The sequence below is a fragment of the Sapajus apella genome, unplaced genomic scaffold (genome assembly GCF_009761245.1).
Source record: "Sapajus apella isolate SASKATOON/1434 unplaced genomic scaffold, GSC_monkey_1.0 scaffold64, whole genome shotgun sequence".
Lineage (NCBI taxonomy): Eukaryota > Metazoa > Chordata > Mammalia > Primates > Cebidae > Sapajus > Sapajus apella.
This window is the reverse complement of record NW_022437004.1, coordinates 699-72,787: the sequence shown is the minus strand read 5'-3', so window position 1 is coordinate 72,787 and position 72,089 is coordinate 699. Positions and strand designations below refer to the sequence as shown.

The window sequence follows — 72,089 nt, the reverse complement described above, 5'->3', positions numbered from 1 at the left end:
GAATCATCTGTTGATTGAATTTTCTATTATTGTATTTTTCAGCACCAGAATTTCTGTTTGGTTCCTGTTTATAGTTTCTGTCTCTTTGTTGAGTTTCTCATTTTGTTCATGTGTAGTTTTCCTGATTTTATTTAGTTCTCTATCTGTGTTCTCTTGAACATTGAGCTTCTTGAAGATTATTTTGAATTATTTGTCAGGTAACTCATAAATCTCCATTTCTTTAGGTTCAGTTTCTGGATATATATTTATTTATTGCGTACTATATATTATATATATATATATATATATATATATATATATATTGCACCATGTTTTTCTGTTTCTTTGTGTACCTTTTTTTGGAGTAAGGGCTGGCAGGGTTGCTGGGAATTGTGAGTTGTGCAACTGAAAACATAGTCACCCCTCCTGGTCTCTGTAGAATGGTTTCATACAAGGGTAGACTCTTACCAATCAGCCTGGATAGCAATTCTGGGGTCTCTGAAACCTTTTGTGGTGATATATCTTCTCTCAGCTTGTGTGTATAATTTTCCAATTAGAGATATTTGCTCATTTTTTAAAAAGGAGTTTGTAATATCTTTTTCTCTCTGGTGGTTGTCTAAAATACTGCAGACTGTCTGGCGTTGTATCAAGCTGATGATCCCTCTTTTGTACCCTGTGGCCCTCAGGTACCCAAAATATGCTTATTTGGTCAGTGCTCTGGGTCAGGTACATAGAAATCGGACCCTAGGCCTGCCATCCAGATAGCCAGAATGTTGGATGCATGTTCCAGTCTTCTCTGTCTCTCCCAAGGGAGAAGGCATAAGCTGGATACTTTTTCCCAATTACAATATGCTGTGCCAACTTGGGGGAAAGGCTGATGCAATTGAAATGAAATGACTCTTTTTAACCGTTTGGATGTGGTGTTTTTGTTTTTGAGCTTGCCTGGGATATTGCAACTTCTGAACTGTTTCTGGAGTTTTCATAAAGGCTTTGGACAGTAGGTTGTGGTTAAATCAGTGTCTCCATGGGGGAACAAGGTTTGGGGCTTCCTATTCTACAATGTTGCTGCTGTCACTCCATCACCTATGCAGTCTTTGTGCCAAGAACATTTTACCTAAATCTAATAATGAGGAAATAATTATACAAATCTGGGGACAATTCAAAGACAGCTAGCATAAATCCTTCAAAAATATCAATGTCATGAATTCCCCCCCCCAAAAAAAATATAGGGAAAGTGTTAAAGGAGACAAAAGAGATATAATAGGTAATGTAGTCCATGAAGCTTCATTAGGTTCTGAGTTTCAAAAAATGCCATAAAAGTCATTTTGAAGATAATTGAGTAACTGTGGATATATGCTGCTTGTTAGATGGTATTTTTAAATAATGGTAAATGTCTCAGGTGTGATAATTGTATGGTAGATATGTAGAAGAATTTCTTTGTTTTTAGGAGATGTATCCTGGAATATTTAGGGTGGAAATGTCACGATGTCGTAATATACGTATACATGTACAGAGACTGAACAAATGTATGACAAAATGTCAACAGTTGGTGAATCTATATGAAGGTTATAAAGGTGTTCCTTAAACTTTTTATAAAATTATTTTCAAAATCGAAAGTTGGGGAGATAAGCCCTAGGAGACATTATTCTTATCATTTTCGTTTTACAGATGAGAAAACCGAGGTTCAAAATGGTTAAGTATTTTACTCTAGGTCACACAATAGCAAAGTTGAGGATTCAATCAGAGTAGGTTTATGCAACTTTTGTATTTTATGAACACTTGAGCTAAGAATTGTTATCACTTTTTACAGAGAAGAATCTGAGGCCTAGAGAAGAGGTGGAATACCAGGGTTGTGGGTACAGAAAATGGAGCCAGAGCATCAGTCCAGTGTTACCTTTGGAGTTTGGGGCTCTTCCCATTGCATGTTGCTGAGAAAGCGAGAAGGAGAAGGAGTAGGAGACATTGAGATAAGACAGAGGCTAAAAGCCTTGTTTCCTCTTATTGATAAACCCCCACCCTTTATCCTGACAAGTGTTTTAGTAAGATCTGGGAATGGAGCCAGCCCTGAGATGTGGCAACTATGGGCTCAATTTACAGTCTGATGGATCCCATGCACGTACTGTTCTCTGCCACCTCTCTCTTCCACCCTGCACTTGCCTCCACAGCCCTCAACATTCTGTCTATCACATGCACTCAGCCTCCACAGACCTTACGCCTACTCATCCTTCAGGCCTCAGATTAGACTGCATTTATTTCAGGAAACCTTTCTTAAACTTCATGGAATAATAGGTTGGTGATTTGCACCCTGGTCTTCTGGCTCCTATTCCAGGGCTCTGTCCATCATGGCTGCCTCTCCTTTGGATCTTATGGTCTGTATTTGGCATTCATTCATTCACTCCATCCGCTTACTTATGTAGAAATATTACATGTCTACTATATTTCAGGAGCTATGCTAGGGATGGGGGAATAAGGAAGTGAACAGGACACCATCCTTTCTTTGGGAAGATAACAGGCTGGCATAGTAGGTTGAAAAGACAGATGACTGCACAAGGCGATAAAGTCTCTGATCTGCTGTAGAATGCACTGTTTGCCAAGATACCTGGGGAGGCAGTCACGGAGAGATATTTCATGGGATTTTGAATGAGGAGTAGAAATTTGGCTTCCCATTCCAATAGGGCTGTCCCTTTTATTTCACTTTTCAGGTTTATGTGTTTTGTCTTCTTCCCTACCACATGTACAGGCCTAGCAGGCCCTCATATTGTTGAATGACAGCTACAAACAGGACAGAGGCTATAATGCAACAAAGTATCCATACTTAATTCTTAGGTAAAAATCTCAATATATCAAACAGATGGTTATTCATTCCTCCTACCAGAACATTTATTAGCATGAGATAGTTCCTCCCTACTTTGTAAGGGAAGAAATTATATAGTCATGTAACGACACACAGCATTTAGTGTCAAAATCCTGAGCAGGATCTGCTCCTTGGACTCCCAATCTTGTCCTTTTCAACATCTGAATGTGACCAACTGTTCCAGAACAGCTGAAGACAGAGCCTGAGCAACACAGAACAGTGTTTCATCGCTGCTGGTGAGAGGAAGAGTCCACAAAAGGACATGCAGTATGAAGATGCTAATGGCCTATTAGGATCTTACAATTCTGGCAATTTCTTGCCACCTGGACATTAATGATTACAATTAGTTGTTTACCTTGGTCAGACTGGGAAAACTCGCCAGGTAAAAACTGTCCTGCCCTATGAGAAACCACCTTACTGCCAAAGAGGAAAAGATTGTTTTTTTTGGTCACTGAACTCACAGAGGGGGAAGCAGTTCTTTTTAATAGATCTGGAATCTGAACTTTCACAAAAGGTACCTTATCTCCCGACTTTCTCGTATGTCTTCATCTGTTCTATTGACTCTCTTCGATGGAATATACCAGCAGGCACTACAAAGTGCTTTTTAATACTTTAGTAAACAGTTGAGAGAGAAACCTCATTACAGATAAAGTGAGAAGTGAAGTTGGACAGCCCATTTATCTTACTCAAGATGAAGTAAGGGCGATTGCTCAATTAGGCTAAAATAAAATCTCTCATGTTTCCTTCCTAATGTCTTGTTTGGGGGCAAGGGTATGGGGGTGGAGGAAGTGAGTGGCAGGATGAGTAAGCTTCTGAAATATTGCCCAAGAATGTGACAGTCATCGGGGGAGGGAAATGAGCTTCAGCAGCTGCTCCTACAGCAGTCGCTTTGCATTGCTTTCTGCCAGCAGGAAGTAGGGGCACGAGATAGCTAAGGGTCCATCAAAGAGGGCCAGCACAAGTCCTTCCTCAGTCCTGGCCATGGTACTTTCATTAGCAGCCACAGAAAGGAAAGGGGTGGAGGGGCAGACGGCAAAGGATTATCCATGGGTCTTTAGGAAGAGGAATTGAGAAGAGTGAATTTGATCCAAATCTAAAATGTATAAAGATTGTGCACCTGCTCTTATTCTTTAGTCATTAATCATAGCAGTTTGTTGTTGTCTTTTTAGTGGGGATGGAGGGGGAGAGAGGGGGTGCAGGGATTGGGAAAGGACGGTGGCAGTGAAGGAGAATGAGAAAACTTGTCTTGTTGCCCTGAGCTTGCACCTGGCTCTTCCTCAGCCGTGCTGTGCTGGTTGATAGAATGTTTTCATTTTCTTTTCCCCTCAGACACACATGTTTATTCCCTTAAAATGGAGAAAATCCCATTTTTCCTTTCAGATTGTTTATATCTGAAAGAAGGCGAAGATCTTGGCCAGGAGATACCTTGTTTCCACTTTGAATGAGATCAAGTTTACCCTGAGAAGACTGATACATGTTTAAAAAAGGAAGATAGAATGAAGGGCAAAGTTCTGACTCATTCGTTTGATGTTTCAGATGTTTTAAGTACAAGTATTCCCTCCTGAGCTCAGGTACTAATCTTGTTTTGTATATGATATCCATGGTCATTGGGACTTGTAGTCTACTCTTTGCGCTGTGACTTCAGAAAATGTTTATTTAGATAGAAAGTACAAACTATTTACCCCTTTCTTCAAAACTTTCTTGTGAGCCTTGGAGTATCATGTACCAAGGTATTGCCAAATGGTGTTTTGATTCAGCTCCTCTGATTAGGTCATTAAAATAAACAGATTTCACTTCCTCTCCTTCGAGGATAACCAAGAGCCCCAGGTTGGAAGGAGAGGAGCCTCCCTGTCGGCTGGCCTGTAGGGCAGTGAAGACCACAGCCACCATCACTGCATCAAAATCAAAGTCTGGGAGCACCTGCCTGCCCCAGGAGATTTGGAATCATGCCCCAAAGCTGCCTCTCTCAAAAAAGAGATAAAATGCTTCAAAGGTCACTTAGAATACTTCACTCATCACATATAGTAGAGCAGGATGAAAAATCTGGGTTGATTTATGGAGTGGTAAATGGTCCCTTGTCATCAGGATAAATTTGTCTAGAATTTTGATTTACCAGGAATGTGCCATGAAGCAAAGCTGAGAGACAACTGGGAAGTTCTTCAAGCAGTTATTAGATTTTGAAGTGAGAATTTAACTTGGATGCTTGTCATGGCGGCTAAGGTTGGGCAAGAACTAGGCAAGACCCAGAGAGTGGAGCCAAGTGGTCAACTCCTAATATCTCTTTTAGCTACTTTTAGATTTTAGGAGATTTTATAGTCCTTTTCTACGACTTTCAGCAGCTGACATCACTGGCAAGGTGGTTAGCCTGGCAGCCATCATAACTGCAATTATGTGTATATACCCTGACTTTACCTGTCATTTGTGAACTCTTCAAGGTCAGAAATCCTGTGTTTTTCTTTCGTTTAGTAGGTGCACAAAGTGTAATGACTATGGCAGAACTGAACTGAACTGAACTCAGTGGACTGCTTGGTGTCCCACTGCTGTAGACTGGAGCAGATACAGCATTTTCCACATTTCCAGCAAGCCTAGTAGGACTTCATAGAATGGCAGGCTGAAAATCACCCTGCAACTAGAAGCATCGTTTACCAAAAATGCTCCTATTTCTATCGAGGGGTGTGAGGTCCTTGTGGGGGCAGGAAAAGTTACTCAGGCATTTCCACAGCTGCACAAAATAGTTTATGTAAGACTATCCAACTCCAAATCCAGTTTCTATGTTCAGCAACCCACCCCGAAACTACCAAGGTGGTTATCTAGACATCTTTCAACCAGGAAAAAGATACCCAAGTCAGGAATTTTTTTAAGAGGGAAAGAGGAGAGAAGATAAAATAGGTTTTCACAGCCTCTTCATTCAAGAAATTGAGGTTAGATAGAAGGCATAAGTTCTAGTATTTGATAGCCCTTCACAGCAGTGTTCACAGTAGGGTGACTATAGTTAATGATAATTTATTGTTTATTTCAAAATAGCTAGAAGAGATTTGAAATGTTCCCAACACAAAGAAATGATAAATGTTTGAGGTGATGGATATCTTAAATACCATAATTTAATTATGACACATTGTATGCATGCATCAAAATATCACATGTACCTTATAAATATGTACAAAAATTTAAAAGTGATTACGTAAACTAAACTACAATTACATAATCACAGAAAACTAGCATGAAAGTGGGTATTTAATTTGAAAAAAGAGAGAAATTTAAAACTTTACTAAGGAAACAAAATGAAAATAGACCACAATGAACAGATGACACAAAGCTGAGAGGAATTGAGTACATGACCTTGAAGGAATCTCCTAAAACTAAGAGGTGGGTCAGAAAGCTGGCAAGCTCTAATGCTTAGATTCACCCAAGTCCATGTGTGGAATTAGACTTTGGGCCTCTCTGTGGGGACCTCTGGGCAGCAGTCTTCAAACCAAAGGGAATGCCCACCCTTTGGAGAAGAACAAATGACTTACCATGAGGCCCTTAAATTACTTTTAATTTCATATTCTCAATTTCCAACTGTACTCTTTCCTATGATTGATCCGCCAAGTCTGTGACTGGTCGATTCTTCCCAACCTCCTTTTAAAAATTCCCCTTTTTACTAATGAGAGCCAAACCTCTCATCCATCCTAAATCCTATTAATGTGGATTTCCCAGGGCACTAAGCAAAGGGACAATTCCAGGATGTCTTGCTCCTGAGGGGAGTCCCATGGGTGCCAGAAGGAAATATTGAATGGAACTTTTTATTATTATCTAAGAGAGAAACTCTTGGCATGGCTTTGAGGGCTTATGCATCCATCCATCCACCCACCCATCCATCTTTGTATTAGAATTTAAAAGTGAGATGATTGTCCCAGGGATGGGCATGAATATGTCTATTTGAATTGAAAAATGAAGTAAGACTTTTTCTGACAGAAAGTAAGTCTGATTTAGATGATTGATTCGACAATGACTAGGTTTGCCAAGTTCTATGGTGGATATTGCCTATAAATTGATCTTAGTATACAGTTCCAAGGTTTTGATAAAAAAAATATATATATTCAGAGCTTGTATACATCATGGAACATTTTGGGAATTAAGCTTATAATTAACATTTTGGTTTTTCAGTGTAAAATTGTGTAGCGTGCACATACATCATTTTTCAAAAAAGTTTAAGGAAATATGCAAGAACATTCGACAACTGCATTAGGGATTCTTAGATGGCTAGTCTAGGCTGGAGCAATCTGAGGAGGTTTCTTGAAATGCTAGAACTGAGCTGGGTTGTAGAGGATGGTAATATGGTTCAAAGTGAAAAGGCAGAAAAAGGCTGTCTAGTTATTTATTCAGTGTCAACAGATATATGCAAGGACTTTGAAGTTGTACCAAACATGTCCAGTGAAGAGATGGTAATGTGACCAGCTTAGTTTCAGGACAATCATTGGAATGGCAGGAACAATAACTCTGGTCAATCGCCTTAGCCTGCAAAGATTTAATATCTCACTTGCTGGGGAGTAGAAAAAGGGTAGATTGAACAGGTGAATGGGCAATAGGCAGGTTAGAAAAAGCTTTAAAGCCCCATAAAAAAAATCTAGATTTTAAGCCACATGAACAAATCAGAGTTTAATCAATGTTAATCTCTCTCATCTTCTCTAGTCAGTGTGTATTGTTCTTCCTCTGAATCCCCTAAAGTCATTTCTATTCTTTTGCTATAGGATTGCCATGTCATGGCAATCATTTGTTTACACGTTGATCTCTTCTACTAGTCTGTAAACTTTTCAAAAACGTGGATTATTTCTTATTAATCTTTGTATCCCCAGTGCCTAGCACATTTTCCCTCAAGTGGTGGAATCTTAATGAGTTATTTATTAATGAATGAAAAAATGAACAAAAGAAATCCAAAAGAAAGGTGAAGAGGGACAAACTAGAATAAAAAGGACTAACACTGTTATGTAGTTTTAGGTATCAAGGACTTCTATTCATCAAGCTAATTCTTACCTATGGGATAGAAATCCCTGTTGTAGTCTGAAAGCTGAAGAGATGATGCCTAAATTTGTATAAGTAGTGGGTTGTGAAGTCATTTCTAAAGTGGGTTTAGTTCTAAAGTACATAGGAGTTTTACTTTATTGTCAATTGAACCGTAGTTCACAACTCTTTAGTGGCTTATGATTAAGGCATATCCAGATAGCTGGCAAAGCATTGTTTCTGCGTATGTCTGTGAGGGTGTTTCTGGAAAAGATTGGCATTTGAATCAGTGGACTGAGTAAGGAAGATCCACCCCTACCCAATAGAAGTGGGTACCATCCAATCAGCTGAGGGTTCAGAAAGAACAAAAAGGTAGAGGAAAGATCAATTTGCCCTCTCTCACTTTCTCTTTTCAAAAATAAGCAATGAGAAAAGAATTCCCTATTCAATAAATGGTGCTGGGACTACCTGGCTAGTTATGTGGAAAAATGAAACTGGAACCTTACATTTCACCATATACAAACATTAACTCAAGATGGATTAAAGATTTAAATGTAAGACCTCAATCTACATTTTATAGATTCTATATTCTAGAATTCTAGAAGGAAGCCTAGGAAACACCATTCTGGACATCAGCCTTGGGAAAGAATTTATGACTAAGGTCTCAAAAGTAATTGCAACAAAACAAAAAATTGACAGGTGTGACCTAGTTAAATGAAAGAGCTTCTGAGCAACAAAAGAAACTATCAACAGAGTAAATAGACAACTTATAGAATGGGGGAAAATATTCACACACTATGCAGCTGACAAAGGTATAATATCCAGAATCTATAAGGAATTTAAGCAATTAAACCCGCAAAAAAGCAAAACAAAACAAAACTAAACAACACCATTAAAAAGTGGGCAAAAGACATGAACAACCACTTTTCTGAAGAAGGCATAAAAATATTAAAAAAAAAAAGGTCATCATTAGTCCTTAGAGAAGTGCAAATCAAATCCACAATGAGATTTCATCTCACACCTGTTGGAATGGCTATTACTAAAAAGTCAAAACAACAATAGATACTGGTAAGGCTATGGAGAAAAAGGAATGCTTATATATCGTTGGTTGGAATGTAAATCAGTTCAACCACTGTGGAAATCAGTTTGGAGACTTCTTGAAGAACTTAAAACAGAACTACCATTCAACCCAGGAATTCCATTACTGGTTATATATCCAAAAGAAAACAAATGATTCTGCCAAAAGACACAGGCACTCGTGTGTTCATCCCAGTACTACTCACAACAGCAGAGATAGGGAACCAACCTAGATGCCCATCAGCAGTGGACTGAATAAAGAAAATGTGACATGTATACACTATGAAATACTATGCAGTCATAGAAAAAGGATGAGATCATGTCCTTTGCAGCAACATGGATGGAGCTGGAGGCCATTATCCTAGGCAAATTAACATCAAAACAGAAAACCAAATGTCACATGTTCTTACTTATTAGGGGGAGCTAAACATTGAGTACATAAAGATGGCGATAACAGACACTGGAGACTAACAGAGGGGAAGAGAGGGAGAAAGAGTTGAAAAACTAACTGTTGGGTGTTATGTTCAGTATCTGGATGACAGGATCATTTGTATCACAAACCTCAGCATCACATGATATACCCATGTAACACACATGCACATGTTTCCCCACATCTAAATAAAATAAAAGTTGGAATTACTAAAAAAGAAATAAAATAGCACTTCAGAAGGTACTGAATCTCTTTAGGTTACATACAATTTTAATGGAAAGGAGGAGATTCTCTTTAAGGCCATGACCATACATTAGGTAAAAGTAGAGTTTGTTTTTTTTTTTTAAGTCAGTGAGGTCAGCAGGGATCTTAATTTACTTCTCATGCTTTGCTTAGACAAGATAATGCACTTAGTACTGCTTGGTTGGTCTCAAATGCTTGGCTGCCTTTCAAAGAGCTTTTGATTTGGGGAAGGGATAGGACAGGGCATTCCCAGGCAGTCTTATCAGTACCAGACAGTACTCAGACTGCGGCCTCAATTGTGGGAGTGTTCTTTTGTGAAACCTTTAAAAGACTGTATCTGCTTACAGAGCCATTAACTGTGGGGTCCCAAAAGTCACTGTACAGGGATGGTTGATCATTCCTAAGTGCACATTGGTCATTAAGCAGGAGCCATTCACTCTTAACCATTTCCAATCCAAGACATATTTAATAGATGCAGGGAGAGTTACAACATCATGCAGATGGGCTGGTCAGAGGAGATTACTTGGAGGAAGAGGGACTTTTTATCCATAATTTTCTCAACAATGTTTCCTCACCTGAACCACAGCACACAGAAATTGATTTGAATGACTCTTTTCTCAATTCTTCCAAGAATGGTGCATAGCTAGTGCCATTCATGAAGCATATTAGAAAAGTTAATTTACACAGTGAATAATTGGGACGTTAATTCTTTCATGTAGTTCATTTATTCAGTATATTTACTGAGTGCCTACTTTGTGGCAGGCATTGTTATAGGTAGTGGTTATACAGTTGTGAACAAATGAAGTCCCTTCCTTCATGGAGCTTACATTTTAGTGAAGAATTCAGATTCAGAATAAACATAATATGTTATGTACCTGGATCTTGAAGAAAAGATGGGATTTGCATAGCAGAAGGGAAGGAGAGGCCATTTAACATGGTCTGGGAAGGCCAGGCCATATAGAAGTGGATCTTGGACCTGGCTGCTTTCTGCTCCTTCCTGTAATGAGAAGGGCTGAAAGTCAGGCTCTTACAAACTCTGACCACTGAAATGCATAATCCCTAAGCCCGTGCCTTTTTGTTCATAGTATTATGGTCAGGCTGCACTTTCGGGGACAGATAGTCCTGGAGTCAGGCGTCACCTCAGATGGGACTAGGAATTTGGTGACAAGTCTGGGGAGCTTGACCCACAGGAAGAGTGGACACCTACCTACATGGTGTGAGTTAGGCCTCCTGAAGGCGTCCTTTGGCCCATAGATTCTTTTCCCAATGCCTTTTATGGTGCTCCAAATACTACCCTTACTTACTCTTTTGATTTAAGGTGGAAGTTCCCAAACCTGTCCAGGCACAGTGTCTCACACTTGTAATCCAAGCAGTTTGGGATGCTGAGGCGTGAGGATATGTTTGAGCCTAGGAGTTTGAGATTGGCCTGGGCAACATAAGCGAGACCCCATCTCTTCGAAAGAAAAATAAAAAATTAGCCAGGAATGGTGGTGCATGCCTGTAGTCCCAGCTACTTGGGAGTCTGAGGTGGGAGGATCACTTGAGCCTGGGAGATGGAGGCTGCAATGAGTTATGATTGTGCCACTGTACTCCAGCCTAGGCAGCAGAGTGAGACTGTATCCTGCAAAAAAGAAAGAAAGAAAGGAAGAAAGGAGAAAGAGAAAGAAAGAAAGAAAGGTTCTTAAACTTTTTTTACTTTACAGCACATTTAGTGTCTCAATACTTTTTTCATGAAAAAAGCCAAAAGAAATATCTAACACTCCTGCTTATTAAGTCCAAATAACTTAATAGTAGTATTTTTTTTAGGGTCTGATAGATGTTTCTGGGCTTCCCTTGAAAATGTTTAAAATGTCCCTCAGTGCCCCCATGAGTTCACCATGGAACACTTAGCATATGCTTGTCGTTATGAACTTAAGGCATAGAAAGTCCCTGAGATGTAAGGGTTCTTAACAGGGAGAACTCATTATCAACTCTGAATGCCAGATGCATCCATCGAGTTTGTTATAGAGTTGTCTTAGCCTAAAGAGATGGGACACAGAGCGACTAAGTGTTGATGGAAGAAAAAAAGAGGCCAGGCCCTAACGTGCTTGTGGTAGTCAGATAAACCTGTGCAGGGAAAAGGCTGCAAACCAGGAAGAAAAACAGACACTGGGATTCCTGCACAGGGAGTCCCCAGAGCTGTATGAAGTGAGATAAAAGGGCAGGTGATATAGCAAATGCAAGTTATCTACGCCTTGTGGGGTCTGTAGCCTACAGCATGCACCCACTCAAGTGAGAGCCTCTCCCACATGTGAGAGCCCACACTGAAGGGCTGGCTCACTCTCTTTAGTTGGACCAGCACATTGATATTCCTGATGTTCCAAAGATGCCCCCTACCTGCTTCACCTCCTATGTGAGCTTCCGGGATGGGCAGGACAGACCACTTCGGCATCCCGCTCACTTTGTTTCTGTATACAAATATTTGCCAGGCTCTACCTTGAGCCAGGTGCTAAGGATGAATGAAGCACAATCTCTGTTGATTTGGTTAAAGTGGAATCTCAACATCTACCTGATGACCTTCAGACTCCCCAAGTCTCTTTCCCGCTTGGCTGGGGGATTTTCAGGTTTATCATGCTTTAGGGAAATATGGGTCTCTTGACTAGCTCTGTTCCACATATTGCCTTTGTACTTTGACAATTCATTCCTTTTCCTAATTCACAATGTAGAAGAAACTGAGTGAGAACTATGAAACATCTAAAACTCTAAAATGGCAAACATTGCAAGATGCACCCAATATTTACATATCCCCAATAAAGAAAAAAAATACTGCCAATGATAGTTATAAAATATCACTGACTTTAAGATTTATCTTGTTTATAGAAATGTTGAAATGTGTATGACAGGGTGTGTCTTAAAACAGATAAACTATGGTAAAATTGAGTAAGCATCTGTGACGGTTAGGCATTTGGGGCTAGGCACTATTTATGCTATCCCAGTCAACCGCTACCTTCTGTAGCTATCCCTAACGATCAATGTCTGGATAACTAAGACACATTCATTGTTTTGCTACATCACCAATAGATTGACCTCTTAGTTTAGGTTTCTCCTAAAGCAGAGCCCAAGTCAAGGACTTACAGAGGAAGGTAGTTATTTGTGAGGTGATCTCAGGAAGCAGGTGTGAAGGGACAGGGAGAGTGCACAAGGAAAAGGAAACAGTCAATCACATGTGCATTGTCAAGGTCACTACTTTAGGCTAAAGGGGCCCAACTCTGCAGGGACCATTGAAACCTCCAGAATTGTCCACCCATAGGAGGAAAGGTTGGCGCATTTGCATCTAATGGCTCCCATTCTTCTTTGGTGGAGAGCTGTCCCTGGGGTCTTTGACTACTCTCTCTTTATGGCTGAACATGTGTGTAGGCTGAGTGGGCTCCTGTGGTTTTTGAGAATGTCTTGTGGTGGAAGAACAGAGGCAGGGTTCACTTGAGGTGACACCATCACAGCTACAGGTGTGGCTGAGGGGCTGAGATGCAGGGCAACAAGGGCATCTGCCCCACTCATGAGAAAACACGAGTGGGGTGAGACTTCTCCTTGTACCTAGGCTGGTTGTTGGGATACATTTCTATCACTTGTAACCTCAAGTTTGATGGACCCAGTAGTTTGATGAGTCAGAGGACTTGGGATCCCAAGTTTTACTCTTGCCTCTGTGTGGCCTTGGGTAGGACTCTTCACTTCCCTGGGCCTCAGCTTTCTCCTCTGCTGAATGAGGGAAGTGTTCACATGTTCTGAGGAATCCCTTGGTCAACATTCTATTACTTGACCCTAAGTTTCTGTTGGCCGTGACTATCCTGATGATGAGTTTCAGCCTCAGCTACCTTGCTACCCACGCTTTTCCTTCTTAAATAGTTTATTGAAGGCCACACAGACAGTAAGGGGTGAGACTTGGAGTTATGTGCAGGTTTGTCTGACTACACCAGACGATCCTGATTCCACTTTATAACACAGAACTCAAATCAAATTGACATCTGTCTTGAACCCGTTCATTCATTCAATGAATTTTTACTGAGTGTCTACCCTGTGTCAGCTGCCAAGCTAGACTCTAGTATGTGGCAGCAAACAAAAAGACAAAGTCCCTGTTCTTTTGGAATTTATATTGTAGTGGAGAGGGACATATAACAAGTAATTGAATAATTAAGTAATGAGGGGAACGTAAGTGCTATGAAGAATAAAGCAGGATAAGGAGATAGAGAGCTATTTTGTATAGGATGCAGGCTGGTGGCCAGCAAGGTCTTTGCCTGTGACCTTCGTTGGTATAGCAGATGTCTGAATGCCAACCTCTGAAGGTTGACAACATTTCCCTAATCCCTTCCACCCCCCCCCTCTATTTCTAGCTGGATCCTTGCGTGGAAGGTTGTATTTTCCAAATATGGCTGTAAAAATATTTCCTACTCCATATGCTCCTCTTATAACGTGACTTTGATGCTCCTGTCCTCAAGAGGTGGGACCTATGCTCTCTCACTTTAAATATGAGTGGGTTTCTGACATTGAAAGAAGTACTATTTTGTGACTTCCAAGGTTAAGTCATAAAAAATGATGCAGCAAGCAAAGAATTGAACAGATATTTGCACACCTCTATTCACAGCAGTATTATTCACAATAGTCAACAGGTGGAAGCACCCCAAATGTCCCTATGGCATATACATACAATGGAATACTATTCAGCCTTAAAAAGGAAGGATATCTTGTTGTGTGCTGCAGCATGGGTGAACCTCAGGGACACTGTCCTGGCCGAAGTGAACCAGTCACTGAAGGACAGATGCTGCATGATTCCTCTTCTATGACGTATCTAAAGTAGTCAAATCATAAAAACAGAAAGTAGAACAGTGGTTTCCAGGGGCTTGGGAGAGAGAAAAATGGGGAGTTGTTGTTTAATGGGCATAGAGTTTCAGTTTTGCAAGATGTAAAATTTCTGGAAATTGGATGCATAACAATGTGAATGTACATAACACTAGTGAATTATACACTCAAAAAATGGTTAAGATAGAAGATTTTATGTTATTTTTTGTTTGTCTGTTTTGAGGTGGAGTCTCGCCTCAAGAGTTCACAGGTCTGAGAGGTCTCTTGGTCAGTATTCTATCACTTGACCCCAAGTTTCTGTTGGTTGTGACTATACTGATGATGAGTTTCAGCATCAGCCACCTTGCTACCCACCCTTTTCCCTTCTTTTTTTTTTTTTTTTTGAGATGGAGTTTCGCTCTTGTTGCCTGAGTTGGAGTGCAATGGAACGATCTTGGCGTACCACAACCTCACCTCCCCAGTTCAAGCGATTCTCCTGCCTCAGTCTCCCGAGTAGCTGGGATTACGGACATGCACTACCACGCCTGGCTAATTTTGTATTTTTAAAAGAGATGGGGTTTCTCCATGTTGGTCAGGCTGGCATGATCTTGGCTTACAACAACTTCTGCCTCCTGGGTTCAAGTGATTCTCTTGCCTCAGCCTTCTGAAGAGTTGGGATTACAGGCAACCACCACCATGCCCTGCTAGTTTTTCTATTTTTAGTACAGACAGGTTTCACTATGTTGGCCAGGCTGGCCTTGAACTCCTGACCTCAAGTGATCTGCCCACTTCAGCTTCCCAAAGTGCTGGGATTATAGGCATGAGCCACCATGCCCAGATAATGTTATGCTTTTAACCACATTAAAAAGAAAAAGGTGATACAACTTCCACTATGTTCGTTGTAAAACCTGCACTTGAGTCCTGAGCCACCATGAAAGTGGTCCAACTACCCTGAAGCTGCCATGCTAGGAGGAAGCCCAACTCACCTGTGCAGAGAGACCACAGGAAGCAGCCTTGAGATTACAGGAATAAGGATATATATGGCCAGCCTCCAGCTTCTCCAGCTGCCACCTGACTGCAACCTTATGAGAAACCCTGAACCAGAATGGACCAGCCAAGTTCTTTCCAAATTCCTGATCCACAAAACCTTGAGAGATAGTAAAAGTAATTGTTCTTTGAAGATACTAAATTTTGTCATAATTTGTTCTATGGCAATAGCTAACTGGACAGCTTGTCTCAGTCTTTCAAGAAAGAATTTAAGTAGCTCTGCCCTATCACTATGCTGTGGCTGATGGTCTGACCCTTGAGAGAAGAGCTCTGTCACTACTGTAGTAGCTGTGGCCTCATCCCCCAAGAGTGCTTGCTACATTTCATTCTACAAATATTTACCAAGTGCCTCATAGAGACTGTGCTAGAGTTCATTGAAGTCTAAGATATGCTCCTTGCTTTCAAGGAATGTAATCTAATGGAAGAGACAAACATATAAGCAAATAATTCTTTCTAATTGATTCTTTTCTTTCACTGAAACACAGTTAACACAGGGACATAATTTAGCCTGAAGGAGAGTCAAGGCAGGGATCTCTGAGACAGTGAAATGTAAGTTGTGACTAGAAGGATGAGAAAGCATTGGCCTTGGGAAGAATACGGGGAAGAGTATTTTAGGCCAAGGAAACCTTGCTTGTGAAAACCTTGAAACCAAAAAGAACTTGCTCTGTGTAATATGCTTGATAAATGTGTTTACCTGGGCTTGATCTGAGCTGTAGGTGTGGTCCAGGTCTGCTCCACAGGTCTCTCATCCTGTTTGAACTAGTGCTACCAGGGCAACATTTCTTGTGGTGCTGGCAGAAGCCCAAGAGGGCAAGCCCAACTGTGCAAACACATCCCAGGCCTCTGCTTATCATACCTACTAACATCCCATAGGACCAAGAGAGGCCTGCGGCCGAGCACACCATCAATGGGCAGTGGAGGACACTCCTCTCATAGAGGTAAGAGTAAATGGTTTGTCTACCCACTTTTGGGGGACAATCCTCTACAGTGGTGGAATGTTCTATATCCTCAGCTAGTAAGACCTTTGCCTGGGCTCTTGCTTTTTAATCTATGCTATTGCTCTTTTAGATTGTGCTGCCACCCACTAGGTTGTTCTCCTAGGCACTTCTATCTGGTTTTTGCCCGCTTGTCTGCCCCCTGCTGCCCTCTACGTTGGCCCATGCCAATGCCTTGTTTGATTCTCCAGCTTTGTCAATCTGCTCCATTCTTCAACAGTTAACTGTCTGTGCTAGCCATATCCAGCTATGACAAGAAAATCTGATGAAAATGTAAGGTGCTGGCAAAAATCATTTTATAGAAATACATTCAAATTCACCTAAGCTGATTACAGTGTTGAAGAAGAATTGAACTGAAGCAGGATCATAAAACTCACTTATTGGGATGCCATGAAAATTAGCTAATCAGTGTTCATGGTTTGAACATAAAACAAAAATTGTTATTGATTTACGTATAATGTCTTTGTTGGGTCTTCCAAAAGCCTCCTCAGCTAATAGATAACAGAAATGGGGAAACAAGTGTTAAGTTTAGAATCCAACCACCTTGCCTTTACTTTTGTTTGTTTCTGTTTTGCCAGTGGGTGGTTAAGATAGCAGTTCTCCTCTCAGCAGAGAGAGCTGGCTCTGGACCTAGACATTGTAAAGAATTGCAGCGTGGATTGCAAAACACCATCGCATTCATAAGTCATGGCTCATTAGATTTTTGGTGAAAAACTTCAAGGGGCATCTGTTTTCCCTCCTCTGTTCCTGCCCCACCCCCCATCACCAGTAGAGACTGCTTTATAGTAAATGATGGCCAGTTCTCCAGCCTGACTATTCAGGGCGCTTGGCTTGACAACCATTTTCCTCTTGCCAACCGGCATTCCTTCATTTCACAGCTTCTTAGCCCTAACCTCTGAGAACAGAGAAGTGGAAATGAAGAGGTGGGACTCAAGCCAGCTCATTATGCCTCTTGGTGGTGCTGGTAAGAGCTTGGCGGGGAAAGGAGACTGAACTACGGTCCTCATCAGCAGAGGTAAGAGGGGAGGGGTCCTGCGGCTGCCGTTCAGCGCTACATCCTAGAGTAGAGGCAAACCTCCTTCCCAACAACCTGTCTTAGCAAGGCCAATTGCAAAGGGCTTTTTTGTAGGCTTTGGGTGTGTTAATGACATTCTGGTGTAATGATAATGGTGATAATCATAAGAGGATGTACTTAGTGAGTGGGCACCAGGCACTGTGCAAAGTGAATTATCTCAATCCCCACCAAGATTCTAGAGGTGGGAATTACTATGGCCCTTCCTTTACAGAGAAGGGAATGAACTTGCCCAAGGTCATGCCTCAGAGCAGCTGTAGAAACTGTGGAGAATGGAGCAAGCTGCTCTCCAGCCTGAGCAGCTCTGTCATCTCCCTGGCCCACCCCATGGATAATTCCTGTTCATGGACCTCTTTCTCTTCTAGAGGCACCGAAGCTTGTGTGGATGTCTCTGTCATACTCTCCCTCACCTTTGTGGAGGGATTCACTAGAGCTCCTGTCCAGCCCACTCCCCACCTGCTTGTGTGTGTGATTTCCACGTGTGCATTGTGGGAGCTGCCTACATAGTAGAGCCTCTGCCCAGCCTTGGGTCCTCTTCCCAACTTTCCCATGGGCATTTGGTCACACTGACTTTGGATCCAGACTGTCTGGGTTCTAATCCTGCTTCTATCGCTTGTCACCTCTGTGACCTTGGGAAGTCACTTAACTTCTGTATGCCTCAGTTGCTTGAGGCTCATAATTGTGCTTACTGCCTAGAGCTGCTGTGTGGGTTCAATGAGATCATGCGTGTACAGAGCCATGAAGCACATGGTAAGTGCTCAAAAAACATGAGTTATTATTATTTCCTACTACATGCTGGCTACTGCCCTGGGACCAGAGGAGCATAAAAAAGCCTGAGCGTTGGAGAAGGCGGAGGAAAAAAAAAAAAAAGAAAGCCTGGGCTTGGAGAAATTTAGGGGTCTTCAGCAATTCTGCACTGTTCTGGGTTCGGCTGCACCATCAATTTTCAGGCACATTACAGATTACGTTGACTTTGGTGCATTGACCTAACCACCTCATCACCATTTATATCACATAAAATGTACTCTGTGTTTTAATCAACTGACTTTCCAAAGAATCTTTGGACAAGTTACTGATATGAGCTGAGTAGACTAGAGACAGAATAGAAGAGGTGCTAATTTCCTATACCAGGGATGAGGCTAGAAAGAGTCCTTGCTTACACTGAGAAGGGGGTTCTTGGCCCATTGTCAGTACCATAATAGTGGGTGCCACATGGGTTTAAGGAACATAAGGGAAGGAATATCAGTTCCTGGAATAGCACCCACTGGGCAGGAAGATCAAACTGTGCTTGAGTTGTTTGCTCAGCTGTATTTCAGAGGCTGCACTCTACCTTGGTTATAAAAAGGATAAGTCTCTGCTCCTATCCATCTAAACACTGGCCATTGGCCAAGTTAAATGGTATAGTAGTGCATCGAGGAGTCCTCGGTAGACATTGAGAGCAAGTCTTTTGGAATTAGGGAGCCCTGGGTCAAAGCCCAGGCTCTACCACTCTACAGGCTATGTGATTTAAGAGCCTTCACTTTACCTTTTGTAAAACACAATTAAGAGTCATACCTACCTCTCAGGCTGTTACAATGAGATAACAAACGTAAATCACTTTAAGCACAGTGCCTGGTATGTAGCAAGTACTTAAGATACTGCGGCTATTATTCTTTCTTTTTTTTTTTTTTTTGGCTGAGCACAGGGGGCTTTATTGATGGTACACGACAAGGTGGGGCTCCCTAGGCCCCTCCCTCTTCAAGGGGTCTGCATGGAAACTGTGAGGAGGGGCAATTCAGTGTGGTGGGGGACTCTGTGGCAGGGACTCCCCAGCAGTGAGGGCCTCTCTTCCTCTCGTGCTCTCGCTGGGGCTGGTGGTCCAGGGGTCTTACTCCTTGGAGGACATGTGGGACATGAGGTCCACCACCCTGTTGCTGTAGCCAAATTCATTGTCATACCAGGAAATGAGCTTGACAAAGTGGTCGTTGAGGGCAATGCCAGCCCCAGCATCAAAGGTGGAAGAATGGGTGTCGCTGTTGAAGTCAGAGGACACCACCTGGTGCTCAGTGTATCCCAGGATGCCCTTGAGGGGGCCCTCTGAAGCCTGCTTCACCACCTTCTTGATGTCATCATATTTGGCAGGTTTTTCCAGACGGCAGGTCAGGTCCACCACTGACACGTTGGCAGTGGGGACACGGAAGGCCATGCCAGTGAGCTTCCCGTTCAGCTCAGGGATGACCTTGCCCACGGCCTTGGCAGCTCCAGTAGAGGCAGGGATGATGTTCTGGAGAGCCCCACGGCCATCATGCCACAGTTTCCCGGAGGGTCCATCCACGGTCTTCTGGGTGGCAGTGATGGCGTGGACAGTGGTCATGAGTCCTTCCACGATACCAAAGTTGTCATGGATGACCTTGGCCAGGAGCGCTAAGCAGTTGGTGGTGCAGGAGGCATTGCTGACGATCTTGAGGCTGTTGTCATACTTCTCATGGTTCACGCCCATCATGAACATGGGGGCATCAGCAGAAAGGGCAGATATGATAACCCTTTTGGCTCCCCCCTGCAAGTGAGCCCCAGCCTTCTCCATGGTGGTGAAGATGCCAGTGGACTCCACCACGTACTCAGCACCAGCATCGCCCCACTTGATTTTGGAGGGATCTCGCTCCTGGAAGATGGTGATGGGATTTCCATTGATAACAAGCTTCCCGTTCTCAGCCTTGACAGTGCCATGGAATTTGCTATGGGTGGAATCATACTGGAACATGTAGACCATGTAGTTGAGGTCAATGAAGGGATCATTGATGGCGACAATATCCACTTTACCAGAGTCAAAAGCAGCCCTGGTGACCAGGCGCCCAATACGACCAAATCCGTTAACTCCGACCTTCACCTTCCCCATGGTGTCTCAGGGATGTGGCTGGCGATGGGAGACTAGATGCGGCTTTCCGGCGAACAGGAGGCGCAGAGAGCCTATTCTTTCATTTTTTTCCTTAAAGTTGCAAGGTCTCTGTTGATAAGACTTTTGGGAGAGAGGAACTGGGGAACAGACTAGGGAAAACAGGCAAAGGAATCCCCGCTGAGCCACCCTGCCTATTAGTGTAGCTCCCATGATCAGTGAGGTGAAGCTACCGCAAATATAGCGAATGACCACAAATAGAAAGTGATCTTTCAACTGCAGCCAGGTGGTTTTTAATGTAGACACATGGCTGATAACAGCTTAACAAGTTTCTGGGTCTATTACCAAACTCAGATCCTTGTTTTTGCATTTTTGCTTTGGAATGTACGCACCATTGGTGGATGTATGTTCTCCATACTAGGGAAGTATAGACATGACCAGTGGTTTCTCCAGTTCTAAAGTGGTGAACAGAGAGCTGTGCTGTGTGATCAGCAAACTCTGTAGTATAGCACTGTCACAGTAGTAAAGAAGTCACTATTCCAGCAAAATAATTCAAACTCAAAGTTAATCCAACCCATTTAATAATATGCACCCTAGTTGTTGTGCTGTATGGCAGTGAAGCAGAAATGATAAACTATTTACAAAAATGACTCTATTTTCCTTAGTTCCTCCATTGACCAGTCATATTTTCAGCCGTTCTCTTTGCTATTTCTTGAGTGTGTGCATCTTCAGAATCACTGTGGACACATTTCCCACATCCAAGTCATGCCTTCTGCTACCTACTGACTTTCTTCATTTTCCCTCCAGCGGCATTCTTTTTCCCCAGGCCCTGTCGGTCCTTGAGTTTCAGCAACTCACCTAGCTCAGCAGTCTGGGTGTTGGGGAGCTCAGCTTTGCAGAAAACGGTCTTAAACTTAGCGAGAGTGGGCATCATGTTGGGTGTCAAAGGAAAAGTGGGAATGGGCCGTGAAGGAAGGCCTAGAGCACTGGCCTCCTTTGCCTGACAGTCTTGGGGTAAAGGAATGATGCATCAACATCAAGAGAAAGAAGAAAAGGGAGCTGTAACTCAGGAAATCTATTGTCTCTAGAGACTCAGGAGCCTTGAAATGACCTTAACAGATTTACACTTAATGTCTCCATGTATAAACTTTGGTTTTCTCGTCTGCAGAGTGAGGACAACAATCTGTACCTCACAGCATTGCTGCAAATATGAAATTAGAGAATGTGTAAAGCACCCCACTCAGTGACTGGCATGTGGTAAACGCCAATGATTGGCATCTATTTTTTAAAATAGTGCTATTGTCCTGCCAAATAGGATATATAAGCCCCTCAGTGGAAACTGAGACACTGGCTAGAAAGAAACAGTAAAATTATATTGCTTTCTTACCTGGAAAAAAGACAGATACATAGAACATATTCCCTTACAGCTGAATTTCAAAATAAACTTTTAATCCATGGACGCTTTTCCCTGTTCCTGGAAAAATTATATCCTAAGCATGTTCATGTGCTTAACCAAATCACTCATTAATGAATGTTCTATTTATTGGATAGAGCCAGTAAAATGATATTACAGTTTAATTTGATAGGTTGGAGTAATTTTTGAAGGCCTGTCATTATCCTTTTTCATTGTTTCTGCAGGTGAATCAACTTTGAGGTGAGAGGTGGTTTCTCTGCTACATGTAAACAAGTGGCTCTCAAACATGTGCATTAGAATCACCTGGAGAGCTTATTGAACCACAAGATGGCAGAGTCCCATCCCCCACAGATTCTAGGGCCTGCGCTTTGAGAAACCCTGACTTACGCCAACACTGATTTCTCTGCACTTTCAGCTGTGGCAGTGATGGGGCTGGTAGCCCTCCGCTTGGCTTGATGATGTTTGTAGGTTGCTTTAGTTGGTTAAGCAGCAGTTTATAGCTACTTTATGTTAAGAGCAATACTTTTTCTGCCCCAAGAAAAGTTACTAACCTGGGAAGAGTGCAGAAAATAATGAGCCATTGACTATTTTTGGGGGGCACATTCCAAAAATAGGTGTCTGTGTTACACACTGATTAAGAGCTTGGGCTTTGCAGTTGGGAAGGCAAGCAATGAGACTTAGCTTTGCCATTTTTTTAGCTGTGCAGCTCTCTAAATTCTGTTTTCTCATCTGTAGAATGGGAGAAAATCTACTTTCTTTCCAGGTTTAAAGAAGGTAAAGCACATTAAGTGCTCAATAAGTGTTAGCAACTTTTTCCAAGGGGAAGTAAAAGCCCAATAATGCCTAACACTGTGAGTGCCACTGTTCACATAGACTCATTAGAATTCACTAGAAAGTCTGAGCACAAAGTTGGTCCTTTTGAGGTATAAGTCAGTCCAGGTAGAGAGGGATTTCTAAAGGAATTTCTCACAAGGTGTTATTCAGCCTTTTCTAGAAAGATCAGACTGAATAGCTTTATACTCTAAAATATAAACAGCCCCATTACCGACCTGCCAGTAGAACTGTACATGGTATTCAAGTTAATTCATAATTGCAGGTTTAACATTAGTTACTATGAAAACATGAACAACTTTGGCTTGTTTAGAACATGTTAGAATGCAAGAGCTAGAAGGACCGTAGAGATCATCTGGTTTAATCCTTTTATTTTACAAATAGAAAAATCTGTGGGCCTGAGAAGTTAAGTGAATAATTTGCCTGAAGGTACACAAACCACAAATTTAATTTCTACTGGACTTGCTAGGTAAATGCTCTCAGAAAGAATGGCTTGTGGATGATTATAAAACCACAATTATTTTAGTCTTCTGTAACATGTAATTGATGTATATTCAAACAGCCTGGGTAGAGGGTAAATTCATTTAGTTTCCTAGGGTTATTATAAAATAAATTTATCTTGAGGCATTCATCAGAAGTTAAATGAAATAAAGCTGGCCATTTTATGAGAGTATGATAGAAATTGTTTTATAATCACACCATGCAATTGGAAGCATATGCTTTGAAAAACTTCAGGTGAATATGATCATGGTGATATTCTATGATGTGGCAATAGCTGTGGCAATAATGGGGCTGGCAGCTCCATTACTGAAGCTTCAATTGTCCCATTTTTCCATGTGTAGAAGCAGACCCTGACTTTTAGATTCTGAGAAAAATCTTGACCCTTTCTCCAAGTACTTTTGTTTTTGTTTTTATCAGAAGTGGAGTGACTTTCTATATAGATTTCACTTAATTTTTGGTGAAAAGAATTTAAACTCATTTTTTACATGATTGGTTAAAGCATAAGGATTTGTACTCTATATTCTTGAGACATTAGCTTCCAGCCTTCAGCTGCCAGATGTCTATGAAAAGCTTTGTTATGAGAAATATATATGAAACTTTCTCCGAAAAGTGTGTAGTTCATTCATTACTTTAGAAATTCTAATAGTGACAATAAGAATAGTTAGAAATTGTTAAGTATTTACTATATGCCTGAATTCAGCCCTTATATGCATTTTTTTAAAATCCTGGCAACTGCTGTTTCACCAACTTTGGGATGCATCAAGTCACTCGAGGGCTTGTTAAAACACAAATTACTTTGCCTCATCCTTAGGGTTTCTGATTCAGTAGCAGCCCGAGAGTGTGCATGTTCTAATAAATTTCTAGGTGATGCTGATGCTGCTGATCTGAGAAGTACTGTTTGCTGCAAACCTAGGAGGTAAGCATTTCAATCTGTATTTTGTAGATGAAGAAACAGGTTATCGTATCACATGCTGAACACACAGCTAATAAGGTGGCAGAGTTGGGATTTGGAAATTTGCTTCTTTGATTCCAAAGTCTATAGTCAATTTCTGTGCTAGGTGGTTTTGTAATGAGACATTCTGTCTGGGCTGAATAGTAATAGTAATATTTTATAGCTTAGGAATACAGCAGGACTCTATTACTCTTAACAGTGAGGTCCAAGTATATTAAAACATATGGATGTCGTGAGATGGTACTAATCAATGCCAGAGTGTAAGATAAAGTAATATGGCCCTTAAGAAGGACTTTATCATGAAGGTAGAAATAGACAGGTGAGCAGCTCCCTGACACCAAGGGGAGCTATGGGACAAAGGGGAGCCTTGGTTCCAGGACTGCAAAGTGTCCAACAGTGCAATTTATCTTCCCCAGACAATTTGGTGAGGGCTTTCTCCTGGGAGAATTGGCTTTGTAGGTGTAAATTTAAAGAGCCTTTGCACTTAGCTGTGTTTTCTGGGAAGCCTGCGATTGAGCGTAATAGGGAAGAAATGGCTGTCATCATGCTATAGAGCTCTGACTTTCCTCTCTGTCTGAGGTAGAAGTGAGCCAAGCACCATGTGCTGTAGGTAGGATTGAGGAAGGGGGTGGGCTAGAGGTCAGCAAGAAGCACAATGGCTGGATAACATCCTTGTCACCGTGTGGTGGCCTAGGCAGTGGGGCCCTGCTGTATCAGTGAGGAAAATTCTATCAAGTAACTTAGGTAAGATTTTGAATCTTGATGAGCAAGCTTCTTGCCTCCAATTAAACTATATGATTTAAAACAGCATTCCATACTTGCTTCTGTAGAATGCTCTATCAGATGCCAGTGGTGACCTTCCAATGTTACCAACTTTCAGCATGCTAAACCTCAGATTCACTGGCAGTGACCACAGAAAGTTTTTGAGGCATTTAGGGTAGGAGTGTGAGCTAGGATAGAAGGCCCTTCTTCACTAGCAGGTAGAAAGAAGAGGATTGACTTGTGGATGTGTCTCTGGAGATTCTAAAACGTACATAGGGGAGGGGAATCCTCCACTTCCTGATAATCTGACAGGCCAAGACTCAGCCACACTGTATTTTAGGGTGTTAATGTGAATAATTTTGTGCTCATTTATACTTTCAGTTTGATGAAAACTTCAATGTAGCAGTCATATAAAACACAATCCCTGAATCAGTGCCAGAATACTGGCCTCTTAACTCTGCTTTGGTGTTGATGTCTCAGTGCTCTTTTTATGAGTGCTTCTCCCATATGAGTAGCTGTCTCCTGAGCAACCAGTAGGCTTCTTCATGTGAACAGTCAATCTGACGCCCGGATCATACATCCTTCTTTAAGGGGTCTCAGAAATCTGGGACAGAGTTGTCATTCAAAAATATCAATTGAGCAAGCTCATCTATTATACATTTACCTTTCTCCTGTTTTGTGTCATACATTTAACTTTTTTGAAAGAAGGGTGAGGGAGAATGTATAGAAAGTGGAAAGGGGCAGAAAAGGAGAAAGTGGAAAGAGAAAAGGAGAAAGGAAGCAAATTTAACCCATTTTACAGAAGACATCTATATAGAAAAGCCCAACAATGGAAACACTCCAATCCAACCTTAAGGTGACTGACCCTGAATTTGAAGCATAGATGTAGGCAGCAAAAGTCCCTTCTGTAACAAATGACTGTTTTGCAGGGTATGAGTCAGTGATGAGCACTGTAAAATTAACCAGAGCCAATGAAGTAATAACCATGATGATAGATTCTGGGGATTACTCCCCAAGAAAAGATATGCATTTTCTGTAATATTGATGTCCTAAAGAGCCAATGTGTCTTAGGGCAAATACACATAGTAACACCAAATCTGAATCATTAATAGGTTTTTTGTAAACCCAATGCTGCAAGCAAGCTATGGGCTTGCCGAAACTCAGCTTTAGGTGTGCTAGGTGTCAGGGGACACAAAATCCTGTCCTTAAGCTAAGTTGGCAAGTAACTGCCATCCAAGGCAATGCATGTCATAGTTGTGTGTATGCAGTTCTGCTGAGGGATCCAGAATCTCTTCATGGAGGAATGAGTGTTTGAGCTTATTCTTGACAAATGAGGTTCTTCAGGTGAAGCTGAACACAAGAAGCTACATATAAAAGGCAATGCAGGTATCAAAATGCCTGGTTGTCGGAAACTGCCTACTACAGCTCAAGCTTCAGAGAACTTTACTAGAACACGGGACTAAACAGAAACATGTGCTCTAAACCCTAGTGCATCAGGCTCTCAGAAAAGTTGCTTATAATGACAGTCCATCTCCTTTTACCTCTAAATAGCTGTTTTCTTGTTCTCATAAACCTGAAGCCTCCTGTATAGCCTTCCTTACTTACAACCCCCTTAAGTTCTCTTACTACTCATTCTTTATTGGTTGAGTGGTTTGAGTTACAATCAACAAACAGATGTTAATTTAAATTTATTATGGTTGATCCAAATATTAAAATGGGTTGGTCTCTGGGGCTTTGCTATGATTACTGCAGCTCAACCCTGGGACATCTATCTTTTTGAATACTGCTGAGCAACTTTTATAATTCACATACTTCTTTATATAAATTTATATCACTATGGATGAATCAATTCTGTGATCTCCAGTGCTGGAGATGCTACTGAGACTTAGCTAATTAACAATACTGTTACTGAGCTGAGTTGCCTGTCCCATGTCAGGTTCTCACAGGTAGAGATACAGCTCTCCAAAGCACTAAGATCAGCTGTGGGCCAAGGTGGGGCAGTATCAGAAGGGGCAGCTTGGCAAGGCTCACCATTTAAAAAGACTGTGATTACCACTTTTGTACACTGTTGTAAAGCAAGATAATGTTGAAATATTCCACTACACATCTTGTCTGAGAGTTTCATCTGGTTAGATTACTTGAATACCTGACTAGAAAAAATGAGCCATATTCCATAAGAACTGGGGTTGTATAGGTATAATAGGATATATAAGGCAATGCCCATTCAGCGTGACAGCTTTCAAGGAAGGTTTTCTTTGGCCTCGGCAGTGATATTTACTCCAGAGGTTGACAATAGCAACTGCTCTAACATACTCATCTAGAAATCCTAGTAAGCCATAATATTATCCACTAGGTGCCAGACACTCTTCATAATATGACTAATCCTTTTAATGCTACAAAGTAGTTTATATTATTCTCATTCTACAGATGAGTAAGCAGGCTCAAAGAGGTTTAATGACTGATGAAAGGCCAGGCAAACAAGTGGGAGAGCCACTGTTCTGCGTACCTTCCAAAGTCCTACTTTCCCCACTGTGACTACATTTCCTAAATCCATCAACAGTAAGCCTGCGTCAAAGATATCACGAGATTCAAGTCTACTTAAGATTGTTCTTCCACTATCTCTGCAAAAGTCAGAAAGGTGATAATGCTTCCAGGAGACTAAATAAAAGCAAGAGGGAGCAAGTACTACAAACATTTTCAAAGTATCACAAAATATATGATAGAGAAGGTGGGGAGAACAGTACATGATGTCATGATTTAAGAAAAATTTGAGACTGATCTTTAATTTTGCAGAATCTTTTTGTCTCCTGTTACCCTTTATTTTTAAACCAAGGACTCCAAGAACATTCTAGTTGGAAGCCATAAAAAGAAACAGTATTCTTTTATATACTGCTAATAAAGGTATAAACTGCTTAAAGTTTTCTAGGGGGCAACATGGTAGTAACAAAAGCTTTGAAAAACTGGCATACCTTCTTCACTAGCAATTCCACTTAAAGGATTTATCTTCAGAAAATATGAACACATACGAGATTTGGCAACACAATGTCCTTTAAAGCACTTTATTAATGAAAAGTTGGAAACCTAAAAATTCAACAGTAGTCTAATAAAATGTGGCACATATGATGGAATATCATGCAGCCATTAAGAGATGTAGAAATATACTTGATACAACAAGATAGTCATGGTATTGTTGAGTGAAAAAAAGTTACAAAACAGTATGTACAATATGATCCCATTAAAAAAATCTATAAATGCACAGGAAAGTCTGGAAGGCCATATACTTAAATAACAGTGGTTCTCTCTGGATGATGGAATTATCAGTGATTTTTACCTTTCTCACCGAATCTTTTTTCTTTTTGCCAACATGGCTATGACTTCTATTATAAAAAAGCATTAACAATTCTTTAAAAAGTCTCCTTTGAAGCAGGAATGAGAGCAGAACTTAGCACCCTAAGAGGCACAGGGATGTACATGTTTTCTGATACTGTTTTAATGGTTTGTCAGGGTGTTTTGATGTTAGTCACCAATTAAAAGGCACTATGTTGAGTGAAAATGTGGATGACGGTAGTGCTTACTCTAATTCTTTAGACTAAGCAATCTATTCCTAGAAACCTTCCACAGCAACCAAGTACTGGCATTCTAAGCAATACTTCCCACTATGCGTGTCCTTATACCTTCATAACCACTTGTAATATAGCCCAGGTGTTTCCCCTACATGGATAGGGCAATGTTGTTGGTAAGGGTTACAGAAGGCAGAGAGAGTTTTTCAAGTGATGTCAGAGAGTAGGCCTGAAGGTGAAATGCATGTTCTCTTAGTTCTATTGCAGTGGCTCTCAAGCTTTAGAGTGCAATAGTATTACTTAAATGGCTTTTACAACAGATTGCTGGGCTCCACTCTCAGAGTTTGAGTCAGTAGGTCTCTGAAAAGGCTTACAAATTTGCATTTTCTTTTATTCAACAAATATTTACTGAGTTCATACTATGCGCTAGGTCTTGTGCTAAGAGTTGGGAATTTAATAGCCATCAAAAGAATTATAGTCTTTATCTCAGGGAGTCTACATTCTAGAGTGACAGATACTAAACAAATAAATTATAAAAATAACTATGTAATTACAATGACTAGTGCTAGAACACAATAAAGATTAGAAGACTCAGTTTTTGTCTTAAAATATTTAAAAAGCTGTCACATGGAAGACTCATTCCATGGGCCCTTGAAAATAAAAAAATAAGTACAAATGAAGGTACAAAGTTTTTGAAAGTAGTAACTAGCATTTTAAACAAGTCTCCAGGAGATGCAGATATTGCCAGTCTAGGGTCTCACACTTTGTGAATCACTGCTCTACTGAGTAGACCTTTTTTTTTTTCCTTTTTTTTTGTCTTGCTCTGCTGTCCAGGCTGGAGTGCAGCGGTGCAATCTTGGCTTATGCAGCCTCTGCCTCTGGGGCTCAAGTGATTCTCCTGTCTCAGCCTCCTGAGTAGCTGGAGGTGCACACCACCATGCCCAGCTAATTTCTGTATTGTTAGTAGAGACCCCCATGTTGGCCAGGCTGGTCTTGAACTCCTGACCTCAGGTGATCCACCTGCCTCAGCCTCTAAAGTGCTGGGATTACAGGCATGAGCCACTGCGCCCAGCCCTGGGTAGACTTGCTAATTAGCATAATATGGGAGAAAGGGCAGGGGTGGTGGTGGAACTTCCTCTCCAGCTTTTGAGACTCATGTGAGGTAAAAGCCACTTCTTTTCTGGAAATCTTGAAGCAAAGTTGGCTATAGGATAAACTATGAAGCTATCTCTCCATTATGGCACCTCATTGAAGCTTAAAGTGCTAATATAGTAGGGCAATGTATTTCAAAATTTCAGGTGTCTGGGAGATAGGGAAGGAATTTTTCTGGAATCTTGTTGGCATGGAGGTAAGTGGGGCCTCTATGGGTAAACAAGTCTGTGGGTTTTTGCCTTGCCATCCATCATCTTCTGCACTCCACAATTTATCCCAGAAATGTTTTCCCAATACTAGCTTCCCAGTCTCACTTGGTTCTTTGTTCGGGGAGAGGATAACAAGAGACTATGAAGCTGGCTGTACCCTACTGGTGATCCTGGCCTCAGCATTTATTTCCCATGTGATGCAGAGTGAGGGGGCACATTCCCATTTTTGGGTTCATTTCTTACAACATGAATTTTTCTGATTAGCACCATAAAAAAGTTTTAACACCGTGACCTTTTAGGTTAGATTACTTTGAGGAAGAAGGCAGACATAATCCAATAACTTTTTTTTTCCATTTGTAGAAGAGCCTACAATTATTTTAGTTTTTCATTCATATATGCATCCTTCACATGTGACTATAATTTTAGATTAAGCTCAGTGGCACAGAGCTTATTTAAACAATTTTGAATTGCACCATGAATTAATAGGCTTCCCAAGATTTTTCTTCCACGCCTAAGAAACTTCACAGGCCTTTACCTGAGTAAAAACTAAACTTGACTTTAAAATAAGCCAAAACCAAAATAAAACCCAAACAACTAAACCCCATTAAAATAAAAAGCAATAAACCTAAGAACAAACATACATATTGTGGTGGTTCTGTGGTAGACAAATGTACCAGTAGTCTTTGAAGCTTAACAGTATTGAAGACTTCTGTACATTGCTGGGTTACTAAAATCAACTTTCACTTGATGGAAAGCTGAAAGTTCTAAAAAAGGATTTATACTGACTGTGGCAAGGTTAAGCCCGGACTGGGGTCTGATTTAAAGAGGGTGGAGGAGAGGACTGACAGAGAGTAAACAGAGCCTGGTTATAAAAGAGGTATCTCTGGTGCACAGTGATATGCAAGGCCTACAGACTTGGTAGGTCCGGATGCTACAGGGGCTAACAAGGAGAAACGGATATTTACAGGATATTTACTATGTGCAAAGGCTTTCCCTAAAAAGCACCTGAAATACAAGATAGCATTTGCTATTTAATCCTCACAACCACCCTAGGGTATCATAATTATTGTCCTCATTTTACTGGTAAGGAAAAGGCAGTTGTTATACATCTGAGTTGAAGCTTAAAGAGCACAGTATGTGAGGAACACCAGATTTGAACCAGGACCATTTCACTCCATTACTGATACTCTTTCCCCTGTATTACTATATTTCCCATAAACCTAATTTATAGTTGCTGTTTAAGTGGACCTGAAGTTTTGGTATGATCTTTCAAAGCCTACATTTGGACTTATAATAGATGGCACTCTAGGCTGTAGAACTTCCTTTCTGAGGGAAGAGAAAGTTTCATTTACTTGGTTTTATAAAAAACTGACCAGCCTCAGCAGCTTTTGAGGGTTTAAGAATATGGCAATTCAGAGTGAATCAAAACATCTTGTACAACTATAAAACTGCAGAAAAATTTGTCTCATGGCACAGAAATAAAAGGGTAACAACTACTTTTAAAGTTTAGACTGTGAGTTAAATTGTCAACATGTTTACCAAGCTCTTACTAGGGGCTCTTAACACAAAATTTTAAAATGGTAAATGATGTTTAAGAATTCATTTTTTTAAAGTACCAAAAGTATTATTTTAGTAGCTTAACATTCCCTCAATAAATGAACTACACTTTTGTACTTCATGCTTAAGTTAGAGTAAATTACTTTAGTTGTCAGAATGTGCTATGCTGTCTTAGTTATCCATCTTTTTATCTGGAACAATTCTTCCCCAAACTGTCTCTCACTCCCAAAATTGGAGTTAGGTGACTCCCAAATACAGTACCCTGTATTTTCCCCATCACAACACTGATCCTATTATAGGACAATTGCTTGTTTAATTTTCTGTATCCTTTACTGGTCTTTAAGCTCTTCATGTGCAAGAACTGTGTGCATATTGTTCAGGATAGTATCCCCAGTTGACCAGCACATATCTGGCCTTCAACAAATGTTTGTTGAATGAATGAATGAGAACAGAAGTCTTAACATGGAAACAATCTGCCAATTTGCTGACATATAGCTACGGCCCAAAAAGCAATTTTCTGGCTTCCAGTGTGTCACTCATAATTTCATTAGTATGTGTTTCATAACCAGAGAGCCTTATCAAGATAGCCTGTATTCATTAATACATTTTTATGTTTGAATATAAGCTCAGTCACCCAAATTTGTTTGTATACAATTTACTCAATAATGTAGTTGCATTATTCCACACTTTTATACAAATTTGTTGTTCAATAAAAACAAATTCTCTTTACTGTACCACAGTTGTTATTAATGGATCCAATCCCAATTATGCATTAAATTGTGCCAATTGAATAATCTTAAAAACTTTTTGTTAAATTAAGTAAATTTGTCCACCATTTTCTAGAAACTTAACTACAAATTTATCAGAGAAATATGGTATTGCTTTTCAAGAACTAGCTGTTCTTAAATTTAAAAGAAACCATTCCGCAGTATTTAAAAAAAACCATAAAACTCTCAAAATAACCCATCAAAACATAGAAATCATTTGATTTCTGTTGGAAAACCAGGTAAACATGGTATAACTGTATTTTTGTCTATGAAAACATTCAGAAAATTCTACTTTTCACAAAAGAGGTTTATATCCTACAGCTCTTTTTAAAACCGAAAGTTTAAAACAAATTTTAATTTTATTCTTTGGCTATTAATTATACCTAATAAATGAGTCACTGATATTAATTCACAAAAGATTTATTTTACATAAAAGAAAAAGCTTACTGTTAATGAAAAATTCAGTAGAAAACAGTTCTGCTTTAAGTTGAGGCTCAAAAGTAGAAGCTGCTTATTAGTGAAACCTCAATATAAAAAAGAATTTTTAAGAAAACGTTCTTGGCATGAAAGCTCTAACATAAATTCTGTAATGAAATATTTACCATGCAACTTTACTGGCAGAAAGGCCTGTTTCTGGTGGCTGGTATTTTCTTTTCAGTCTCTTAACACATTAACATGGAAGATACTTAACCTGCTTTATTTAGAGTTAATTGTATATAAATACAATGTCATGATGGGTAACCCTTCCATAGTCCACCTATTTAATTGAGCAGCTCTAAGTAGGTAATTGGCACCTTGCCCTTCTGGTTTCCCCTTTCCCCCATTAACCAGTCTGAATCCATTCCAACAACACTGAACACAGTGATCACCTGCAAAATAAAATACTTCCAGTTATTAACTACATTAAAAAATAAACATGTAAAAAACCAATCAGATTTATATTTAATTTGTTTAAATTATTCACCAAAAGGACTTTAAACATTATTACCAATTGTGCTGAAAAATAAAGGATTTATTTATTATTATTATTTTTTTGAGGCAGGGTCTCACTCTGTTGCCCAGGCTGTAGTGCAGTGGCGTGATCATGGCTCACTGCAGTCTTGACCTCTCATGCTCAAACAATCCTCCCACCTTAGCCTCCTGAGTACCTGGGACTACAGGTGCACACCATTATGCTCAGCTATTTTTTTTATATTTTTTGTAGCGATGAGGTCTCGCTATGTTGCCCAGACTGGTCTTGAACCCCTGGCCTCAAGTGATCCTCCTGCCTTGGCCTCCTAAAAGTACTGAGATTACAGGTGTGAGCCACCATGCCTGGCCTAGATAAAGGATTTTATTGGAGGGAGTTTTATACATCTTCAAGTTATTTGGCAGTTAAAAGTTTTAAATATTTCTGTGATATTCTATTACATTAAAGAATAGTAATTACAATTTTATGTAATATAACTATCTGAAATCAATGAAACTATTTCCAAATAACTAATGAGGAATTTGCATTTTGTTATAATATTAGAAGGTATGTCCATTCGTGATATATTTTCTTTCTCATGCCCACAATACTCACCTCATCTGCCAGAAGGGATAATTCAGTACTGTTTGCTGCATCATAATCATAGAGAACCCTGGCCTTCCTGCTGCCACTACACTCCGTAAGGTCACTGAGGTTGGAAGGAGAGGTGATTGCTACGCCACTTGTTGAAGCCATGGCAGAAGAACCAATCGCATTTGGTAAAACTGATGGTACAGGTGTCAGAGAAGTCTGATTGTTGTTACTAAGATAATTGGATGGAAAACTGTTGAAAAGAAAATGGCGAATTATCTATTTCCAAGTGACTAAAGTTCCTAAATACCACCACTCGGTGGCACTGTTTACTTTCTACCAATGTTCACACTGGAAAAGATTTACAGATATTAATAATAGTTTTATCTAACTTCCTTTTCCCTCTTGGGCCAATTATACTAGAGACAATTCAGGTGGTATTCAAATGTAAATCCTTGAAAGTTTGTTTCAAAACTGTCCTTACAATATTAACTTAAAATTAATGACTGTTTTTCTCCCCCCAGGAAAAATAGATGGTTTATTTTTAAAGCACTGCCAAAAAGCTTCCATTAGAATGTTGTCTTAATGAATTGTTAAATAAAAATACTGATGAAAAATTACTTATATATCAGATACTACAAATATGAGGCTTTCTCCATTTAATTCTTTGAAAAATATTTGAATAACTAAACCCTTTTTCCATAAACTGGTCCAATCACATTTTCCTATTCAAATAAAATATTTATTGTCATTTGTATTGTCAATATTATTGATTTGTATCTACACATTCAGCATTTCTATGAGAAGCAGAAGACACAAAATGAAATGATACCATTCCCTTAAGGACATACACACACTGAGAAGATAGACATTCAAATAATATATTATGATTGCTAATTATCTCAATGAAATTGAAGACTCAATGGTAGAACAGGACAAATTTCACAAGTTCATTTGTTCTATTTTAAAAAAAATTTCTATTAGAAATCAGTGATTTTTTTGATTAATGTGCTCATAAGTAACTTGAAGATAATTAGAATTTTTGGTTCAAGGCTACTGTTTCCCCAATAATACTAAATAGGAAACAGTACAAAATACTGGTCTGACATAATTCTAATTCAACCATTTCTAAGCTGAAAAATTATCTATGACAATTCGTATTTAAGTTTTAATAAATCCATTAAACTAGAAAAGTCCCCTTTTCATGACCACTATGCCATCTGGAAATCATTCAGTCATCAGCAAAATTCCTTGTAACCTTAACCTCTTCTCTAAATCTTCCCTTCATCCTCCTGTGCTAGTGTTTGTCTCCTATATTCCTCTTTTATCACCAAACCTAGAGTTCAATGGAGTCTTACGTTCTTCATTACCATTTTTAGACTCTTTTCCCTCAACAATTCTACCCAATCCTTCAACTTCATGTTATCTGACTATATACACTACCAGTATCTCTTGTTGCGGTCACCTACGGATGCCTCATTCCCTTATTTTCATCTCTAGAAGATTTTAGTGCCTGGCTCACTGACATTGTATCTTACTTAATTTTTGGTGACTTGAATATCCATATGGACAATTCTTCCAACACTTTAGCCTCTTAGATCCTTGAACTTTTCTAGAGACTTTATACCTGATTCTAGTTCAGCCACCCATTCCTACAGGCACATCTAGATCTTACCAATTCCAGTAACCACAACCCTTCCAATAATAATAGTTTTCACCATCCCATTCTCTAACCATCACCTTTTTCTTTCAAGTACTCTCACATCAACAAGCCTACCAGGGTCTATGATCCTACCAACACCTTCTTCATGTCCATAGTTAATTATTATAATAACCCCTTACATAAGCTCTCATTTCTTATGCCTCTCACTTCACTGTACTGATTTGGTAAAAACCTCTCTATTTAGTATCCCTGCATCTACTGTGACAGGAGAAACACAGAAAAGCTTGCTGTTTTATCTTCAATTTATGACTAGGAACCTCACATGCTACCTGGCAATGATACTACATTTCTCTAGTCCATTAACTTTCACTTTTCATTCCCCGATGACTATTTCATACCCTCTCGCCTATCCTCAAAATTCCAGCAATTCTCCCCATAACCATTACACTCAACTGATGAGTTTGCTTCCTTTTAACTGAGAGGAAAAAGAACAATCAGGAAACTTTTTTTTTTTTGGTACAGGATTTCACTCCTTTTGTCCAGGCTGTAGTGCAGTGGTGCAATCTCGGCTCACTGCAACCTCTACCTCCTAGGCTCAAGCAATTTTCTTGCTTCAGCCTCCTGAGTAGCTGGGACTACGAGCACGCACCACCACACCTGGTTAATTTTTGTATATTTTGTAGAGACAGGGTTTTGCGTATTGCCCAGACTGATCTCAAACTCCTAGCTCAAGTGATCCACCACCTTGGCCTCCCAAAGTGCTGGGATTCTAGGCATGAGCTACCACGCTGGGCCAGGAAACTCTTGAATGAGCTGTCGATGCTCCTGATGCAAATTCCTCCACACGTGCACAAAATCTCATCTCTTTTTGCCTCTCATATCATTCTAGCAATTCTTCCCTTTCCCTCCCACATTATCATATTTTCTCCATCTATTGTATCATTCCCATCAGCTTACAAACATGCCCTTATTTCTCCTAACTTCAAAAAACAAAAAATTGCTAGACCCTACTTTCTCCTCTGGCTACTGCCTCCTCCCTCTGTTCCTCTTCACAATAAAACTCCTAGAAAGATTTACCTAAACTTACAGTCACAATTCCTTTCCTCCCAGGCTCTTACATTACAAACATTACTTTGCTCCTACTGTTTCACCAAAGCTACTTGTCAAGGTCAGCAATGACTTTAATGTTCCTCAATCCAATGGTCAATGCACAGTCTTCCTCTCACTTGACCTACGCAGTGACCATTTTCTCCCACTTTCACACATGTTGTTGGACTTGACTTCCAGGCCACACTCTTGGTTTCCATTTCACCTCACTGCTTCACTCCTTATCATCCTCCTAGCCTTGTTCCTCAACTCTCCATGCTAGAGTACTTCAGGGATCAGTTCTTGATCCTCTTCTTTTCTCTATACTTACTCCTTTGGTGGTTTATCTAGTCTTACAGATTTAAATATACTTGATGGGCTGACAACTCTCTAATTTATCTCTCTACCCTGCCCCCATTCCAAGTCTAGACCTGCATATCCTAAAACTGGATATCTCCACTTAAATGTTAAATAGATATCTCGAACTTAAACATATTTAAGACTGGGCTTCTAATATAACTGACATAATCCCCCCACAACTCCATCCCTGAAACCTTTGTCTCCTCTGGCATTCCCCATTTTAACTAACAACTCCTCTTTCTTTTCTTTTTTTTTTTTTGAGATGGAGCCTCGCTCTGTCGGCAGGTTGAAGTGCAGTGGCGCGATCTCGGCTCACTTGCAACCTCCGCCTCCTGGGTTCAAGCAATTCTACTGCCTCAGCCTCTCAAGTCACTGGGACTACAGATGCGCACCACCATGCCCAGCTAATTTTTCTATTTTTAGTAGAGACAAGGTTTCACCATGTTAGCCAGGATGGTCTCAATCTCTTGACCTTGTGATCTACCCACCTCTGTTTCCCAAAAGTGCTGGGTTTACAGGTGTGAGCCATCGCACCGGGCCAAATCCCCATTCTTTCAGCTGTTTAGGTCAAAAACTTGCAATAATTATTGTCATCTTTATGTCCAATATACACATAGTCTGTCAAGTAAATCTTGCTACCTTTAACTGTAAAATACACCCAGGACCTGACCACTTCCATCATATCAACCACAATTACCCTGATCCAAGCAACCACCATCTTCTAACTGAATTACTGACTACATTATTGCAGCAAGTTTGAAAGAGATCTGTCAGCTTCAACTCATGCTAACACCTATCCTCAACGTGGCAGCCAGAATGATTCTGTTAAAGCCTAAAATTATGTCACTCCTCAGCTCAAAATTTCCAAAGGCTCCACATCTCTGAGTGAAGACCAAAGTCTAAACAGTAGCTTTCAAAGCCTTGCATGTTTTGACTCCCCATTTCCTCTATTCATCTCTAGCTAAGCCCTCCTTGCTGTTCCTTGACCATGCCAGCTATGTCACTCCCTCAGGGTTTTTGTACTTGCTGCACCCTCTTCCTGGAGCTTCTTCTCTCCGATGCCTGCATGCTTTGCTTTCTTACATCTTTCCCTACTCTCACCAAGGTAGTTCCCTGCTATATTTTTCTGCACACCATTTATCACCTTCTAATATACTATATAATTTACATACATAATGCTTTTCTGCTCCCTTCTGCCCCCATATAGAATGTAGATTCCAAGAAGGCAGGAATTTTGGTTATTTTATTTATATACTATATCCTCCATATCTAGAACAGTGCATTTTAAAAATGAAAACCATATGTTCCTCTGATGGATAAAGGGTTTTAATGATAAAAAGAAATAGTTTTAACTATAGCTTTTTCTCTTTAAAATTCAGACTACTGCTTCTAGTATCCCTTCCTCAGGGAACTTGGCTCCTCAGCAGTGATTAAATACATACATTTCTGAAGATAAGAAAAAGCTCTATTAATAGGAATATGTATATACACATGGCTTTTTTAGTTCTCTAACCATGGTATTTTACTTTCAAATCTACTAGTATGATTTTAGCCTTTGTTTAGCCACTAAAGTCTACCTATGTCAATTGTGCAGAGTTAAAGATTTAAAAAATGAACTGAAAGGCCATTTTCACCTTCTAAAAACTTTTATTGATACATTAAAAAATCATAGCAATTACTCATACTATACAAATGTCAATTAAGCCAATGGAGCTTGATATGTAAAAGCCTTCCAATTATTAAAAAAATGGCTAATCTTGTTACTAATACTTCTGCTTTCTCATCTTTAAAATATGGATAATAAAAGTACCTACCTCATTTAGTGGTGAGGATTATACAGTTAATAATAAACATGAGGTGTCTGGAAGAGCATCTGCCTACAACTTAAGCTCAACCAAAGTGATTGCTGTTATTCAGTTACTACTACCTGTTGGTACTGTTATTACAACTATTAACAATATAATCTGGTTCTATTCCTCATAAATAGCTTTTGAATTTATTAGTGTGGATCTGGATGATTTGTGAAGTTCTATATTTGAATATTTCTATGTACTATCTTAAAAAGCATAACCTGCAACAAATTAAAGAGATAAAACTTCCCACAATGTCATTGGTCATTAGCAATAATATAATTGAGGGTAGAGAGACAAGCTACCCTCAATTATATTGAAAGATTTACCTAAATCTTTTCTACAATAGTAGCACTGGTTTTACTTTGTATTGCTGGAGCTTATCTCAAAGTGCAGTAATAATGTAATAACTGGATTTTGTTTAAATGGCCAAGTCCTAAGCATAGTGTGGCTTTAAGCAGAATGCAAGTATAAATGGTAATAAGCAACCCCTATGCTGCACTTCCAGAGTTTCAGGATAAAGTGGAAAAAAGTACTAAGGCTTCTTGCGCTTAAAATAGTTGTACTGATATAAAGATAAAGTGGTGTTCTGCCTTGAGATATTAATACCACTAATAAAACCTCAAACATATAAATATGTAAATGCTTCTGTAAATTCTGTTAGATTAACTAATGATTATTACGCTACAATTCATTTTTGAGGTCCAAAATTGGTTTCACAGATGTGCCTAATTTCGTTCCAGGCCAAGTTTTGAAGTGTTAATATGCAGAAAGAAACACCAAAGTGACTTTTTTATTTACCTTATTCCTTGAAATGATTTTTTGGTATTCAGATGCTACATATCACTTCAGATGCTTTAATGGTTCCTCATTATATACATTCCAAACTCCTTACAACAACTTACTTTTAAGGCCATTCATGGTGTGACTCTGCTTAACTCCTCTAGATTGATATACCATTCCATTCTTGAACACCATGCTCCAGCCTGAACTGACTACTGTTAGTTCCCTGAACTTGCTCTACTCTCTCTTTCTTCTGGCTTTTTTATATACATATCCTTCCTTGCTTAGAATGTTCATCCCTGTCCCTTTCTTCATCTAGAGTATTCCTACCAAGATAACTTTGCCTGGGAAACTCTGCTAGATATACCTTACTCACAGTTAGATATGTTCACAATGCCAGGCACCTTCTACTTTTCTACTTACCACATAGCCTGTCTACCAATGGCTTACTTTGTATTTCTACTTAGACTAAGTGTTGTGAGAGCAGAGACCACATTTGCCCTATACATTATTTTCAGTGTCACCTTATAATGTGAGCTCCATAAAGGCAAGCATCTTTGCCTGTTTTAATTAGCTGGTATTACCCTAAATATATAACACCGTTTGGCACATGGCAGATAGTCAATAAATGAATGAGTGATTGAGCTATGTGTTTTACATATTATCAGTCTGCTTTAAAGTATATTATCATACTCAAAATAATCGCATCAGTAGATATGAGGTCTTACAAAATGATCTAAAACTTTTCTTTTTTTCAATATAGTAAACAAGTGAGTAATGAATAAGTATAAATTAGTTTATTTTTAAGGTTAACTGTAAATGTAATTATATCTTCCTCAACTAATAGCAAAAAGTATTCAGTGGCAGGAGAAAAGTTAACCTGAAAAACTTTAACCTTATAGCACTGAGAAGGTATTCACTTTTTTTTTCCATCCCTATTAATATCCCTTTGTGCCAGAAGGGCTCAAAATATTTTGTTACCTCAGAAATCTGATAATTACTTTTCTAAAAAAAGAAACTATTTCTAAGAAAGCTAATAAGAGCCCTTAAGTCCTCTAATTTTCATCCCTACTATTACTTCATATGCAAAAATCTGAATTTCTCCTCTTTACACATGAAAAGCAAATTATCACCTTCCCAGTTGTTTCTGGAGGTCCAACATATACTGGTAACACTGTGCATAGTAAGTCATTTGGGCTTCTACAAAGTCATTCAGACAGCGAAGATGATGGGCCTGTAAAGGAAAGTTAATGGTTCTTAGCTCTATAATCAACTTCAATGGCAAATGCAAGGGGGAGACAGACCACAATATTGTACTGAGGTAGAATCACCAGTATCTAACATCTTACTACAAGGTTTATTAAGATTGACCTTGGTCAATAGTCACTAGCAAACTCTGCTTAGCAAATAAATACCAATATGTGATGAGAGTGGGAGAACTAGGTGATAAGATGTAAACAAAAATTTAAAATATTTCTTTAGATATACTGGAAACTAATACAACTTAAATTTCCTTGATACTTGACTGAAAAGTTGAGTTTTTCCTCCCAAAATTGCCTTAGGACTACCAAAGTCTTGTTCCAAATGAATTTCCAATGAATGAATACTCACATGTGTACTGCTGATTCCCTCTAGCAGAAGTCTGGTAATCTCTGCTTGACGATCAAATTCACTTTGAGTTATTCTTAATTCCTGTTCAGACTTAAATTATAATATACTTTTAGAATCTCTTTAGAAGACTCAGTCCATCTTCTATAAATTTATTTTAGACAGTTAAAAAAATTCCCCAAACAAACCTCAAGTAAAAATATAATAATAACCTCAAGTTATAATTGGAATTCCCCAATTCTGCTTTGTATCTAAAATGGTCCCCGGATTTCTAGACCTTAGCTTTTCTGTATTACTCAACTGGACAACTGATTCCAGTACTTGACTCAAAAGAATTTGTTATACTAAAGTTTAGTGATCCACTCTTAAAAGCCTAGAAAAACTACTATGAGAAAGTCAAGATATTTCCATAAATTTTCTAGTATCAATTTTGCTAAATTTTAATATTTATAAAATTTTAAGATGACCAGTTTTACAAGTATAAAATTCTCAATTATTATTACAGTTTTTACTTTGACGTTAAAGATAGTCTTCAGTCTCAAATGCGAGACTTTAGAGTGAAGCCACAGGATTTTTACCTCATGTTTCGCTGCCAAACACCTGTTGCTATCACCACAGTTTTTAGGTTCATTCAAAGGATTCTTTGTCTTACATTTTAAATGTCTTTTAAGGTTTCTTTTCAAACTATGCATAAAAAATGCCTTATGCAGAAATATAACTTATTAAGATATACTAGGGTTTTAAAAAGTTTTTTAAGTTATGATTGAACTTCAATCAACGGTGTGCTGTTAAATTCTTCTCCAAGAAATAAAAAAAAGCTCTCATATCCAGATTTTCGTGATATAAATACTCCCACCATGGCTGATTTCCAGCTACTAAGGTGAAGTCATAGACTGTGGAGTTGGGAAGAGGTGTAAATAATAGTATGCCACTACTGGCTTCAGCCATCTGATAAAGGAGGCTTATTGCTGCAACAAAACAGTTCACTGAAAAATCAACAAGATCTAAAAAAGGCAAATAGTGGCAAAAACATCTCAAACCTTTATTCAGAGTTGGTTGTTATTAAGTGAGAAAGAGAAATAAAACCTCACAGCTTACTCAGAATAGTTTGCTTATCTTCTATTGAGAATTATCATTGGTAACATCGTCATTATAATGATACGTTTGACTACCTCTCCAGCACAAACAGCTTTTTCCACCTATGCAAATGATTTATGACATTTCCAAGATATAACAAAAGTGAAAAAACAAAAAAACAAACAAGGTATGAACTTTTTCCTTTCAGGCCTCATCTTCCTCTCCTCACCCTTTTTGGTGGCAATAGTTAACCTACTGAGCCAGTCCAACAAGGAAGCAGCAGGAAAGTAGATAATCAGTTAACCTAGTGAGCCAGTCCACAAGGAAGTAGCAGCAAAGTAGGTAATCAGTTGTTGTGACATCCCATTGGCAACAAACCTAGCAGAGGACTAAGAATTAACCTCTAGCTTGGACTCATGGAAATAAGCTTAAATTACTTAATAAATCAAAAGTAGAAATTAAATTTACTTGACTAAAACCAGAGCCCATGGTGTTTTGATAGCAGGGCTAAAGTAAGCTTCATCTGGAAGCTAGTATGAAGTAGAAAAAAGTCCCAGGAAAAAAAAAGAAGCAATGTTTTTCCTAAGGAGAGCATTAAGGAAAACCAATTACGTCAATGTTATATTTGCACTATTTACTGTTCTGCTTGGTTGCATACAAAATGGCTTTGAGTAACATTAGTAAATACAACAAACCAAAAATAAATGCACCTCAGAAGTAAACTAGGCTAGTCCATGTAGGTCTTTGATCGTGAAAGTACAGTTTCATTTAATGGCCAAGAAATGGCAGAAAATCCTACTAATTGACATTATTTCTGGGTAGGGTGTAAGCAAGTAAACTAGGTAGCAGATTAAGGTGACAAGGGAGCTTGAGACTAAAGTGAAAATAATGTTTTCATGCTAAGCACACTGAATAAAAAATATTAAATGAAGGATGAGGGATCAGTCCTCTAGGTTTGAGTTTTATTTAATCATGAAGAAAGGCACCATGTTACAAAGCTTAGGGCGTCCTTCTGTACAATCTAGACTTTATTTAGAGAAGGTAGATGATAGGGAAAAAGGCATCTCATTTCCTGAACAAGTTTCAGTGCATGTTTGGGTGGCTTCAAACAAAGTCAATTGTCCCAAATCATCTATACTTCTGACATATATAACTGATCATAATAATTGATCTGAGAGGCTAAATTAGGTTTAGCATAATCAATTTACTTTGGAAGAAAATGATCTACATTAGAAAGATAAGATTAAAAAAACGGCAGATATTCTGTCCTGTAAAAAATCTCTAGGGAAAAGACCATCTACTGCTAAAAATAACTGCTACTAGACTAACTGATCTAGACTACATGATAGCATAACATGGGTTAGGTAAGCCAGAAGAGCTTTTTTGTTTTAAGGTAACTGCAAGACAGGCAAGAATCTGTTGGCCCATGATATCAGGATTGGGTATCTGTAAGCCATACATGTACCCCAGAATTTAAAGTATAATAAATCAATAAAAAAAATTTGGTAATGCTTCTGAGGCATTTGCTGTGATTATCTTGATCAGTGTTGCTTAATATACATATGGCTTAAAATCTTAAAATACTCCAAGAATACAGTTTTAACATTTATACATTTTTATTTTATTTATTTATGTTGATTTATTTTTTGAGATGGAGTTTTGCTCTTGTTGCCTAGCCTGGGGAGTGCAATAGCTGATCTCAGCTCACTGCAACCTCCATTTCCTGGGTTCAAGCAATTCTCCTGCCTCAGCCTCCCAAGCAAGTAGCTGGGATACCATGCCCAGCTAAGCTTGTATTTTTAGTAGTGATGGGGTTTCACCATGTTGGTCAGGCTGGTCTTGAACTCCTGACCTCAGGTGATCTGCCCACCTCAGCCTCCCAAAGTGGTGGGATTACACGTGTGAGCCATTACATCTGGCCATTTATACATTTTTAATTATAAAAATGTCAGAAGTGAGATGTGAAGAAAAAAAACCCCTCAAATCCATTTTGATATGTTTCTTCAGATTTTTATGTATATGTATATAACATGAACATTTGTTTCATGAGTTTCTTCCCATGTATTATATTAAGTATTTCCTAAAGTTGCAGAGATTACAAAATCAAATCAGAAATTTTCTAGCGTACCTTTACGCCAAGGAGGAAGACATTCTGTTTTTTTTTGTTCAACCTATATTCTCTCCTGTGTTACTCTGCCTTTTTTCATGCTAGAAGTTCAGGGAGAAATCAGAAGCCAATGTGGAACTGTAACTAAATAGATGAACAGACTCCACAAAAGGGATAAAAGCATAAGGCAAACATTTCATACTGGATATCCAAGTCATAGAGTCAATAGCTCTATAATCTAGCCATAAAACAGACTGTATAATCAATCCTATGAAACCAGAAAATAAAAGTTAAAGTTTATAAAGCTATTAATTGTCAGGGTTCACAATCACCACCTGTCCTCAGTCCCCAGTGTTATCCTCATGTGGAGGTCAGAGTTTGGTGGCCTGAACATAAGAAGTAAATGAAAAATGCTTCTTAAGACTTAAAAAAGCATTTGAAACAAGTCTGCATATAATATAGTTTATAATTTTATTCCTTAAATTCTTGCTTAATTATTTGATTTCCGAGCCCACAGAAGATTAGAAATGGTAACACAGAAGAACTGCTAGCAGCAGTCATATAGACAGCTTCTAGAAGCAATGGTCTGATACTGAGGGAAGAGGCAACACAGTTGTAAAACAACAAATCCAGTCGTTAACAGTATAATAATAAATATTCATAATAATGACCTTAACTGTAGTAAAATCAAATATTTGCTATCCTGTATTTAATGCTTTGGGGACTGAGGTAGGTGGGTGGATCACCTGAGGTCAGGACTTCGAGACCAGCCTGGCCAACATGATGAAACCCCATCTCTGCAAAAAATACAAAAAATTAGCCAGGCATAGTGGTGGGCACCCGTAATCCCAGCTACTTGGGAGGCTGAGGCACAAGAATTACTTGAACCCAGGAGGCGTAGGTTGCAGTGAACCGAGATCGTACCATTGCACTCCAGCCTGGATGACAACAGTGAAACTCCGCCTCAAAAAAAAATTCATTTGTGTGAAATATGATAGATCCAACTATCTGAAGATACAGGACACAGTGTTAACTATATTTTACATTTTAAAAACTGTTATTTAAAAAACCATTAACAAGCGTTTCACTTGCTTTCTATAGCAAGGTACTGTAAGATTACCACTTAGCATAACAAGTATCTAAGATTTATCGGTGTGTGTGCAAACCACATCTCTGCAGGATCATTCAACTGCTTGGCAGAGCTTCTATTAGCTAAAGAGACTTGAACATATCCATCATTTTCAGATTTTATAAGACACAGTAACACAGACTGTGACTGGACCCATGGCTGTTGCCCAATAAATATTTACTAAATCAAAAACAATTAAATTCTTGTTTCACAGTTTTGTAGTTTAATAATTTACTTACTTTTGTCACTTCCTCTGCCCAAATCTAGCCAGCATTAAAAATTAGAGAAAAATACAGAGCATGAAAGTTGGAATTTATTTTCTACAACTTAGTATAGAAAAATATAAGTATTTGTTTAAACAGCATACCCTTTTTCAGAATAATTTTAATAGATTAAACACAGTAGTAACTAAACATACTGTGAAAATATGACTTTTGTATGTGTCATTACTATCAATTTAAAAATCTTATGCTAAGCCTATAAATTAACAGTTTTTCCAAAATTTAGAATACCTAACCTTTCTTAGCTCCAGTATTCTCATCTGGAAAATTAGAGATTTGGACTAAATGATTTCAAATTTCTCATTTAGGTATAAATTCTAAAATTTTAGGAAATGAAGCAAAGCAAGGATTAATGGACACTGAATGCCAATATGGCCTTTTTGGAGGGAAACAGTAAGCTGGACACATAATAAATATAAAATTACCAGTGGTAAATGTATTTTACTGTAAGCAGATTACATTAATTGTAAAAACAAATATTCATGAAACAAAGTCTTGTTAATTGTTTAGAATTATGTTTTTATCTGAGACAAAAAGAAAACCTATGCTGAAATATTTTCGCCTTTTCATTTACCTATAGCTAAGACAATGGAAACACATTAATGCTTTCTCTTGCTATCTAAGGTAAGCCCTAATTCAGCCAGGACTTCAATAATTGGTTTAAAAAAAACCAAAAACAAAAATGCATTTTATATATTCTGTACAATAATCTTTCCTATTACTTTCCTGCTTTTAGTTTAATGCTAGTCAATGAAAGCAGCCACTTAATTGCCAATTTATTAGTTGTACTGCAGGTCCCTTGTCAGTTCTAATGAAGTAATATATCTAGAAATATAATAAAACACACTATATCTACACATTTTTATTGGCTAATGTGCACAAATTGTTGGCTATGTTCAGGTTTTACAACTTTCAATTCTACTAAAATAAGAAACTTCTGATAGCTCAAAAATTTTTTCAAACTAAGCTCAACATATACACTGGATACCATAAAACAATTTGCATTCTCTATTCTTTCCCAAGGCTATCACTATTTCAAAACTTTCTTAAGTGAGTTAGCACTGGATGGAGAATGAGCCTGGTCATTATAGGAGTGCCTAACCTACTGGGGTCTGTCTTGGCCTGAAATGGAAGAAGAAATTAATTCTATGTTGAGTTTGGGTGAAAATAAGGTAAATTATGAAGGTACTGAGCAGCAAAGTCAATGTGTTTACCTTACACCTTTCTTTAAGTATATTTTGTTAATTTTCTTTGCCAAAAGTGAAAATATGAAATGCCAGCTTAAATTAGCATCTTTTACTCAGTGCAAAAAGGCACTATATATTTATGTATAAATTCATATTCCAAAATCTGTATTTGGTATAAACAACATATTTGGCAATTAGAACAAACAATTTCTTTTGAAGTTCCAGTATCACTTTGGCTAGTATTTTTTCCTTGTATTTTTGTTGTTAGAGATAATGAATACATGGTTCTAATTATTTTACAATTTTACATGCAGCTAATAGCAAGAGAAGGCACTTTGATTCAAGATGTAGAAAACACAGTAGGCCAACAAACCTTCAGCCATTTTACATGCAGGAAGTTGAGCACGTAAGAGAAATTTACCATAATGTTATCTCCTTCAAGGCGAGCTGAGTTTAGTTGCTTAAGTGCGTAAGTAAGAGACAAAGAACACATTATACCAATGAACACAGTGAAACAAATTACTTCAGCACAATAAAGAACACATTAAACAAGCGAAAGAGCCAATAAAATATTTTTCTACTTAAAAAAACCCCACTATCATTATTGTTCTATGAAACTTCATATAGTGGTGCCTATTCATTTTTCCCCCAAATTCAAATTTTCAAAACAAAATATATTGATGCTTGACTTTAAATGAGAATCATTTAGGGAAAATGTATCATTTTTAAAACTGCCAATTACCTAAAATTTTTATTGAATTCTCACTAAAAAAGTCCTTCTGCATACCCCAAATTTTCCTATTCAAAGATCATTTCTGTTTTATGAATTTATGATGCTTTCAGCTACATTCTCTTTTAATCAGCCTCAGCCAGTTCTTGGCATACTCTGAAGAAATATTAAAGGCATGTCAATCCTTGTATTTCTAATAAACTTTAAATTCAAATGTGTACTTAAAGGTTATATGAGGATGCTCTAAATTTATTGAGTTTACAGATTAAAGATTTAGACTACTGTGGAAAGGCTTAAGTTTGCTATATGTTACTTGAAGAAATATTTTCCATCAAATTTGGATATCTCAAAATAACTCTAAACCACTAAATACTGCAGAGCTCTGAAACCAGCTGATTTTTATCTTTAACATTACTAAAACTATAAAATATTTTTAAAGTTTACATTAGATTAAAGTTAGAAAATGTAGGTGCCTTGTCATTGAAATCCATTACAGCTGTGTATCCTTTAGGCAAAATGCCTGGAACCAGAAGTGATTCAGATTTCTGGTTTTTGAATATTTGCATTATACCTTTTCAACCCCTAAACAAGAGAATTACAAGGCTTCTATCAGCACTGGCTGAGCAACCCTAATGTGAAAAGCTCCAATAAGCATTTCTTTGGAGCGTCATGTAGGCACTCAAAGAACTTCATATTTTAGAGCATTTCAGATTTTGGATTTTTCGATTAGGGAAACTCAACCTGTAGTTATTTTTGTTCTTGCTTCTCTGGTATGTTGTATCATGTATACAATCTTTTTCAAACTGTATTTCTGTTTATTGTGAAACCTTAAAGTAGGATTTCTTTTTTCTGCTTAATTGGTATATTTTTGAGAAATGCCTTTGACATTGCTTTACCATTCTGCAATATGCTAACTGATAAAAAGCAATATTAGATATAAGTAGAATTTTTTTACTGATAGAGCTGAATCATCAAAAAGTTTGATGTGTTATACCAGATTGTGAACTGAGGGCAGCAGAGAATTTTACATCATTTATCTATGAACTACTCAGTAGAGTATCTTGCACAAAATTAGCATTCAATAAATACAGAATTTTAAAAAAGTCACAAGTAAGTAAACTATTCAAAAAGTGCCAATGTGGATAGATCCCAAACTTTACTATCAGATAACTAGTTACAAAACAATTCAGCCATGAAAATTTATAAAGAAGTGAAATCAAAGTCTAAGTTTAGATTAACCACTTCAGTTGCCAACTAGGAACCAGGAAATGTATCAAAGAAGGAAAAAAAAGCAAACCCAAACTCCTAGTGATTTCTATTCTTTTGTACTCTTCAAGTAAATGGAAGAGAAATAAAGAGGGTAAAAAAGGATCACCAAATACAGGCATACCTCCAGACTTTATGTAATAATAAACTAAGAGAACTTTCCCTTCCCAAAGTATTTCAGACTTACTGCTATAAAGTTTGAAGAAAAATGAATTGGTTATCTAGGGGAAAAATACAATTAAAATCAGGAAATAAGACTTTCTGTCTAGACTAAAACTTTAGTGTTTAGCTATAGTTAAATTTTGCTTTATGTAATATATAAGTTCTAGAAGAGCTGTGTATAAATAAAATTGCTGAGCTGAATAAAATCATTTGTATCATCTTTTACTTTAAACATAAATTCCCATAGAAAAAACCTTTATCCTCAAAACTACACAGCGGAGAAAAACTGCCAAGATCTTTTCTAGATATCTCAAAAGGAAGTAGCTCTCAAAATTGGTCTACTATTATATTTAGGTCCCATATATTTTAAGAGCAGTGGTAAAATAATTTAGAAATATATTAAAGGACTTTGTACACTGTTAAATCTATATGTGCTTATGGGTACTTTTCCAGGTAGAAAAGCAGACTATCTGCAATAGTGCTTATTAAACAAAGTTTTGTACTGAAACTTGACAACAGTATTTTTATTCCACAATCATCACTGAGCACATTTAGGCATCTTGAATACAGAGATTCTATCTCTTTTAAATATTTATTTCCACATGATCCTTTTTTTCCTGGTTATGAAGTTACCATCTTTAAAAAACAGTTTATAATTTACTTTTCAAATTCATTATTAGCAACTAGAAACCAAAAAAGAATTCAAGGTCTCCTGCTATCTACAGTGTTCATTTTCAAAGTTCGGATGCTGCAGATAGTCTGTTTAGGGAAGTTTTGTTGTTTGTGATGATGATGTAATGATAAACTGTGAAGTGAAAATGCTAGTGAATTTGGAATTAATGTCTTAACAAAGATAGCTCTTCTCTAGCAGTATCTAATACAGTGTCTCCAAAAAAGAAAAAATACATAGAAAAAAATAACATACTGCTCATACAAGGTATGGGGTAGTTCATAAGACATTACTACCCAATACCAAGTTAATCAGTTTTAAATTTCACTCTAAATTAGTTTTCAACCTTTTAATCCCCCAAACAAGAGAACTATAAGACTTCTACCAGCACAGCAGTAATATGCTCATTAAGGCAATCATTCTTGATGTTGGCAGTGGTAGTGACTTGGAAACAGAAGGCAAGGGTAATATCATGCCATAGGTCAAATTAAGAATTAACTTGTTAGCATCTTCTAACAAATTCATACTTGGTTTATTTTGTACTATTTTAAAGGTATGCCAATTCAAATCTGATTAATGTTTTCAAATTTTGGAATGAAAATATGGACAGTATGACTTTGATTAAAAAGCTTTTAAATAAATATTTGAAGAAAAATTTAATTACTATATTTAACAAACACCTACTCAATTTTAAGACTATTCTGGGCTGGGTGTGGTGGCTCGCGCCTGTAATCCCAGCACTTTGGGAGGCCGAGGCGGGTGGATCACGAGGTCAAGAGATTGAGACCATCCTGGCCAACATGGTGAAACCTCGTCTCTACTAAAAATACAAAAATTAGCTGGGTGTGGTGGCATGTGCCTGTAGTCCCAGCTACTCAGGAGGCTGAGGCAGGAGAATTGCTTCAACCTGGGCAGCAGAGGTTGCAGTGAGCCGAGATTGCGCAACTGCACTCCAGCTTGGCACCTGGCGATGGAGCGAGACTCTGCCTCAAAAAAAAAAAAGAGACTATTCTGAGCTTGATTTTCTGAAACATAAACTAGAATTTATTTATCCAAATGAGTTTCCTCTCATTCAGCTTTGCTGCCTGAAAGTCCAAATTGCCACTGTTTGTTTGAATGGTTTTTGAACTATTCTTGGTGAACATTTTTAGTTAGTTTGTAGTATGTGAAAAGGAAACTGATCTAATTTTTAAGCCACATACAAGTATTCTCAAACTTGATTCTCATCTTAATTATTATCCTTTTTGTTATTTCCAATCATAATAAATCTGTTTCCAAAAATACCTGCTACCACCAAGGATATTTAAAAAACATGATACAGCATTAGGAGCACCACAGTTTTTATTTTTTAGCAGCAGCTGTATAGCAAAATATTTTTTTTTTTTTTTTTTTAAGACAGGGTCTTGCTCTGTCACCCAGGCTGGAGTGCAGTGGCACAAACTCAGCCCACTGCAACCTCCACTTCCCATGCTCAAGATCCTCCCATCTCAGCCTCCTGAGTAGCTGGGACTACAGGTGTGCGCCACCATTTTTGTACTTTTTGTAGAGATGGCGTTTCGCCATGTTGCCCAGGCTGGTCTCAAACTCCTGGGCTCAAGTCATCTGCCTGCCTCAGCATCCGAAAGTGTTGGGTTAACAGGCATGAGCCACTGTACCTGGCCATGAATATCATCTTTTGATATGACTACTTTACACTGATTTGGATACACTAAGTTCTGATGAATTCCTTTAGGAAGCACAAAAACAAGCTCCTAAAGTTATGTTCTTGTCTTAATGATAGTCTGTATCTTTCATAGTATATTACAAATTTTTTTTTTTTTGAGACAGAGTCTTGCTCTGTTGGCCAGGCTAGAATGCAGTGGCAGGATCTCGGCTCACTGCAACCTCTGCCTGCCAGGTTCAAGTGATTCTCCTGCCTCAGCCCTCGAATAGCTGGGACTATAGGCACGTGCCATCACGCCCGGTTAATTTTTTCCATTTTTAGTAGAGAAGAGGTTTCACCATGTTAACCAGGATGGTCTCGATCTCCTGACTTTGTGATCCACCCACCTTGGCCTCCCAAAGTGCTGAGATTACAGGCATGAGACACTGTGCCTGGCCAGTATTTTACAAATCTTAAAGTTATTAATAAAAAATATTTTTCTATTTACTTACTGAATTTCTAGTTTCTGCAGCTTTTGCCTTTTTTAGTCTGGTTTTTGCAGCATCCAAATCCAGTCTCTTATTTTGCAATAGTTTCCTTTCTTTCTATAAATACAGAAAAAAAAAAAAGGCTAAGATGCTAAAATCCTGTAAGAGCATACACATTTAAAGTACTATTCCCTAGTAAACATATGTATCATTTGGTAAAGATCTATGATTACCAAATTGGCTATAAAGTGACCATTCAGGTATCTGTCCCCCCACCCCCTTGTTACTGTTTTAAATCTAAAATAACCAAAACATTATAAATGTCTGGGAAAGATGGCAGGTGATGATGGAAACAAAGGAATATCAGTTTTAATATTTTGTGATCCTATCCCCCCCTCGGGAACATTTGGCAATACCATTTTGGTTGTCACAACTGGGGGAGGGATGTTATTGGTGTCTGCTAGCCGGAAGCCAGAAATGCTGTCAAACATTCCACAAGACAGTCTGTCTCTACAAGGAATTATGCAGCCCCAAAGCTGCATAATTAATAGCCAGACTGAAAAACTGTTTCGAATTGTTTCAGATTATCCAGAAAGTGCCTATAAAAAAGGAAGTATGGGCCTGGGGCAAGGTTCCTTGATGCCTAGTGTTCTACCTCAGGGATTGCGCAGGCTACTCTTAATGTGTCATAGCACCAAATACAACCTAACCAGTCCAAAGCAGAATTTCAAATTTGCAGAATAATGAATAAACATTAGTATAGTATCTTAGAATTCTTCAGGGAATTTCAAGCTTCTGTATAATATGTAAGTTTATTATAATTAAGTTTGCTTAATTTCACCCCACTGACAAGCTATTAACTTTTTTTATTTTATTTTTTTGAGACCGAGTCTCACTCTGTCACCCAGGCTGGAGTGCACTGGCACAATCTCAGCTCACTGCAATCTCCGCCTCCCGGGTTCAGGCGATTCTCCTGCCTCAGCCTCTGGAATATCTGGGATTATAGGTGCCTGTAATCCCACTATGCCTGGCTAATTTTTTTGCATTTTTAGTAAAGACGGGGTTTCACTATGTTGGCCAGGCTAGTTTCAAACTCCTAACCTGAAATGATCGGCCCACCTCAGCCTCCCAAAGTGCTAGGATTACAGGTGTGAGCTACTGTGCCCAGCCGCTAATATCTTTAAAATTATACTTTAACTTAGTAGTTCTTCTGTCTCAAGCCAAATACTTGTTTATATAGAGACAAATCCATTGTGAACATATTGAAAGTTTCTATAATATACTGTAATAAGAAATCTGCAAATTAAAGTTTGAAGTATTTATAATAAAGAGCAGCTTTGCAAAAATGTAGAAAATTTTCATTCTCTATCACTACATGGTGATATTTGAGACCATATTTTCATAAGCATTCCAGGAACCTGTCTATAGATTTTTAGGATTGGTAATGAATGAAAAGGGATAAAAGCATCTGAATAACATTGCAGAATACACAAACGGAGTAAATATATCAGAGTCCTTTATTTTGGTTTAATTTTGTGTTCTGGTGAACACAAACCCAGGAGCTAATATATGCCTGTAATATCAGACTTCAACTGCTACCTGGCAGATATGGGAGACATATGTGCTTGTGCTACTGTCCGCTGGGTGCCCTTTGCCTTCAAATGGTGGAAGATGGTGCCTTAGACCCAGGCCCTGGAGCTGCCAGCTCTGCCCCAGTATGGATGGCCCATGTCACCATGCAGCAGCAAGACTCCTTGACAAGTAGAGGAGCCTGGAGAGTCGAGGCAACACAACCCTTTCCTCCCCGTCCACCCTGACCCTTGGATCCCATAGGATGGCAAATGCCGCCAGCTTGAACCCCTGTGGGGAAAAGATGGAAAAGTTTTCAGCCAAGAGGCGTTTACTAAATAGGCAATAAAGCGCTGGCAGTCGTGAATGCAAAAAAAAAAAAAAAAAAAAAAAATCTGCACCTACCCAGATTATTTAATTTTATAATCCACTACATCTACACAGTCATTAAGAGGCCAAATTACTCATTAAAAAGCGTAACTATATTATCTAAATTATTGTACTAAATAAAGGAGACATTTTTCAACTCACAGCAATTGTTTTGTAATCTCCTTCTATAAAGTTTCTTAGAGGAGTAAGAAAATTTAAGGCTGACGTTTGAATCAGTTCTCTGTCTGCCGTTCCAATTCTTTTTTGGGTTTCTCCACATTTGATAAGGGCGTTACCTGCAAAGGAAAATAATTTTTTAAAATCATTGTCTGGTAATATCAGAAAATAAAATTATGTAAAGATAAATCAGCAATTTGGTCTGTTTAAAAGTTAACTGTTACTTGTTTGCTTAAATAAAATCAAATAGAATTACTGTAATTAAGGTAGTTTTATTTTAAAAGTAAATTTAAGAGTATAAATGTCTAAATGAAGGAGACAAAGATGAACTTCCTATTGTAACATAGATAATTGTACCAATTCTACCAATGGGACTAAAGAGGGCAGATCTACCCCAAAATATTTATGGTCACAACTCAAATAATGTACAGTCGGCCCTGTGTATCTATGGGTTCTGCATCCATGGACTCAACCAACCACAGATCAAAAATATTCAGAAAAACATAAGATGGCTGAGGAGCCAGGCACAGTGGTGGCATGTGACTGTAGTCCCAGCTACTCTGAAGCTGAGGCAGGAGGATCATTTGAGCCCAGGAGTTTAAGGCCAGCCTGGGCAACACAGCAGGGCCTGTTACCATTTAAAAAAAAAAAAAAAAAAAAAAGAAAAGAAAAAAAAGATGGTTGCCTCTGTACCGAACACGTACAGACTTTTTCCCCTTGTCATTATTCCCTAAAAAATACAGCAATAACAACTATTTATATAGCATTTACATTCAGATGATTTAAAGTATAAGGGCGGATGTGTATAGGTATATGTAAACACTGTGCCATTTTATACAAGGCACTTGAGTATCCATGGATTTTGGTATCCTTAGGGTGGGGGGGGGCCTAGAACCAATCCCCAATGGATACTGAGGGGTGACTATGGTTATACTTATAGGTATAATGCTTACAAGACATCAAGTCACAATTTGTCCTCTGTTTCTACATTCTTGCACTTATAATCTCAAATATCTAAAAGTAATAGTTCATACCAATAAGTTAAAACAAATCCATGCTTTTGCAATATATATACTCTGATACTTAAATAAGACAAGTACAGTAGGAAAGTAGTGGTAGAAAGTGGAATAGAAAGAAAGGAAATCCCAATATCAGGGTTCCACTTCTAGTTTTACTTCTAATAAGCTTTAGCTTTGTGGATCTTAAGCTCTTCATGTTAGAATAAGCTTGGATCTGACTGGTAAGGAAGGTAATATGGATAGTAGTTAAGAGCTTTGTCACTGGATATAGACAGATCTTCATTTGAATTACTATTCTAGCTATGTGATTGTGGATTAATTATTTAACTTTTCCAAACCTGTTTCCCTGTCTTCAAAATGAAGGTAATATAATTTATCTTAAATGCAGAACATAATGAGAATTTACTTCAGTAATATGTAAAAATATATACTATATAATGCTAAGCCCATGCCTGGGATACTCAATTTTTAGTTATTAATTACTAATAAGGTAATAGGTTCACAAAGCCCAATTCTAATAACCAGGGTACATTCACTGGAATTACTAGAGGTGCAAACAGATTTAAATGGGAAGAAAATCTATAAGCCTTTACTCATGTTCATGCTCTGCTAAAATCTTTTTCAGCCTGTTGAAGGAAGGGGCTGTTGAGTCTCTTCCACATACCTTTATGATCCCAGCATCTAACTGAGCTGGCACAAGTAGGCAATAAAACATCTGTTTAATGTATAATGCTTTTCCAAAAATTAACAGTTAAATTCAGAAATAATTTTATTTTGAAGTTTAAGCATTTTCAGACTTAAAAATTAGATTCTGAAGAACATAATATAGAAGTTTCAATATAATGCAGAAGTTTCAAAGTTGTGTATCTAAAAAAGCCTGTCAAGGGATTAGTGGCATTGGTATTTAGGTTATTTCCTTCCGACATAAAGATAACTACTGAAATTCAAAATTCATTTAATCCTAAAATTTGTAAACTATTCTGTAAATCAGAACTATGTGTAGAAATATATACCTACCATTTCATACCCAAATAAAGACCAGTATCTTGCAGATGTATTAATAAAGACAATTATTAGACATAAACAACAGGTAAAACTACTGAAATCTGTAATGGTCTCATGTTATGAGAAAATTAGATCAGAGTAACAATAAAGATGTTTAATTTAAAGTCTGTGCAGCAACTAATAATGCTGTTGTAACTAAACCACAGCTATAGGAAGTTGGAAATACATGAGAAAAACAGAAATGAAATGTAATCCAAACATCCTGAGATAACAATCATTAATATTTTCTGGTTACTGACATTATTGCAAAATTATAACAAAAGCATTAATTTGTTCAAGCACTATGTGTCAAGTACCTTTAATATAAAATGAGCCCTAAGAAAGATTTTTTTAAAAAATGAACAGAAATATACAAACAATAATTGCAGTATCACAATTATTACAACATAGGTATTATAAGATCAGTGGGAGTACAAGTGAAGAATTCATTTGACTTTTTAGAACTAAAAAAGATGCAAATTCTCTGAATAACTAAATATAAGCTTAAATATATTAAATATTAAATTTAACTGTACATATTTGCCTATATTTTTCACTTCATCAATAATTTTTAACATAATAAATTTGAAGTTAAAATCAATTCTAATATGTTAATAACAGCTCTAATAAATCTAAATATAAAGATATCCCTTATTAGAACTTTTTGCTTTTCACTTACCATAAGCTGTTCCTGGGCCAAACTCAGTCCCTGCATCAATCATATATTGTCCCAAAAGTTCTGGGTTGTTTATACGACTTGGAGCTTTTCTATCCAGTTTCTCATAAACAAATTCTTCTATCCTGGCATCTAGGAGAAAGGTTAAAATTACCAATGATTTCTAAAAAGCCAAACTAATTAAAATATTGTTTTGCTCCCCTATCAGCAGCCATCTATTATCTGCTAAATATAAAGTTAGCATTCATTCAAGCTCATATCTTAATAAACACATATTTTAAATTTTGTTAGACTATTATATAATTAAAAAATTATATTTTGGAAATTTGATAAAATATCTTGGCACAAAAGCATTTTAAAATAAAAGTAAACTTATTATTTGATTATTCTACAAGATTTTAAGTTCTAGAACAGGACTGATTAATTCACTTAATATTTATTGAAGGTGTCTTTGCCCTGTTTTAGCAGTTTAATTTTTATTCCGAATGTAAATTCATAATTTAAAAATCAGGATTTCTGGCTAGGAAAATATGAATATAAAGTACCTAGGAGAACCTAAGACTTACATCTGACAGCTTTAGCATGAGCATTTGCTCTCTCTTTTTCTTGCCTAGAGTCTAAATATAGACACAGGTGCTTAAGCAATAGAACAATCCAGGCATGGAATAGTCTACAGACAGATTAGCAATATGATGCCTTAGCTTTAATTTATGTTTAAAGTATACAAGTATGTATATATTATCTCTGAGCATGCATTCACTCAAAAGATTTCACCATTAAAAATAAGTTTAAAATACTAAAGGTTAAATGCCATAATAGAACATTAGAACAAATGGAAAGGGGGAATAAAACAATAAAAGCTGAATAAACACTTGGTAAGCAAAATGTTTAAGACCATAGACATTAACATTTACAATGCTGTCCAACATAGAGGTATTTCAGGAACAAATGAGAAAATGGCTTAAGTTTACAGAAGCAATGATTAAGTATAAATTGAAGCTAAGTCAAATAGGGTCCCTATAAGTACCTCACATAGATTCCTACACATGAGGAAGTTTCACATAGTGCACTGAAAATTTCAAAAATGAGCTGAACCAGTAACAGAAACACTTCAGGAGTTGGTAAAAGGTTTGTTATAATACATAAAATAGAGTATGGCAATAATACTTGCTTTTGTGGTAGATTTTAGTGTAAAATCAGAAGTTGTAAAGCAGAAATTAAATACCTTTAAACAGTTAAAACCAAAAAGAGTTTTTTTAAAACATAAACACTTAGAATATACTAGTTAAATTTCAGAACTTCATTTTTGGCTGGGCATGGTGGTTCATGCCTGTAATCCCAGTGCTTTGGGAGGCCGAGGTGGGAGGATCACCTAAGGTCAGGAGTTTGAGACCAGCCTGGCTGACATGGTGAAACCCCATCTCTACTAAAAAAAAAATACAAACAAGAGCCAGGTGTGGTAGCACATGCCTGTAATCCCAGGTAGGACAATCACTTGAATCCAGGAGGCGGATCTTGCAGTGAGCAGAGACTGTGCCGCCACTGCATTCCTGCCTGGGCAAAAGACTGAGATTCTGTCTCCCCCTCCCAGAAAAAAAACAAAAAAAACCTCCAAAACTTCGTTTCTTTACTCTGATTCTTAATTTTGACTGCTTTTCTACCTAGCTGGTCAAAAGTTTAAAATGGAATATTATGTTGACTTCATTCAGTTAATAAAATATTTGGTATATTAATAAATGTTTAATTTCAATAGGTTATAATAAAATCTTAAAATATGCACGCAATTCTGCTACAATGCAATATGTATGTTTGCATAACATATTTTTGAAAAACCCATTTCCAGAAGATCATACACTGTAAACAACATAGGAATTACAAGAAAAGGAGGGTTGGGTTTGGCTACTCAAAATCTATGTAACTTAATAACTAGAGCACTGGCTGGGCATGGTGGCTCATGACTGTAATCCCAGCACTTTGAGAAGCCGAGGTGGGCGGATCACCTGAGGTCAGGAGTTCAAGACCAGCCTGGCCAAGATGGAGAAACCCCGTCTCTACTAAAAATACAAAAATTAGCTGGGTGTGGTGGCAGACACCCTGTAATCCCAGCTACTCTTGGGAGGCTGAGGCAGGAGAGTCGCTTGAACCCGGGAGGTGGAGGTTGCAGTGAGCCAAGATCATGCCACTGCACTCCAGCCTGGGTGAGAGTGAGACTCTGTCTCAAAACAAAACAAAAACAGAAAACCAAAACCAGAGTGCAAACAAAAAACAAAAACGATTCTTACTACTACTTCCTGACACAAAACAGGGGCAGGAGGGAACTGTATTTTATTTCCCTGCTTACCAGTTGTGAATGAGCTTATTTGCCACTTAGAACAAGAGGAAAAATGTCTATTGCTTTTAAAAAGTGCCAGGGTATATAATTTAAATGGCCTTACATGAATAAAAAATATTACATGTTGTCCAAAGACATTAGGACTCACTCAAAGTGTAAAAAGCTTATTTTATTTATTTTCAACTTTTATTTTAGATTCAAGGGGTACACATGCAGGTTTGTTACCTGGGTGTATTGAATGATGCTGAAGTTTGGGGTACACATGGACCCGTCACCCAGGTACTAAGCATAGAACCCAACAGTCATGTTTTTCAATCAAAAGCCTTATTTAAAAAGTCACTACCATTTAACTAAAATTATAGAGAGTTACTAATATTTGTATAGTGCTTGGAGTTTAAGTTAGTATCTAAAAGTAATTCTACAGCATATCACAACATGGTCCCAAGCAACAATGGGGCAAATAGGAAAGCATACATTGTACCTTTGTTCTTCCGTTTTGATATGCAAAGCTCACACTGAAAAGACTGGATGTTGATACACCTGGTTCTAGTCCAATTTCCACTTCTAATTGGCTATGCTACATTGGACAAGATGCTAACTCATGAGTTTCATTCACTAAACAATTATTGTGCACCTTAACTGCAAGGTTATTGAGCTGACTAATCTGAAAATCTTGTAGTTGTCTGAAGATCAAATGAAATAATTTATGTGAAAATGTAAAACTTAAACATAAAAAAAGGTACCTATTTAAGCATCTATATAACTTTGTCTTAATTATCTAGGAACAATTCTTCCCTAGATGAAAAAGAAAAACATATTTATATACATAGCTCCTCATAACTCTTAAAATTCAAAGTCACTGCCTAAAATCGAATTTTTTTTTTTTTTAAGACAGACTCCTGTTCTGTCGCCAGGCGCCAGGCTGGAGTGCAGTGATGCGATCTCGGCTCACTGCAACCTCTGCCTCCCAGGTTCAAGCGATTCTCCTGCCTCAGCCTCCCATGTAGCTGGGACTACAGGTGCGTGCCACCACGCCCAGCTAATTTTTGTATTTTAGTAGAGATGGGGTTTCACTACGTTGGCCAGGATGGTCTCGATCTCTTGACCTTGTGATCTGCCCACCTTGGCCTCCCAAAGTGCTGAGATTACAGGCATGAGGCACCGCGCCCGGCCTAAAATTGAGAGTTTTATGAGGATTCTATAGAAGACTGAAAAATGTCATTTTTAAGTATGTTAGAGTACATAATTGTTTATCACCTCCTCTTCACAAAAGCACACACAAAAAATCCCACAGACCCTGAAGCTACAAAAAAAAATCCTGTTTTCAGATAGCCATTAAAACTTTTTTTTAACATTAAAAAACCCATTAATAGTACTTAAGGTAGATAAGAGGTAGAATTTCTTACTTGGATTTGGCTGCAATAACACTTCAGTTTGTTTCATTATTTTTTCTGTCCATATTTTGGTACATTCAGCTTTGCTAAGGAGGTTCTCTAAGTGAGCGTCCAATTCTGTCTTCTCAGCCTGGCCAAGCTTTTCTTCTGTGAACTGTTATTGATTGTAAAACAAAAATTAAATATATAGCAAGTTAGGGAATCATATCATTAAGTAAAAAAACAAACAAACAAACAAAAAAAACACAACAGATTAAAAGCTAAACAATCCTATACATACAAATAACCATGTTTCAGCTTTGTAAGTCATTGTTTATGAATGCTTTTTTGCCCCTATGGTAATTTATCCATATCTCTTTTGTGGATGACCTTACCTTACAGTCATCACATATCCTTAGTTCTGCTCAAATGTATGGTGTGAATTCTATAGAAAATTTAACAACTTGGTATATAAAGCATGCAACTATTTCAACTACCTATCCTAGGTAGACTAGGATAATGATAAGGAGTAAGAGCTCTGAGTCAGTTGGATCTGAATTCAAATCTTGACTTCACTGCTTGTTGTGTGACCTGAACACGGCATTGAATATTTCTTCTTTAGTACCCTCTCTTATAAAAGAGAGACTTGTGTATGCAAGTCACTTTGTTCAGTGCCTTGTAATTATTAAGTTTTAAAAGAGCTGTTTATGTTTATTGTTGTTTATTTATTATTGGCACTTTAATCACACCTAGTTAGATAAATAGTTTCCCAGAACATACCATAAAACCTGTCATTTAAGTTGTTTTTTGAGGATATGCTCCAGCAATTTATTTATAGACTAACTTTTGGAACATATCCTATTCATACTATGAAGATGTCTTTTAAAGGTCATACAAATGGTTAAACATACTCAACGAATCCGTTTTTATTATTGGATATACTGGTATTTGAGGAAAGATAGTATTGCCTATATAATAATAAAAAGGTAAAAAGATTCTGTGTAGATCTAGATCCTTCTGGGTACTTTTAATTAAGCATTAGAGGTGATGACTCAAGCTGTTTATCATGCATCATTTTCCTCTAGAATATGTGGCTTTCTCCCATCTTAACACAGATATATAATCAGCACTAATTCTATGCTCAGCAATGACTCGCTTCTGCTAACAAAACAGTGTTCACCTTGCCTTGTTCTCCTTTCATTTCTTAAAAATCTCTTTTGCTGCTCTATTTTCTGAGTTTTAGGGTTTCTTTCAGCATCCTTCTTGGATGCTGGTTTAATACTTTCAGGTTATTATCAAGACCTTAAGCTGAAGGGTCCTCTAAAATTTTATTCTTAGACTTCTGGTTACAATCTCCACTGAGGGTCCTGTTTGAGGGCTAGAAACAACAGTTTAAATCGATTTTGTAAAACCTTGGGTCTTTTTGAGAGTGGTCTAAAGCCCCAGCCCCTGATCCAATGGGTGGAACTGAAAATAGCAGTTCCAAAGCTATTGCCTGAGCCCATAAACTTGCAATGTAGTTGCAGGATTGGGCACTGAGCAAAACCAAACCCTGATCCCAAGGCCAGCTGGATAAACTATGCAACCTCATCCTTAAAAGAGAACCCGGTATTCTTTACAGATCCTTGAAGATTCTAAGCAACAAAGCTCCTACTAGACTTTTATATATTCAAGGTCTACCACCAATGGCTAGTTAAAATAACTCCCAGGTAAAGCAACCAATAGGAAGGGAAGAAAGGAACTACCTTTCACTCAGGTGAACATCATCTATAAAGAATGATCTAAAAAAAATTCTTCACTTAGCACCTTAAAAACTGAAACCTCATGCACAGATTTCCCTTTAATAAGCAAGTATATCCATTTGTTTGTACATTTCATTTATTCCTTCAACAAATACTTATTAAGCTCTTAGGAATGTGTTGGGCACTCTTCTAAATGCATTCAGCAGCCAACAAAATAGACACGGTTTCTGTTCTTAGGAAGCTTACATTTTAATGGCAAAGACAGACAATAGATAAATAATTTGATAATAAGGATATAAAGATACAAAGATAGTAAAGAGAGGACCAACATGGTTGGTTTTATTGTTTCTGAGTGACATAAATCAACATACAGAGAAAGAATTCATTCTTCAGGGAGAGGGCAAGCAGGAGAAACAGGGAAGTCTTCAGTGGGGGAGGGATGGGCAACTTGGGCCTAGACAGGGGAGCAGGAGTTTGAGGAGTGTGAGCTGGGGGTAGTTAGAGAAACAGCATCTCTAAGTAGGTAACAAACGACCTGTAATTGAATGGTATGAACTATATTAGGATCTAACGAAAGAGTACAGTCCTGATGATTTATCTTCCAGTTGCACAATTTCTATAAGCTCATTGGCATCACCTTCACACATATTAAATATTAATTTCTCTGTAGAAATCCTTTATAGTTAATAACTAAGAACAGATTAATAGAAAAAGTAACAGATCAATAATTTAAAATCAGTATTTATGGCCAGGAGCAGGGGCTCCAGCCTGTAATTCCAGCACTTTAGGAGGCTAAGGCAGGCAGATCACTTGAGCTCAGGAGTTCCAGACCAGCCTAGGCAACATGGCAAAACCACGCCTCTACAAAAAAAATACAAAAAATTAGCCAGGTATGGTGGCGCACACCTGCAGTCCCAGCTGCACTCCACTGCACTTCATCCTGGGTGACAGTGCCAGACCCTATCTCAAATTAATAAATTAATAATAAGTAAATATAAAATAAAATAAATTAGTCACTGAATTTATCTGATACAAATTGGGGTTCAGGGCAAGTTTTCTCCTGACAGTATTTCAGGAAAATCAGCAATTAGAAAGGTAATTATTTGGAAAATAAAGCATTTCAATCTTCAGGTAAAAAGGCCTGTTTGCTTAATTATTTAATATTTTCTTTGTGACTCTCATGATACTGCTTCCCAGGTATATCACTAAATATACATTCTTTTAGTGAAAAGAGTATGAAAGTATAACAGAGCAAACATGGGATTTGCACCAAGTAATTTATTTGTATGAGTCTGAGGAAGAAAGAATATATGTTAACTGATACAAACACACACAATTATTATTATTATTTTTTTAACTATTCTAGTTCAAAATATATATGGAACCCTTACACATGAGTGAGATAGTCTGATTACAGAAAACTTGTTTGGCAAACAGCAGTACTGTAGGAAGGGTCACATGAAGAATGTTCCTATGTTTCACATTTTAGCATATTATATATAGTTTTGTTTCATTTTCTAAGTTTTTTAAATGTTTTATTTTTTCAACAAGACCATTTACATCTTTCTTATACTTCTGTGTCAAGGCTTAGTGTATGTTCAAAATTTCCATTAACTAAGCTGTGCACTCTACATCAAATACTCGAAAGAATCTTAAAATATAGGTAAGAATCATAATTTTAGTGATTAATAAATTGAGACTCAGAGTGATTAAACACTTTGTCCAAGGTGTCAGTGTTGGGATTCAATCTCACATCTGAGTCATAGTTTTATTACGCTATACTACCCTTCCAGTAAATACTCGCTGATTTCAAAAATTAATATTTTCTATTTCTATTACTATTATTCAATCATAGTCTGTGCTTCCTTTCCCCTATATCTGTTTATAGCATTCTGGACAGCTTTCTCCTCCTGTTCACTTCTGCTTCCTATAAGATATTCAATAATTATTCACCAAATTAAGGGTAAACTAAATCCTATCATGAATGAATAAAAGGGGGAGGACACACAATAAGGACTCTGCCAATGCTATCATACTTTAAAATTAAAATTATAAATTAAAATCTTGTTACTTAAATGTATAATTGTAAAAGACATAATATTTCGCACAATTTTATCATTGTGGAAGCAAAAAGGTTTTTCCATAATTAATCAGAATGTACAATGTATTAAGATAACAAAATAATATAGTATTTAATACATTTTCTCTAAAACACTGTAAATAATGCATCTACTACAGAAATGAGCTATCTCAACTAAATTAAGATTTAAATTACTAATCAAAATATTTATGGCTTATATATATTTTCTTCTGACTGCAAGATGATCAGCATATGATGTGCTTCTTGCCCTCAAGGATTTTATGATCTACTAGAATAATACTGCCTTAACACAAACAAAATTATAATAATGGCACCTTTTCAGAAGGACAAAAGACCTATTAATTCTTTCTTTTTAAAAAAGATCCCTTTCCTAGTTACCAAAAAATTTTAAATTAACCATAAAAATTTTAGTTTTCAACATCTTCAAGTCAAAAACCATTACTGATTTTGTAATCTCTTGATAACAGGTGTTAATCAGAAACTAGTTGACTGTAAGCATAACAGTATAGTTTAATAATTAATAACTTTTGGGTAAATAACCTAGAATAAAAGGCAGACTGTAAATAAGTCACCTTCTTAATAAACCCAATGTTCTCTAAAATATAATTTGATATATATTTTTTTCATATTTCATTTGTAATATGGCAAAGTGGCATAAGACAGAAAGTTTAATTCCCTCTCCTTTATATATTTTCTCTAAATATTGCTTTACAGAAAGAATTGTCTTTAAGTCAGCTACATTATACCAGGCACTGTAATCTTTCCTTTGCTACGGGATAGGCACATAACCTACATTATTAAATAAGGAGCCTGGATTCCAAACTCTGCTTTTAGGAAAAAAAAGACAAGTAAAATAGGCGTGTGATCAAAGACATCTATTTAATGAAAACTCTAATCACCAGTTCTTTGGGTTAAGAGTAATACTCTAAAAGTAATCTAAGTTTCTTGGAAAGTATATAACACAGGCTCTGAATACTGCATTAGTAAACCAAAAAGTGGATCTTTCTCCATTGGTTCTCAATTTTGGCTGCTCTTTAGAATTACTTGGGGAGCTTTAGAAAACACATCTGATGTCTGATCTAATCCCTAAGATTCTAATTTAATTGGACTGGGGTGCAGCTTATGTGACATTTATAAAGATTCCCAAGTATTTTAAGTGCAGCCAAGACTGTGAACCATTGTTCTAAACTCATTCATAATTATTTAAATATGTATCACTTGGTTATGTGCATGCTGCATTACTTTCCTCTTTGGCCCATTTAGGAATTTCAGCTGCTATTACTGTTACCTCACTAAGCTGGAGTTTTGCTTCAAATATATGAACTGTGTTGAAGTTCTGCCATTAAGTTGGTCTCCAAAGAATATTAAAGTAATTGACTTAGGTGTTTGATCATTTAAAATACAGTAGTGAAGCAACTAGAAGCACATCAATTGGGTGTGGTTAAGAGTGTAGGATCATCTGTAGCTCTGCAATTACCTTAAAAAATATTTTCAAGAAATACGACAAATCGAAAAGTTTTATAGATTTTCTAATTACCTTACTCATGTAGTACATAAGTGAAAATTTCAACATCAGGTTAACAAACTATCTTCTATCTACTTTAGTAAAGTAATGCCAATAGCACCAAAGGCTGTGAAAACAGTTTTAGGTAACACTAAACATGCAGAGCTTTTATATAACAAGAAAATGTATGACTTTCCAATGTGACATGTTTTACTTATTAGAATTTAAGAAACATGGTGAAGTTGTCACAGATTGAATTCTGTAAAAGAAATAGGATTTCAGAAGCGCTTGAGAGAGTTGTTTGGCCAAGTTGGAACTCCAGGGAGGGTCTGACAGGAGCTAGTTAATGGCAACATCATATTCATCTTTACATCCTAAGCTTAGACACACCATGATGCTTGCCGAAATAAATGGGAGATCAAGGCCAAGCTCGAAACTATACTTTAAAAACGATTTTCCTTAGAAAATAGCTGGTGTTCATGAAATTCATAGTACAACTTCAATAATCAGTTTACAGGAAATGTTAGAAAATTAAAATGAACTCCCTCTCTAAATAACTTGATTTGAAAAATTCTTTTATTTTTTTTTTTTTTTGAGACGGAGTTTCACTGATGTTACCCAGGCTGGAGTGCAATGGCGCGATCTCGGCTCACCGCAACCTCCGCCTCCTGGGTTTAGGCAATTCTCCTGCCTCAGCCTCCTGAGTAGCTGGGATTACAGGCACATGCCACCATGCCCAGCTAATTTTTTGTACTTTTGGTAGAGACGAGGTTTCACCATGTTGACCAGGATGGTCTCGATCTCTTGACCTTGTGATCCACCCGCCTCGGCCTCCCAAAGTGCTGGGATTACAGGCTTGAGCCACCGCGCCCGGCTGAAAAATTCTTTTCAGAAAGTATATGCTCTTATTTTAATGATGGTGAGCAAAGTTTTGCTTCAGTAAGAATTCTGAATTAAAAACACATCTCTTATTCATTTATCCACTTGAAAGATTTATCAAATTAAGAGTTATTCACAAAATGGCTATTTACTACAAAGAATATTTAGTGAAAAATTTGAGACTATTATTATGAAGTCTTTGAGGGCAGAAACAGGGACTCATTCAGCTTTGTATCTTTCAATGCCAAGCACCTAGGAGGTGCTCAATTTAAATACAGGTTCAACAGTTTGTTATTTATACTGGTATTAGTTAACTTCAAGGTCATCAAATATAATGTTAGAAAATACTGATAAAGATACCGTTATTTAACATGCTTATTGTTGCCTTTCAAAGATTAAACTTTGCATAATGGATAGTAATTTGCCTGGTTAAAATGACGTAAGAGTTGAGATGAACCATGTTAGATGTTGTGAGAGGGGAGTAAGAAACAGATTTGATGTCTTAGCACACACACTTATTAAAGATGTGAAAGTCAAAGTAACAGAATTTTAGAGTTCCAAGAGATCTAACATAATAGTTCATTAGGAGCAAAGTGCCACATAATTACTTAGAATTGAAAATGATTCAGGATTTCACAGCAAGCTTTTGTGGTCTAAGCCTTCTCAGCTGAGATGGATTTGAAGTTACATCTTCAAAAAATTTTCTTTATTTATACTCTCTCCACTGTAGATGAATAAAGTTGTATCTTAAGGACAGGAAAGAACAGGCAGACAGGACACTCGAGGAGTTTGACTATATAAACAAAAGCCTAATATAAGTACAAGATATTTTGGAAATTAGAAAATAATTTGAAAAACAGTGTTTATACAAGTGAGAGAAGGGACCAGATTGTAAGGGAGTATGTCATGCTCAACTAAGAAGTTTGGATTGAAGAGATGGATTCTAAGAATAAATGGCTTTTAAAACACTAGTTAATAGCAATTAAGCAAGGGTAAATTACCTGTATTTACCCTTTTGTATTTTACCATCTTGAGGTAAAAAATACTTTTGTATTTTACCATCTTGAGGAACTTAAAAGCAAGCACCCAAATGGACTAGTTAAGAATAAATATTCCTACTCATTTATACATTCTACTTTAACATTCTTTAAAGTACCAAGGCTTCTAAACAAATTTTAAAAGAAGGGAAGTGGATTGGTGATGGGACTTATTTATGTGCTTAACTAGTTTGATCTGACCTTTTTTAAAACAAGAAACGTTTAATTTTTAACTTAGAAATTTTTAAGTAAAATGGAAAACAATGTGTGACAATTGGCCAACCAAAGAATGGTATATTCCTTAAAGTACAATTTGATTTGAATGAAAATTATTATTTATAAATGTGAACGTTTAATTATCTCTCTACTGTTCTTATTGCTTATAAAGAGATACTGGCATAGCTCTTAAGCTATTCTTAGCATGAAACTTGGTACCTTAGCATTACGCTGATGTCAACGCAATTAAATGTAGGAACTCAGTAACGAATAAATACTGAGATGAGAAAGCAGTGTCTTGTTGAAAATTACCAAACAGCATTCCAAATTTCACATGTTCTATTTTAAAAGCATCTTTTTTTTTTATTACAAATTTTATCTTTAAAAAGTATTGTGGAAAATGTCAAACATAAACAAAAGTATAATAGTATAATGAAACCTCATGAACCCATAACCAGCCTTCCTCAACTATCAACATTCTGCTAACATTGTTTCGGTGACTTCTTTTTTTTTCTTCTGAAATATTTAAAAGCAAATCTCAATGGGGCATGGTGACTTACACCTGTAATCCCAGCACTTTGGGAGGCCAAGGCAGGTAGATACCCTGAGGTCAGGAGTTCAAGACCAGACTGACTAACATGGTGAAATTCCATCCCTACTAAAAATACAAAATTAGCCAGGTGTGGTTGCACATGCCTGTAATTCCAGCTACTTGGGAGGCAGAGGTAGGAGATTCACCTGAACCCGGGAGGCAGAGGTTGCAGTGAGCCGAGATCGAGCCATTGCACTCCGGCCTGGGCAACAAGAACAAAACTCCATCTCAAACACATACACATACACATACACATACACATACACACACACACACACACACACACCCCAAATTTCAGATATGGTATAAGTTTATCCATAAACATTTCAGTATGTATCTCTAACAATTATACACATTATAAAAAGACACATTAAAGGAGCTGGTTTCTCCTAAATTTTTCCCTCAGTAAATGGCTCAAGCCAAAACCTTGGAGTCATCCTTGACTCATCTTTCTCTCATACCTCTGAGCCAGTCCAACAGCTAATACTGGATAACTTAGAACCTTTCCTGCTACCACTGTAATCTAAGTCACAATTGCCTTTTACCTGTACTATGGCCACAGCTCCCTCATTGGTTTCCCTAATACCCCTCCCCTGCAACTTCAGTCTTTGTACTTCTTCCTGCTGCCTGAAATTCTTTTATCCAAAAAACAAAACAAAACAAAACAAAACAAAACTGGGTCTGTCACTTCCTTGAGGTCTCTATTGAATTTCATTCTATTAGAAAGACTTGCCCTGACCATCCTATCTATACGATATGATAACAACCACCATCCCTGTCTTTATTCAATGCTTCTGGCCATGTTTTTATTTTTTAATTTTTTATCATCACCCGATATATTTACAAGCTTAACTTCTGCTACAATGTAAGCTCCAGGAAGGAGACACTTTGTTGACTTTATTCATTGCTGTATCACCAGTGTTCACATTAGTCATAATCAGACATGCAGTAGGCACTTATATATTCAATACTGGAAAGAAAATTATTTGATAGCTAATAGATTAGCATAAATTTTAAAACTTTTTTCTAAAGAATTTCAAAGAATTAAAATTCTTTGGGAAGTACACCTTTTGAGAACTTTGCCAGATTTAATTATTTAAATCGAGTCTATCCAAAATTTAAATCAGACTAAATTCTAGTAAATGTGTCCTCTTTAAGGAGTGTGAGTTCTATGTCTGAAACATATCTAATTGTATATAAAAGAGTGGCATTATATAGTGTCAAATCTTCATTAAGCATCTACAATTATATAGGTAATGAGCACTAAAACAAAAATATCCAAGGCTGTAGTCCTCTACTGCAGTCAACCTTAAAAACATAGAAATGTCTCACACATCAAAATTCATTTCAGACCCTCAATCGCTCATTCTTCTTGCACCTTGTCTTTCACTATTAGAAGCCGGTGGATTTAAATCAAAACACCATTTTAACTATAAAGGTTCAATGTCTTTACAACATATCATATTTAGGGAAGGAAGGGAAGAAAAGGGTTAAGGCAGCTACTTTATTACTCACCATGCAGATTTTAGAACTCAGAATTCAAAAGCTAGAAGGAATTTCCCATCTCTAAAGTGTTACTTGCTGTTTATATGGAAATGATCAGATCGTACCAGATGATTTTTAAGGTCTCTTTAGGCCATAACATTCTATTATTCTAGCTATCTTAAATCTGGAATGCTTATCCAGGAAGAAAAGCAGCTTGGAGTACAAGGTCAGACAGCACCTGGTTATTTACTAGCTGTGCAAGTTTCATAACCTCTGTAAGACAGCTTCCTCATATGCATAAAAAGGGTTAGTAACATCTATCTGGCAAAGTTATGGAAACGACTGGAGATGATATGTCAAATGCATTGCAAAGTGCTTGACAGGTTTTTCATAATATAAGCAGCTATTACCTTGCTCTAGCTCTACCATTTTTTGCCAGGGATAGTACAATGTAGGATCAACTGTGCCAACAAAATTGGGGCAAAGACAAGGAAAGTCGTAAAGCAACAGAACAGACTTACATTTCAGCGCCAATTTGGTATGCATATTAGAATATTATTTTTGTTTTCTTTTTACAAAAGAGAATGTTGTTGTTACCGTGACAATGCCATTAACTTAAACGCCAGATTGTTTATAAGTCATGTTGTGAAATTTACATCTGTTCACCGATTTCCTGAGTTGGCATAATGTGGGTGATGACTGCTGGAAATGGTCCAAGTTCCTTAGTACCGACACTTCCTTGATTGCAGAATATCGACAGGTAGTCAACTTTTCCCCTTAAAGCATATGTGAAACATGCTACTGTGACCTACAGTCCTAACAGCATGAATCTCCCCGCATCTCTCCTTGATCTAAAGCCGGTGCTTCCCATTTTGAAAATGAGTGAGAATCCCCCAACCCTAGCTTTCCCGTGGCCTTGGCAAAGTCTGAACGCCAACTGGCGATCCTCATTCCCCCCGCGGGCTGCCAAGCCTAGGACAGTCCTTTCAGGGAGAAAAAGGGCTGGAGGGAACTGTGCTGGCAGCTCTCTGGGTTGAGGGGCAGGAAAAGGAAACTCCCTTCTTGGGCTCGGAGGGGAGGGTGAGAGACGAAAGGAAAGGGTGGGGGTAGTGCAGGAATGGCCTGTGTCTCAGTTACCCCAACCGACTCGGGAGCCTCCGCCAGCCCTGGGGTGGAGGCCACACGAGCACTGGCGTCGTGAGATCAGAAAGGCGGACAGTGCAGCCCCAGTGTCCTCCAGGGATCCGAGGAAGCTCCCAGCTCCGTCCCCACCGCGCGTCGCTTCCCGGGGAGCGGCGGTTGGGCAGGAGCCGGGCAGAAAACCGCCGCCAGGCCCGGGGGGCACCAGGCCGCGCGCATCTCCCAGGCCTCTGGCCTCAGCAGGCCCGCTGAGTGGTCGGCGAGGCCCAGGAGCGCCGCGTCGGGCTGGGGTCCCCTCCCTCAGCCTCCTCGGGCGCCGCCGCCCCTTCTCCCCCCAGCACCTGGGTACCTGCACGGCGCGACTGAGGAAGGTGCCCGCGTCGGCCGCTAGCTTCTTCACGTTGAAGTCCATGATGTTCATCCTGGGCGGCAGCCGGGCGGAGCCGGCTGACCTAGCCGCGAGGCGGAGGCGCCGCGGCCGGGCTGGGGCTCAGCGCTAGAGCGGCGAGGGCAGACGTGGTAGGCGGAGGGAGGCGGCGCCAGCCCCGCCGCCGCAGCTGTCGTTTCCGTGAGGGGGGAGGAGGAAGGCGGGGCAAGGGAGAAGAACTAGCGCCCGCGGTGGCGGCCTGAAGGCTGGGTCTGTCGACCGGCAGTGCGGCGGCTAACGTCTGCCTCGGGCCCCGCGGGGGAGCCGGAGATGGACGGGTGACCCCGAGATGGGCGGGCGACCCCACTGTGTGGAGCCGGCTCTCAACGGGGAAATCGAGAGCAGGCCGCGGGGCGGAGCCTTTCTCGAGATCATCGCGGGAACAGCGACCCCTTGAGGATTGCGGCGGCGCGGCCCCGGGGCGCGCCGGGAGCTCCGCCCGCCTTCTGTGGAGGGAGCGGCCAGGGGGAGCCGCAGGGTCTCGGCCCCGCTGTAAGGTTGCACTTAACCTCTGAGAACCCAGAGCAAACAGGACCCCCATTTCCGTTTTTAAGAGTAAATTTGGGAGTTACAGCACGGAATTACAATATGTGTGACATTAGAACCCACAGGCCCCGGTCACAGTAAGGCACCGCGCGACGCACTGGTCCGCGAGGCCTGGATGCCGGTCAGCGAACGTTTGAGGAATAGGGTTGGATTTCCTGTCCCC

The 72,089-nt window shown here is 38.2% G+C and overlaps 1 protein-coding gene and 1 pseudogene across 4 annotated transcripts; both read right to left on the bottom strand.

Moving 5' to 3' along the window:
- Positions 1-19,148: 19,148 nt before the first annotated feature.
- On the bottom strand, positions 19,149-20,440 carry LOC116529878 (annotated as a pseudogene). The gene has a single exon (XR_004259722.1). The product of XR_004259722.1 is annotated as a glyceraldehyde-3-phosphate dehydrogenase pseudogene (transcript).
- A 7,427-nt stretch (positions 20,441-27,867) lies between these two features.
- SH3GLB1 (SH3 domain containing GRB2 like, endophilin B1) lies at positions 27,868-71,718 on the bottom strand. Of its 3 annotated transcripts, none has more exons than XM_032247780.1 (11): positions 71,303-71,718; positions 60,291-60,432; positions 56,556-56,684; positions 53,799-53,932; positions 51,723-51,815; positions 47,114-47,200; positions 45,512-45,535; positions 40,963-41,052; positions 40,485-40,585; positions 33,634-33,862; positions 27,868-32,938 (listed from the first exon to the last, which is right to left on the bottom strand). In XM_032247780.1, the coding sequence occupies exons 1-11, from the start codon at positions 71,372-71,374 to the stop codon at positions 32,831-32,833; spliced, it is 1,209 nt and encodes a 402-aa protein (XP_032103671.1). In that variant the 5' UTR covers positions 71,375-71,718; the 3' UTR covers positions 27,868-32,830. The 3 variants fall into 3 exon arrangements, with proteins under 3 accessions (XP_032103671.1, XP_032103672.1, XP_032103673.1); XM_032247781.1 differs by having other exon boundaries at positions 47,162-47,200; XM_032247782.1 differs by lacking the exons at positions 45,512-45,535; positions 47,114-47,200.
- Positions 71,719-72,089: the final 371 nt, after the last annotated feature.

What these genes read in the sequence shown, in the direction of transcription:
- SH3GLB1 (XM_032247780.1), bottom strand. Translation starts at nt 71,374, where the DNA reads ATGAACATCATGGACTTCAACGTGAAGAAGCTAGCGGCCGACGCGGGC. An exon ending in TGCATGTAAAATGGCTGAAG is followed by an intron (nt 45,536 to 47,113) that starts GTTTGTTGGCCT and finishes AATGCTGGCTAG; the next exon opens with ATTTGGGCAGAGGAAGTGAC. An exon ending in AGGGAATCAGCAGTACACAT is followed by an intron (nt 40,586 to 40,962) that starts GTGAGTATTCAT and finishes TTTCCTTTACAG; the next exon opens with GCCCATCATCTTCGCTGTCT.